This window comes from Argiope bruennichi, chromosome 3 (assembly GCF_947563725.1).
Source record: "Argiope bruennichi chromosome 3, qqArgBrue1.1, whole genome shotgun sequence".
NCBI classification, from domain to species: Eukaryota; Metazoa; Arthropoda; class Arachnida; order Araneae; family Araneidae; genus Argiope; species Argiope bruennichi.
In genome coordinates, this window is record NC_079153.1 from 70,183,547 (window position 1) to 70,255,635 (window position 72,089).

The 72,089-nt window shown below is 30.1% G+C and overlaps 1 protein-coding gene across 1 annotated transcript; it reads right to left on the reverse strand.

Annotated features, from left to right (window-relative positions):
* Nucleotides 1-11,495: 11,495 nt before the first annotated feature.
* On the reverse strand, nt 11,496-41,027 carry LOC129963096 (elongation of very long chain fatty acids protein AAEL008004-like). Its single transcript, XM_056077153.1, has 7 exons — nt 40,831-41,027; nt 18,115-18,305; nt 15,946-16,026; nt 15,254-15,310; nt 14,492-14,597; nt 14,010-14,146; nt 11,496-12,866 (listed from the first exon to the last, which is right to left on the reverse strand). The coding sequence occupies exons 1-7, from the start codon at nt 40,883-40,885 to the stop codon at nt 12,417-12,419; spliced, it is 1,077 nt and encodes a 358-aa protein (XP_055933128.1). The 5' UTR covers nt 40,886-41,027; the 3' UTR covers nt 11,496-12,416.
* Nucleotides 41,028-72,089: the final 31,062 nt, after the last annotated feature.

The window sequence follows — 72,089 nt, forward strand, 5'->3', positions numbered from 1 at the left end:
TAATATTAAAATATGAATTTTTATCCATATTATATCTAAACATAATCATCAGTTTCTAGAGGGTAAGAATCAGAAAAAGTATATTACAAATCATAACATATTGCAAACATTTTATAAAAATTTTAAGTTGAATATTTAGATTTCTCTGCAAATTTTCTATTTCAGGTTTCTTATCGCTTTTCTCTTCTTAAAATTCCCCTTTTATCGTGTTTCGTAATTTTTCGATTTGTCTAATGATATTTTAAAGTACAATCATACCTTGCTTAACAAGAACTTCCCATGACGATTGATTTGTATAATAAACAAAACAAACTGTTAAAAAATGACTCTTTTAACGAGGGAGATATCACGAGACGAATAAGGAGGACACATTGTGACGTCACATGCAGGATTGGCTTAGATTTCGGTATCAATCTGTGTTGAGTAGCTGTTTGGAAAGAATTCTTATTTTTGCAAGAAAGATGTGCAAGTTTGAGGTTCGAACTCGCAGCATAAGGGTTCATAGCCGAGTAACAAAGCCACTAGACAAAAATGTACACGTCTTTCCGGTCGTTGTTGTCTGGCTTATGAAGTTACCACCACAATAGTTAAGTTAATAAAATTAGGAATTAAGGAAGTTAATAAAATTAGTACTCATTTCACAATGTTTCTGTCTATTTTTAAATATTGTTATTCTTATCTATTTTATAATTTTATGAATGAAAAATTTTCTTGCTCATTAAGATTCATATTTTCCTTTCTTTTTATGATAAATTGATTCTTTTTGTTGAATTCCTAAATAGGGAATTAGTTTGAATGACCAAATAATGAAACATATCCATTACACACTGCTTTGTAATTTTTTATATGAATATATCAGTACAAAAATTTCATTATTGAATAATTTGAGCCTTATATCATGTCACTTGATGTCCACTTTGTTGAGGAAAATTGTTAGAGATCACAGATCTGTAATTAAACACGATTATAACTCTAGGAATACGATAGGAGAAGGCTCCTAAAGTAGAACAAATCAATGGCAGATCACAGTTTGATTTCCAGATATCTTGCTCTAGAAAGCTTGAAGAACATGACCAGAATAAGAGAATCAATTAAATTGTAGTTCTTGTCTTAATAGGATCTAATATTTTTTCATCCAAACAATACTTAGCTTTATCATTCCCGCCTATTACTGCATATCTAAAAAACAACAACAACAAAAAAAAAAAAACAACAAAAAAAAACAGATAGACTGACACACACGCACACACACACAAAAAAATAACTCATTGATTGACTCATCAGGAAATCACCCATTTAAACGGTCTAGGAACACGAGAATTGACGGATAATCGTGCCTTGATAGTAGGAACTAATATAGACAGGATTTGTAAAAATTCTTTTTTTTTAATCTTGAAAATAGTTCCCTAAAAGCTGCGTGTTTAAATGCTGAAATCTAATTGCCACCTTTGTAAACATTGGTTATTTGCAAGGTTGCATTATTGGGCATAAAATATTGATTCATTTTGATACAGCATATATTATGAGTATTAGATAAGGAATCGTAATCATGAATCACATATATAATGTGCACGTGTGTGTGAGGAGGGGGGAGGGGATTATTCATTCCAAGAATTCTTTTGATTCCATCAGCGAGAGTGGTCACCACGAAACTTTCTTGCATTCTCCTTAAAATATACGTTTGTGCATTATTAACTTTATACCATCGGCGAACAATATTTAGTAACCGATTAGAGTACCATCTTTGGCGATTAATCGCTGAAATATTGGTATCGCAGAAATCCGAATGTGTATTTTGAATACCTTTCTTCCATCCGATTGAAATTCAAACGTGACACAGAATTACAATTGAAGTCGCAAGAATACATATAAGATTTCATATATTTATGTTATTGCATTTTAGAGGCATCGAGTTCAAATGTTTGTGAAAGTACAGACCAACAAGAGATCTACTTTTTTGTCGGAGTTGGTTTCGAATTTGATATACATCTGTACTTTAGATGTTAAATATATGTACTAAATTTTATTAATGCCTTTCTCTTTGTTAATTAATATTTTCTAATGGACAGACCTACTTCCTCTGAATATATTTCGCTTAAAATTCAATGGAAATCCGCAAATTCACAACCCCCCCCCCGAAAAAAAAACCCAGATATATTATAAAAAATTATTTTCATGGACTAAAGAAGATCTGAAACTTCTCCAATTCGCCAAACTCTTGAGATGATTTCAAAGTAAAAATGATTAGCATGGATATGAGGACTGAATGTTTTTCCCTGAGTGAAAACTTGCTTATTCTATAGTCAGTTCATCTGAATTATTATTACTCGTGCATACATATCGAAGAAAAAAAATTACAAATGCAATTACCAGGAATTCATAAATTACATTCAATAAGACCTTTTTAAAAATTTTGATATTTACAAATACAATAGAAAATAAAAATCCAATTTTATTTTGTTAAATTTCAGTTTGTATATTGATAGTGAAACTGTAAAGGAAAAATATTCACTAAAATAAAATAAAATATATAAGCAATTAATGCAAATACTGTTAAAAAATCAAATCAATAAATCAAAAAGTCATTAGATATATATCCATCATATTTGTTGCTAATCTATTTTAACTCTAAAATCTGGGAATATTAACTGCTTACTAAAGAATAAATTAAAAAAAAAAGACACATTTTTATTACAGTAAAAGAATATTATTAATATGAATTATTATCTATCTTTTAATCTTTATGATTCATCATTTTTAAATAGCGCATGATCCTGAAATATTTTTTTCTCAAATTCATCACAAGTGCTGTCGTTAATGTGAAATCAAAATTTAATTTAATTAATTGGTTCATTAAGTATAAAATTTCAAAACTCTGGTGTTTTACGAAATGAATGAAAAATTCATTACCATATTTCATCGTTACAAATATGAAAAGAAAATTAAATAAAAGCGTAAGAAAAAAAAAGCAATAAAAGATAATAAATACATTATGGGATATTATTATAGAAAATATACCTAGCAGGCAATTGCTGGGGTTTTTAAGCAGTTTAAGCTGATTAGGAGACGATAAAATGTCTGCATGCAAAAATGTGGTTTCCTTTCTTTCTTTTTAAGAGTTATTTGAATTTAGTGTAAGAGCAGGAACATTATTTTAGTTCTTAACAGTTATTTCATAACCGTTGACGTCTGATAAAGAAACTCGAATGAACCCTTTATTTTTTTATCGTCATCTGAACTTTCGTTATATAGTTTAAATGTATGTTTAATATTTTATTTTGTAACAGGTTTTTTTCTTTCTTTTTCTGTTAGTAGTACAAAAGAAAAGATATTTTAATCATATTTCATAAATTATTTTAATTAATTTTTTAAAAAAATATTTTAATAAAAAAGTATATCAATATTCAAAGTATGTCAAAGTATAACAATTTGTTTCATTGTTGAAGCGAAACTGCATTTTTTGCAATTCGCATATTTTGTTAATATTTCATCTTGGATTTTTTTCCTTGTTGTAATATAGATATGATGATTCGGCTAATTTTTCCATGTTAAGTTGGTTTCAGTATAAAGCATGTTTTTAATAATTTTTTTGAAATTTCATAATATGTAAAATTTAGGTTTAAATTCAGAAACAAGCAATGAAGGAAAAGTTTTTAAATGCTCATGATATTAATTCCAGAAAATTAGGGAAATGCAAAGCACAATGAACAACGGTGTAAGGCTTTTGTAATAATGTATATTATATATCAAGATTTGAAATTTAAAAAATAATTTTCAGAGAAAACTATTGAAATTTTTAGCAATAATTAAACCCGGCAAACCAACTGGTCACCAATGGCGGCTAATAATAAAGATGAATGTGTGTGTGTGTTGGCGCTGTACAGACCTTGAGCTTCCAAATTTCACATAGATATATTGTGGAGGATGGAAATGTGTACTTCGGAACTATTTTTTCGAAATTTTAATTAGAATTCTAATTAATTGAAAATAAGCTAAATTTTGGGGCTTCTTCTCAATAACTTCCAAAAAATCAGACAAAAATGATTTTCATGCCGCTTTAAAGTCCAAAAAATTATCTTTTCAATGATGCTAATTTAATTGCTGTAAAAGTTTTTGTCTAGATTAAATTAAATTTTAAAAATATTTGTAAGCATATTTCACAACAATATTTTTTGTTGTTGTTGTGGATGAAATCGAAATTGTTTTCGTTGTTTTATCAAATATTTGATGGCGTAATTTTCTTCCATTGGTGAAAACTAAAAAAAAGATTCTGTTTAATATCCATGTAGCTTACAGGATGAATAAAAAGCAGATGTGGTTTTCCTAAAACATTCTCGCATTCTATTTAATAAAGGTGTTATCTCAGAGAACGGCTTGCATGACATTCGCATACAATATTTAAGAAATATGAACCTTTGGTATGAAGTTAAAAATATTACAGATTTATCGAGTGAACCTTGTACGAGTTTTTTGGCGATTAATGCCTGGCATACGTTTAACATTATTTAAAATTCGAATTTGTTTTTTATACGCGTTTTCCCCAATCTATTGTAACAAAAATTTAACACTCCCATTGCATTTGTAGTCCCAAAATCTCACACAAAAGTTTACGCATTTAAGTCATCTAGTTTTTGAAAATGCAGATCAAAAGACGGTCAACCCCTGGTTGGATTTGACTCAAAATTAAATTGGTGTCTCACAATAGATGTTAAATTTATATACACATAACATACACTGCAATTGTTGTGACAAAATCTCACACAAAAGTTTACGCCTTTAAGTCATCTCGTTTTTGAAAATACAGATTAAAAGACGGTCAACCCCTGGTTGGATTTGACTCAAAATTTAATTGGCGTCTCACGATAGATGTTAAATTTGTATATCGAATTTTATCTGTATAGCTCCCTTCGTTTTTCTGTTATCGTGTTAATTTACATTCGAACAGCCGGACAGACAGACTTTTTCTGAACGGATTTTACACAAAAAAATGATAGAAGTCTTCAAATTTGGTGTAAAAACCGCATATCAAATGCCATTCGTCTAGCGCAGAGGTTTTTGAGTTATTTCTGCCATAGATAGACAGACAGATATGCAAACAGTTTCGAAAAGAGATCAGGGAGATCTAAAATTTGGAGATCCATCAAAATCTGAAGTTCGAATTTTTTGACGATTATAATGCTATTTCTACACTTCGCATACGAGAAAATAAAAAAGTAATGTTAAAATACCTCTAAATTTAGAAGATAGATGAACCGGACATAATAGCACTATGATATGTCTGGAACAGATTTCCTTTAGAAAATTCGCATACACACTGAACAAAAAATATGTGAAACTATTAAAAGAACACTGCTTAAATGTCGGACAGTTTGACGGAGTTCTTGTTTAAGTAATTTAACTGAAATTAAATATTACTAATATCTTGGCATATATCTTCAATAATCTCTATTATTAATAACGAGGAAAGACTTTGGTGTTCGCTGGCCATCATTTGACATTTTTGCATAAATTACCATATTTAAAAAACTGTATTTAGTTATCTCTAGAATAGATAAAATGTCTGGACTTTGCAAAGACTGCGAATTTTCTGTGTGTTGTAGATTGTCAATAATGATATTGATACTTGATTGTAATATATGCGAGAAATTAAAGCTTTCAATAACATTATATCCGTTTATTTGTGTTGTTAGTTTTTCATAATTTGCGCAGTTCGATCCGAAGGGTAGATTTAACGCTTCGACATCAATAAAATGATGCTTCTGAACCGAATTGTTAATGGGAAAAGAAGAACAATTTCTTTAGTGGCATGGCTTCACTTTTTGTCAAGTACTAGAGATTTAGAATTCAAAGTGATATATATGAGGACCATTTTACCACAAAAGAACTGCTAAGTGCCAGAATGCTGCTTCGAAGGACCAGCATACAATCCAAGCTGTTAAGATTCGATAAAAATTTTACTTCAAAAAGAACTAAGATATACGAAAATTATCCCTAAGAAATTGATGGTAAAACAGAATTATTCATAATCATATTTGATGCAATGAAGAAACTTTTTAAAATACTTCTGAAAATAAAACACAGGAATAGCGAATATAAATTTTGAAAATTCATCATAATTCGAAAATACTTTCGTATCATCGAACAATATGTTATAATGTGATTAATATTCTCAACAATATAAGATGAATATTCTTAAAGTTATTTATTTGGAGCTTATAATTGAAATTTTGGATCCATATTCTGAAAATAGAGAATATTGGGCATATTATGTATGTTAAAATATCTAATTAAATAATTTAATCTATTTATTAGATGATGTATAGAACATAGAAGCAGGTGTGTCTGAATTCATCATGAATACGATAACCGAATAAATCAAGTGGAATAAATGCAGTAACAACCATTATTTTTCATGATTGTTCACACAATTTCATTGTGAATCAGATTCATATTTACTTCATTTGCCTTAATTCGACTGAAAATGAAAATTTATCCTCCCTCCCTAATTTAAATAATATTTCTATTTTAAACAATATGGTTTCATATCGTAAAAAATCATTTTAATAATACTTTTTAAAGAATATTTAATTTTTTTTCTAATGTTAGCGCAAAAAAAGAAGTTTTTATTGCTTTATCTCTTTAATAAAAATTTTTTGCTGGAGCATTTTAAATTCGTTTGGCTTTATTTTCTAAATTAATATTTAATCTGTTTCATCATGAGAAATTTAATTTTTCTCCTTTGCTTACAAATAATCGATTTTTTTTTTACTGATTCGTCTTTTAAAAAATACTTTGCTAGAATATTTTGGAATCGTTTGGTTTTATTTTCTAATTCATCATTCCCCTGCCAGCTTTTGTCCTTATCATATATTTTTTTTATTCTTCGGAATGGGGAAAACTTCCGCAATTCAGCATATTAATGAAAGGTGAGTTGTATTTTTATTTTAAAAAAGAATTGACTATGTTAATAGAAGTGACAGGTGTGTTTTTTTTTCACTGTCATTCGATAGTGCATTTATTCTCCATCGATTTCCTCAAAACTCTTTCAGTGTATTTTTATCCTATTTCTGCTTCAAAATAATGAGAGTGCTTTTAAAATTTTCCATTACAGAATTCAGCTTAAATGGATCGTAGAATTTCGTTTTTAAAAACTTTGAAGGAGATAGAGCAATTATGACTCATAAAGGTTCAAAAATAAAGAAAAAAATAATTCATTATCTGCTGAAATGGAACTTATTTTAAGAAATTAGAATTGATAATTTTTACTCGAATTGTTTACTTTAGAAGTCATTTTGCTTCATACCATCATGTCATCAACTTTTAACTTCTAAATATCTACAGATATTGCATTAATTCATATAGCTTATTGGCAAAGGACTTTCATAAACATCATTATAAAATATCATTTATATAAAACTGAGATGCACACTTGTTTAACTTCTGCAAAACAACAACAACAACGAAAAAAAAAACCTGTTAACCTTCCAACAATTTCTATTAAAGAAACCATCAGTTTACTTCCTTCTTATGTTAAAAATAACACGGATTTGAGAATGGAATTTTTATGTAGGATGCGTGCATATCTGTTAATGTTTATTCATTGGTAAATTGTTACAAATTAGTCTTAATATTTTTACAAGAATTAATCGAGACGAACGTATAGCGTTGTAAACAATTATGTACTAGGTATTAAGTATTTCTTTTCATTTTGATAATATTCCTATCCTTTCTTTTTTATATGTATTTATTTTTGGCATAATTTATGCGACAAATGTTTAATATTCTATGTTAGTGCATAATGTTATCCCTTGCATAAGATTAATCATTTAAAATTTGTAAAAGAATGCCAAGTTTTACTAATGTAAAATTTTGATTTAAACTACAAAATATTAGTAATAATATGTTTAAATAAGAGGGCTACAAAATATCACCAGATAAAATTTTTATATCATTTCAGATGTAGTGGGCTCTGTCTCTATCTTTATAGCGATCACCAACCTTGCTATATAATCTTCCTGAATTTATTAAGGAAATCTGTTAGCCACAAAGAAGACACTATATGTCCTTGCAAATTGTATTAAAAAAAACAACTAATAGTGAGCTCTATTTATTTTCTTTTTGTGCTTGAACTTATAATATTAGAGAAGAAAACTGATTGGCCTTGAAATGACTTTTTTTTTTAATTTTGCAAGTGTTTAGGAGACAGATTCAATATCAAATGAAGCTAACAAGTAAAATTATGAAAGTGCAAAAAATAAATAAATAAGAGTTCCAAGATATATAAAGAAAACCCTAAAAATAAATTATTGAGATGTATTAAAATGTATTTTTGGTGCGCTGTCATAGAAGCTTTTCATAAAAACAGACAATTTAATAGATAAACCAAACTCCTGATTGACTGATTGATTTCATTTATTTATTAGATGTTGAAAAGAGCATGCTTCTTTTATATAATAAAAACATTATAAGACATATTCAACAAGCAAAAAAGAAAAAAATTACAAGAGTGATAAATATTTATTTTTAAGATAAACAGCATGGTGGTAGTTATATAAATAATAAATACATTGATGTATTTGAGAATTCTCTAAACAATTAATATACAGGATGGTCATGAAATAACTTTTCCTTTTAGAGATATCTGAATTTAATAAGTAGAAAGAAATCAAGTTTTGTATATAATTATAGAAAAATATGAAAAAAGAATTCCATAACAAATTAGTAGTAAAAATCTATTTAATATTTATGCATGCAAAAATATGTAATATTTTGATGGGAAGATAACGGAACACTATGAAAGCACAGAAAATGATATATAAAAATTTCAATATCTTTCGAGTGACAAAAAGCGCACATGCAACGATGAATTATAATAAATACAGTTTGAAGCTCATAAAATATGATTTTCAAAATTAAATTCTCTTGGTCTATGTTCAACATTATTCACGCTCTGACTTTCTGCAGATGGTATAAATTACGAAAAATTTTGATACATTTTCTTTCTTTTCCTTTTTTTTACAAAATTACGTCTTTCACAGTCTGTGAATGAAATTCGCTTTCATCCTATTTATTTATTTTAATTACAGATACTTTAGCAAACAGGGAAAATTGAGATTTCATTGTGTATTAAATGGCTAAAATTTCCATTTCATTTAAATCTTTTTGTTATTAAACAGCATGGTGGAAATTCTTATTTAATTCCTAGAACTAAACCAGCATGAGAGGTTTCCCCAAAACTTTCTCGCATACACTATTTAAGGTATCCCAGAAAATGCTTTCCACGAAATCGGCGCATAGTTGTTACGAAATATTAAACTTTGGCGCGAATTTACCATTTTCACTCATTCTATCATGTGATCTCTTGGCGAGCTTTCTGGCTATTAAGCATTGCCATGCAGTGAAAAGCTTCCGAAAGCCGAATTAGTGTTTGAGATGCGTTTTTTTTCAACCGATCGAAGCACAAATTTGATTCAAAAGTCTTGTGGTCACAGAAACCCATAAAAAATTTGATATATTTAAGTAATTGCGTCTTTGAGTTATCGTTTACATGTTTCTGAAAGTACAGACTGGCAGACGACTTGGATTTGGCTTAGAATTTGATAGGTGTCTATACTATTGGTGTTATATATGTGTACCGAATTTTATCCACCTAATTCTCTTAGTTTTATTATTATCGTGTTATACTTGAATAGCCGGACAGGCAGATTTCCCCTGAATGGATTTTGCTCAAAATTTTGTAGAAATCTACAAATCTGGTGTAAAGACAATATACTAAATTTCATTCTTCTAGCTCAAAATGTTTGAGCAATCTTTGTTGCAGACAGACGAATATTTTCCAAAAATGTATTTTTCGAACTTAGCTAGGTCTAAAACAAGGAAATTCGCCAAAATCTCGATTGCAAATTTTTTGACGATTACTATACTTTCTCTATATTACATACAAGAGAAAGTAAAAATAATTATTCCTAGCGACTTTATTATTCAAAAACGAGGATGAGCACTGCCGTGAATACCGATAATCTCGATGATAGCCACAGTATTATTCTAAGCCTTATGGCCCAAGTGAAGAGTTGTTATACTTAATAAATTGCTCTTATGTAGATAAAAGTTTTAATGAACTTTCCATAGTTCTTGTAAAAAAACACTTGATCGAATACAAAGTTTTTTTTAAAATGCTATTGAATCTCAACCTCTTCATAAGTGCTTACTTTTACTTCCGATTGTTGACAATTGTTGATTAATTGACAATTTTTATACAAGTATCAGTTATAAAGAGAAATAAAAAATATTTTTGCAAGTCAGTACGTTAAAAAAAATGGACAAGTATGTTTTTAATCGCATGTTATACACAGTTCTTTCCCCTGATGCTGATGAGCTGTTTAATAATGTTTGTTATGGAGAAATGGATAAAAAAACTAATAATCTCGCCGATTTTTACAGCTAAATTTTAATGATAGCTTTAAAAATGAATGTTGATAGTACCCGCATTCAAACTTGGCGACGATTGGTACTTCGCAGATAGAAAAGAATTCAGAAAGCAAGTATCGAACACTTTTTTATAATATATTTCTAATTCATACAAAATTAAATGCAAGAAAATTATTTAACTTGGAAGTGTGTTCTCTTTAAAAATATATTAAAGTTTTTTGTGTAAAAAAGCATTGACGAATATTTACACGACATTTTTGTATTGTCTAACTTTTCAAATCAATATTCATTTTTTTTTGTCGTATAAGTAATTCTGCATAGGAAGAAATTACCATAAATCAGATTATAGGTAAATCAGTTGAAAACAACCCGAGATTTACAAGAAAAAAAAATTAGGGACCGTTTTAATTACGCAAATGAAATAAAAAAAGATTTAGTAATACTTTCCTTCTGTTCAAGTGCTCATTTAGTGGCTTATACAGTAATTTTATTCCAAAAAAATATTTTTTCAAAGTTTACTGATAGAAATGAAACTAAATAAATGAATACATTTCGAGTTATGTTTAATTATAAAAATATCTGGTTATAAAAAAGTGGGTCTCTGGTAAAAAGATTAACTTATGAATTTAGAAATTGTTTATTTTACCTAACAATTTTCTTTAAAAACTATCAACGATTCGTGATGTACTGAAATATATGGAGAAAGTGAATTTAACATTTAAACAATTGAACGTTTCGTTTCCTAAACTCATTCGCTTATTTAAAATCAGTCTTCTATGCATTCGAAGCATTTTAACCTGGAGAGAATTTGAATGCATATTCGAAATTCGGCATTGCAGTTTGAAAAATACCGAGATCATATTTGGTCCAACTTTGTTGACAAATGTTAAGTGCACAAAATTCTCTAAACGAAGGATATTTCTATAGCAACAAGAAAAATGCACATATTCATTTCATCTGATTTATAATTTAGTAGTGTAAATATACAGACAGGAACGTAATGTTTTGTATGTGTATGATAAGTGAACCACTATAGAATAAGTTTGCAAGTCAAATTCAAAACAAAGTAATGTATAAAATTTTTTAATACATATAAACGAAATGCAAAGTATGAACATTTATTTTACACTGTAGGCAAATACAAGCAATTAAATTCAAATGCAATACAATTGCTAGGAGTTTATGAATACTGTACAAGTTACGTTCGATGCTTCACGTGGTCCCGAAGTTCCAGACTATGCCGAAACTCGTATCAAAAAGGCAAGATTGGCATAATTAAAGTTTCCGAGTTACTTAAAATGTGAAAAAATATTGTAAAAACATCTTTGGAATAGTTAGGAAGTGTAAAAGTTAAAATTCTTTTGCTGATACTGTTAAATAAAATTTGTACAAATCCGTTAAAGATGCAATGAAGAACTGGCAGGAAAAATTGTTTAAGCCACTTCGGCAGAAGGCCACCGAAACAGTCAAGAGTAACTTTCGAGCGATAAAAAATTTAACAGAATTCTTAAAGTTGAATCGATGACCGATTGAAATTGTAATGCATTCTCAGGGAAAAGGAAATGTTGTATTTGACTGAATTGGCCCTCGGTTATAGCCCCCCTAAGCTCTGTGTGAGTTCTCAGCCTGGGAGTAATGCTGGACTTTGATGACAGCCACCAAATGGAGGCCATTGCACTCCGATTAACAGGTTTTAAACCTGAACAGATATGTACCTAGCCAAAGGCTGCAAACTCGCGTCTGAACCTTACTTTAATTCTCGTTTGGAGTACTTGCAAGTCTAGTCGCATCAAGTGCGACTGACGAAGTCCCTTTCAGAAACATATACAAATGAAGATTAAATATTGGTTAACGTTCACATGACTTACACAACGAAGCAACTAGTTCAATGTACAAAGGCACTGTAAATGAGTGATTTCGTGTGCTAAGCCTTATGGCGAGACATCGGACTGATACAAAGTCCTTGGCGGAACAGTGCCCGAGGAATGCTATTCATCACAGTCCTTTTTTGTCGTCGTCCTGTGCACAACTCCGTTGGAATGACCGTTGCTGATTCCGTTTGTGTAGCCATTCTCTGCAGGCTTGTGATATCCATTTTGTTTGCCTACTCCATTCACTCCATTAACGCCATTTACTCCATTAACGCCATTTACTCCGTTTACTCCATTAACGCCATTCTTCACAGTGCCGTTGCAGTGGCCATTAGCTTTGATGCCATTTGACATGGAGGAGCCATTTGTGTAAGCTGCTGATCCATTCAGAGCGGCTTTTGCTTTCATAGCAGCTCTGTGCCTGCCGTAGGTGTTCTTGTAGAAATCGGCGAAGAGGAACCAGAACAAAACGGCATGGAATCCGATCCACCACATGAAACCTCGTGGATAGTTGCATTCTCTAAAGAGCAATTGGAAGGAATGGACGAAAATGGCAATGAATTGAACCTGGGGAGAAAAAAGAGATTGAATTAGCAATGAAGGGCTAAGTTAATTAAACAATATCCGTTATCCGATATGTAGGGCTGATATCAGAAGTAGTTTTAAGTTTTTACATCTTAAAAGGCAAACTGGACAATATTCAAAAACTGCCCAAGTAGTTAAGTATTCACACTAAATGAATATAAGAAACATGCAGTATTTCATTGCTGCATTTGGTCGATGCTAGGCAGAGTATAATTATTCATAATAAAATCAAATGAAGCATATTTAAAATTCAAAAATGTAACAAGTTTAGAAGAAATCCACACAATAGTGCTCTTAATTTTTTTTTTGCAAGAAGTTTCTAGCCGATTTATAAAATTTAGGTTCGCGAACGAAACTTTATACCCAAGAAGTAGAGGAATTTTCAAATACAGTTTTAAGAATATTCAAAACTTCTAAAAACAGCATTCAAATACTCGGTATTCTTAGATTACCCGAAATTTTTCCTTAACGATTCCGTTTTGTTGAGAATGCATTTTCGCAATGCAATCCAGTTTAGAGATTAATAAAATATACTGGAAAAGCTAAATTGGTTAGAATTAAAACAATAAATGTTTATTGTTATAGAAAGGCACAGACAGATATTTTTACAGTCATTTCTCTCTCAGAAAAATTTTATTCGAATATTAAAAAGAATAAAAATTCGAATGAACTTTCGTTAATCTAATAACAGTAACGCTCTAAGATTAAAAGGCTAGCAATGATGAAGAAATTAAATGCATTTAAAGTCTTATATGAAGTTCGTCTCAAAGCCGATAAACAATTTTGATTGAGTCGTAAGCGGGTTCAAAATAGAATGCATCGTAATCTTAATTCTTTTAGTAATTAACGCAAGCTATAAAACAAGCTTGGTGAATCAATCCAACGCATGCGACTATTTATCAGTCGAAATTCATTCTATAATTATGACTATTTGATAATTATTTTTCGGTTTTCCACAGTTGCTACAGTTTTGTTTTGATATCATTGATGCAACGATGCATTAGAAAATTATGCTCTTAATTAGCTTTAAGTAAAAAGATTTTATTCATCCCAAAATTATATTAGAAAATTTGGAATGAGCTAGTAAATATATAGACATATATTCTATAATTTTATGAAAGTTACCATTTGGAATGCTGTCATGTATTTCTTCCACCACAAATACTTGTTCATGCTAGGTCCAATTGCAGCAAGACCATAATAGAAGTACATCACAATGTGGACCAAACTGTTGACAAAAGCGAAGAACGTACTGTGACCACCTGCAATACAAAATGTTTTTTTTGAGAATGGCATTAAGAAAATTCAATCCTTATTAATACATTTTGTTAGTAAAAATTATGTCGAAAAGATCTCATTCTCTTGGAATGGAGTTTTTAAAATTTCATTATCCGTAATAAATAAAAAAGTCCAAGATTTGGAGTTCTGCAGTATGCAAGTTTAATGTAAAATCTCATGAACCACTTTTAAACAAGCCAGATCGTTTCCATTAATTCTATCTTTAGCTGTCGTCACGTAGAAAGCAAGTCCAGTCTCTTTGTTTAAGATACAATTTAAATGAATGTGATTATAGACTAAAATTTGAAACCCAATTAAACGCAACTCACCTGGTGTAAATTTTACTCCCCACCAAACACTCATTGGCATAATTCCGTGGTGTATAACGTGAAGTGTCGAGATGTGGGAGAATTTCTTCCTTAGAACGAAGAAGATCTAAAAAAAATCGCAATAAGCAAAAAAATTCAGAAATTGAAGCACAGTACAGTTAGAATAGAATTAAGTTCACATGAAACAAAACTAAATTCGCATTAGAATACTACCTGAAACATTAAGATTGTAGAAGCTCTAATAAGCAATTTAATAAAAGATCTATCAAGATCCAATCAAGACAGCTTTATTTCGCATATTTAAATAGACATTAAAGCACCAATATACTTATAACGACGGCATTAAGTTCTTATAATAATTTATTTTCAGTCACTGCTCAGGCAGAAAATTAGTTTTAAGAGGAATTCATATTGAATCCCCCCCCCATAAGAACCCCTTTGATAACTGCTTGATAAAACGCATCAATTCTGAATTCCTGAAGAATGTACCTCTTTCTTGTCGTTTTGCTTAAGAAAATCTACGATGAGCTGGAATTCGCCACTTTAGTTCAAGAAGTTAATTTAAAAATTGTCATATTATAAAAATATGGCGGAAGTCAACCAATTATGCTAAAATAAACACAACTTCGATTCTTAAAAACCATTTTCTAACGAAACACACAGGAAATATTTGGGCAATTACATTGATATATTTTTATGAAGATTTTAATTAAAAGTAGAGCAAGATTGCAAAACGGTTTTATAAATAGAAGATATACTCACAGTGTCAGTAAACTCCAGGAACTTGGACAAATAATACCACCAAGCTAGGTTGGCCATCTGAAAAACAAAACGTCAAGTGAGCAATTTTATTAGGATTGTCAGAGTGTAAAATTAAGTGTAAACAAGAAGTTTCTCTAAAAATGACTTTGTAGATATAAAACAGAACTCCTGTACTGAATATCCGAATTTAAAGACTGATAGCGGGAAAATGACCCACTTGGTTTTATAAGATGAGGATCAATAAAAATTATGTAAATGTGCATATATTGCAATTAAATACTCATTAAAAAACGATTCTGAAAACTGATCTAGCTATTCTCTTACGTTCCTCTGCATGAATATTTAATTGGGGTGGTTTATAAACTAAGCACATCAATTCCTGTCATCCCCACTTTTTATTGAGCTAACTTGATTTAAGATCTTAGTTACATAGTATAAACAATTATTATATGGATTAAAATCTTAAGTATTTAAAAAAACTTTAGATTGTTTCCATACGAGTTGTCTCCAGTTATTCTGCAGTAAATATCGAGAATTCTGTAATTCAATATATGAATCAGACGTTTTGTGAAGTCAACCTGATTGCAGAGCACAATAGTTTGGACCACCATGTTTATTAAACTTGACTTTCCCAATAAGTCCCGATAATTAAGCAGGTAGCATTATTACAAAGAAAAATAGAAATTACTTACAGCCGTGGCATCCGGATTATCTGTGTAATCCACCGGTTGGCACTTCCAGTTATACTTTCCAAACCATCCTAGGATACCCAACTGCAAAATAATGAGATAGTATTAAATTTTTGATACCGTGAAATAAGACTAAAAGTATTGAAATATTTAACGAGTGTCTGATGCAGCATTTCAGATTTTTCTACTAAAAAGACACTTACGCAGATGAATCCCGATTTTAATTGAGGTTGAACATTACGCGAAATGGATTACTTGAACATGTCTCTAAATGAAACGCATGTGGTCATTCTAGTTGTGCTATTGCGAGTTTTTGGAAATTGTTTAAAGAATTAAATTTTGAAGTGAGATCCTGTAATATTTTCCCGAGAAATGTCTGAATTTATGCACCACATGTACACCCATTTTTTTCCTCAGTGTTTTTTTTCAGTATTTTTTTATAATAAGATTTTAGATTTAATGGTCTAAAGTATTCATTTAAGGAGTTATAAAAAAAAAATGGAAGACGAACATGACAAAAGTGAAGGTGTATCAATATATTAGAATACGATGAAATAAATTTGGAAGTTTTTGAAAGTTTTCTGCTTCAAGTTGAGTCTTTTCCATTTCAAATTCCGTCTTCCTATAATATAGCTCTTACCATTCTCCTGAAGCACAATTTATTAAAAAGTAATAGTATTCTTAAGAGATTTATAAATAAGCATCTGGTATAATTTACAAGATATTCACCTTCACATTGGAGAAAATTTTCCCAAGTAATAAGGCTAGTTCATAAGTCAATTTGTCCGCTGAAATTACGACCTCTTAACTTCCTTTTTGTATAACTCAAATGAACAATACTATGGCATCAAGTCCATTTATGTAACAATGGAGTAACCGATATTAAATTGTTTATAGGCACATAAACCAAGAGTGTCACCGCCAATTATTGTAAGTGTCGAAGAGTTGCAAAATAAACGTGCAATCAGACAGACCCAAGAACAATTTAACGGATTCCAACAGATTTAGATTAAATTGTTTAATCAAAATAAAATTAAGTTTAAATCTTTATCCTAGCTCTCTTTACATTAAGAAAATTTTGTCAAGTTTATCTCCCAACGAGATCTTCATGCTATACCAATAGGAGAAAATCGTGTTTAGCTCTATTAATGTCGCATTTTGATGTAACACTAGGGCTTTGAACACTGTCAAAATTTCCCAAACCTCCACGCCACACTACACTACAATAGGATCAGGTTTCCTCACCGATGGCACAAAACTGATCTTAAATAAAATAGTTTCAATTAGAGCCCTCTGGTCCGTAGAAAAGATTTCATGAAGCCAACAAACTTGAAAACGTTTGGGAGTTGGCAATACACAGCTTCATTATCACCAAAATCGTTGCTTGGTAAGTGCCCAAAACAAAGTATACTAATTGTGCAAATAAAAGGAAAATTTGTAATATATTTTGGCAAGAACTAAAAAACATTTTCAAGATTTATGAAGTATTTTCTCAAATTATCTTTCTTTTCGAGCATTGGGCGGTATTGCAGCGAACGTAGATTCCTTTTGACCGGGGAAAAAATCTCATTATGGTTGAAACTATGTGTAAAAAAAGAATGTAACAGACAGGAGTTTTTTTTTAATTGGGTGTCAAATTCAGTTTTAGTCGGTAGGAATTAGCAATAAAAATCCTAACGAATAAAAAAGTTTTTCCGATACGAAAAATTAGAAAAAATTGCTATTCAATTGCAACTTTATTGCAAAAGTTGCCATAAAGTTCAATTCACTTAATTTCAATTCTTTCCATCTTCAATCATAAGCGTGTATTTGTACTTGGGGAGAGAATTTTCATTTCCATTCTTTGTGTTAGATGGTATGCTTTCGAACTTCGCCTAGATTTTACCCAACTCTACAATATCTCATTGCGATTAAAATGCAATGAAGTTTATTCTTGTTGTATTCACATGGTAACGTGGACAAAGTCTTGCACATAAAACTTAAGGAATGGCTCGAGTTTTGAGAACCACGATCAGCGAAGACGAGCAGAAATATTTCTCGATTCGAATCACAAGAGCTATTAAAAGAAGTATTTCTATGAGAAATCTAACAGACATAAAAGCGACCGAGGTTTCAAGAATAATTCACAAGATAATATGTATTATAATGCATATCAAGTAAAAAAATGCTTACTTTTAAGAATATATAAGTGCTGATTATGACCATTACAAAGTTGTAGATTATCATCAACCACCTCATGTTGAGAGGAGGTCTGTTTCGCATTATGTAAGGACCAATCCATTTCACGATTAAGACATATGACAAGCAAATGCTTAATGTTGGAGCAGGGCCTTGCATGAAGGTCCAGTTTTGCACTCTGGGATCTATAAAGGAAAAAATGAAGACAGATTAATTAAGTAGAATATATAAATTCAAGATTTACAAAAAAAATAGTTTAAATTTACTCCTCTGTTTCGGGGGGCTACCATTGGTTAATTTAGAGAGTTTTGATGCCCAATCTCTAAATTGTAGATATAATGTATATGCGATAAGTTCACAATACGCATCATGTGCACATATTGAAAGAGTTCATTCACCTAGTAACCAAAACACGTATTTAAACATCGCAATAATCGGATTCAACAAATTCAAATACTGACGGCATATACCTTAGACGCAGAACTACCAATTTTGATATGCAGTTCTTTAACTATGAACGCATTTTAAACCATTTTGTTGCGATTTTTTTTTGTCAAGTACGAGTCTTATTAGGATGTTATATATATTATAATTAAAATAATTTAATATAGTTTTAAAAGTCAATAATTATCTTCTAAAATTCTTTTAGGCTGCTGTTTTGTTTCATTATTAGGCATAACGATTCAAATCAATGGCTTGAGGTTCTGATAATGCAAAATATTTACTAATGCATTGACTCGCATTTCATGTCGAATAAAATGAAAAATACATTTCTAAAGCCCGAACCACTTCATGCTTGTTAAATCCGTCTGGTTAATAGTCTTTCCAGTGTTATTCCTGGAAATTACAATTAGTTACTCTATCAACTGGAAATCTGGAGAAAATACCAATTATATTGCCGTCCTGAACTGACTGCTATTCAAAGTTAATCAGGTTCATTTTAAAATAGCCATATTTTTTCAAAAAAGAACAAAAAAAAATCGCCAAACTTCTTATAGGTGAACCATATAAGCATTGATAAAAAATTGCCGAAATTTGCCGCTATATTATCGAAGCTTCAATCCCCCCCCCAAAAAAAAAATCTGTTGTAGCAACTATTAACAATTGTAAGGTTTGGTATTGATATTAATTTGAGAGCCTAATTTATAGCGTTTCTTATTGTTGTATTTTCAATACATTCGATTGCAGTTAAAAAAATAGCTAGTATTCTGAAGGAGCTATAGCACGACTGTTTTTTTGAACAGAGAAATTATATACAGTAAGGACAATATGTATTCTCTAGTTAAAAGATGGGCTTAAAATTCGAAGAGAAAACATTTTAACAAATGAACATCATGAATAAACCAAAATTTAATCCGTTTTAAAACAAAGCAATTTCAGACTAAGCACTAATTGACAGCTTAATTAGTCAACATTCGAACTCGCAAACTTGATACGCAATATATATCACGCTACTTAATTTTACGGATTTAACAGCCGATGGAGCATGTTTCCGGGATTCTAATATTTACCATCACATAACTGTAAATAAACAGACAACAATACGACTTTAAATTTTCCCTAATCAAAAACTCCCATTTGAATTCCGAAAGCAAGAGCGCCAGGAATTCTCTTTAATGCCGGCTATAATCTGGCGCTCTGCATCCTTGAGCAAAGAAGTCATCCATGCCTAGAAGCCATTTTCCGCTTCGAACCGCTACCTACAGCCAGTTGATGGCATTTTTCGTACGCCGTAAACTATGGTCTCCTTTTTAGCGAGCGCGGAACTTCAGCAGGGCCCGAACTTGGCCTCGTTTAACTCAGGATGAGTCTACGACCTTTTCTGCTGTTAGCTTTTTTCTCCCTTCCTATTTCTTTTGGGAGAGAAGTTTTCAGATCGTCACGCCCCTTGGGAACGCGAAAGTTGCCCTCTTGCTTGATCGAGTTCATGGAACGGAGTAAAAGTGTTTCTTGAACCGAGGTCCTAGGGTACTTATGCATTTTATGCTGAATTGAAATGAGCCGATTAATTATTGAACAAGAATTCGGAGGAACATTAATTCATCCACTAACAAATATTTTACAAAGCAAGAAATTTTGAACAATTAATGGGAATTAACTAAAATCGAAAGATTTTAGTTCGATCTAAATGCAGACTACTGATACACGAAAGGGGAAACCGAGTAAGTGGACTAATTGCAAAAAATAATTTAAAATTGCGTAAATATTTGCAATTCCTTTCAGAAAATATTCAGGTTTACGGTGGGAAACATTCATTAAAAAAAATCAAAAACAGCAAATTCAGTGTTCATTTGTCCATGTCTAATTAGCGTCCCATAAAAAGTAATTCGAGACTCCTTTGAAAAGCTGAAATACATTTTTTTCCGATGCGATTTTAAAAGAATTAGAATCAAGAAACATTTAAGGTTTAATTTCTGCAACAAAAAATCGGCAGATAATCTTTTAAAATGAATATTAAGGAAGACCTATATTCAAACTTATAAATGTGCAAGTAATCACCATTGAAAAATTCAATAAAAGTACGACGAACAACTTTCGTATTACGCATTTTATGTGACCTTGTTTCGCATATTAGAAAAAGAATGTTAGCGAGTCACTCGCTGCCTGAAAAACAGAATTCTTGCAATTACCGGTTTCAAGTTAAAGCAACGAGGTTATAGAAACAAATTGAATTCATTAAACAACTTGAAGCCGTTAATTCCCCTAATATTGGCAATATATTTAGTAAGTTTCTGCCATTAGTAATTCAGAATTCTAGCATCATCGACATTCATAATTACCTCGAAGATAACTAAAAAATTATAAGTAAAGAATTGGCGAGCGAGCGACGGCGGGAACGCATATCCAAGCACCTCATTCATGAATCTTAAAGATTTGCAAGTCGCATTTCCCGGATATAATTCAATACAATTTAAATTTTACGATCTGAAAAGAATGAAGAGCTTTGAATATAGGAAACTGAAGAATCTATTGTTCAAGTTTTGAGGCAATCGCAAGCCAAATATTATTCGAGGAGAAACCAGACGAAATATTTTTAAAGCCCGTGCAAAAATTTGAATCTTTGCTCAGCTGGACTCCGCAATTGCACATCATTAGGCAACATTTTTACTACTGAAGGAGTACACTTATTATCGACAGAATAGGAGACAAGTTTCCATTCCAACACGAAGTGTGGAGTAGTGACCGACTTAGCTCAACGAAACCGCGTGACTAGATAGAAATGAATCCCTTAACTCGTTGCACCATCTCATTTCTATGTGGGTTATACATTCAAGAAAACGAAAACATGATCGGCAGATACCCTCGGGAACGGAAGGACGAATCGCAGTAGGCGAGGAAGAGTCGAGAATTTCAGAACGGTACACGTTTCTGCATTTTGAATATTTCAATTAAAAAAAGAGGAAAAATAATCGAACAATTTAAGATAAATTCTTTAGATTAAATTTGAATTCAGCTTATCAAAACTAAACACAAGATTAAAGCTCCAAATATGCAGATAAGTTTTATGAACAAATTATGTAACTATCGTAAACGTAGTAACTACAGTAACCAAGACTATAACAAGTACTTACTATATCCATCCTATTTTTTTTTGTTAGAAACTTTTATTCATTCAATTTAATTGAAATTCTAACTCTGATCTTATGATTGTATCAAGCTATCTAAATATAACTGAAAATGCAGAATCAACAATTCAATCAGATAAATTTCAGGAACAATAACTGGTAAATCATGCATTCATAGCGGTGCCTTTGAAAAATACGATTTCCATCGATTGCAACAAAGTTATTGCAAGATGTCTCGGTCGGTTGGTTATGCTATGACAAATCAATTTTGATCATGTTATATCAAGCAAAAAACCTTTTAAAGATAGGCAGTCTAACATGAAAGATTTCAGATACATAATATGAACAAAAGTCACCGAAATAAATGGCATTTCTTCGGTGACTTTCTTTCGGTGATGTTCATAGTAGATTCCGAAAGAATGACGACTATTTTAGAAGTTTCTTATATAAGCCTTAAGAAATAAGCAATAAATTGACACAGGTTGTCAGCTGATCACCAATAAAATAAAAATTTCAATTTCATAGGACTTTTTGGGTGAGATTAATTCCACACACATACACACAAAAACAACTAGCCAAGTTATGCCAGCCTTCAACAACTTTTTCGCTATTGAAACTAGAATAATACGCTCCAAAGTAATTCTTGGAATTGATTGGATTGGATCTACAGGAACCGAGATGTCATTAACAATTTCTTTTGCAACTTAGTCTGTCGCATATATCAAATTAAGATTTGCATTTCAACACAGAACAGTAAAAAAGTTACAAAACAAACAAAAGGGGGAAAATGCACACTTAGTCGCTCTGTTTACCACATAACTGATCATTAAAAAGATGAAAATTCCGAGCACAAAAGGCACAGATGCATTAGTTTCCCATTCTGTAGCAACAATTGCTGGTGCAACAGCATGACACGAATGATCATAGGTTAATCACTTTTCGTCGCAAGAGATACGCTTGTTTGATTCAAGTCAATAGAGCAGACAATCAGAAATATACTCGACACGCCAGCCGACTTTTTTTTTTCTTTGCGGTTCTCCGCTCGTTCGGTATGCTAAAAACACGACCGGAGGAAAGGTGAAAGGAGGTTAAGAGATGCCAGAGCGGCAAACGGGAAGAAGGAAGCGGAGTTTGTCTGCTTTAAGCAGTTTGTTTCTTCCGCAGCAACGTTGATGAACGAGCTGAACTCTAAAATCCATCTTGTGGGCTCGGCAGGGTTCACAGGCATAACGGGATGAAAGAATTCCCGTTTTATGAAAAATGCTTGCGAGTTTAAGATAATACGAATACTCGTAGTATATTTGGCAATATTTCGAGTAAAACAATTTATAGCCGTTAAGAATTCCGAACGCAGGCAGATAAATTTGCAAATATAAATTGCAATAGCTTCAAAATTAAAAAAAAAATCTAAAATAGTCTTGAAGATGGTTAAACAAATATTTAGTTATTTTAGAGGATAACAAACAAACTAAACATTCGGATACAAAAATCAGAAGAATTTAAAAACGAATGCATTGTTTATTTGCAAATATTCAGAAGTGCATACAATCTTCAAATTTTATTGAATTATTGATGATTCCTTAAGAGAAAAATGATGTTAATTGAATTTAGTTGATAGTTAAAAAGTGGACTAAATCACTTTGTTCTTTAAATGTCAGAGATTCTACCTTAGTTTAAATGACAGTGTTTATGAGAAGTTCCTTTAGAAATTGTCACTTCAAAATTAGAAAAGCGCAATTCTTTATAAAATATAAATTGATATCTGGATACGCGTTCGACTAAAATTCTATGTTAATAAATTAGATTAAAAAAGGGCAAAAACTTACAAAATGAATTGACTAAAGGATTTTCCTACCATTGGTAAAGATTGATACAGGATTTCAGGGTCAAGTACTCAAACACAAAATGAATTTAATTTCTATGGTTAATGGTGATTTATCAATTTCTAAAAGGAACTAATATCCATTTCCAATCAAGCATTAACAATCGAAATTGAATTTCAGGTTTAAGCTAATTATCTTGTTCCGATTTAGTTATATTAACATCCCGTAAAGAAGTATCACGATTGTGAATGACTGATTTCCCTAGAAATATAACTACACTGGCTAAATTAAAAACAGATCAGTAAGGAAATGGAGATCCTTCCTGATGGAACAAGAACCATATATTTACAGCAAGAACTGGCCGGAAACTCAGCTCACACCGAGAGACATCTTCGAATGTCCATCTATTAAAGTAGATATCTTAAATCCTGGCTGGTTACCGCTGATGGATCCACTTCAGGAGATTTTTCCACAGTGCTAAAGCTAGCGGCACTGTGGAAAATATCCTAGACTCTCTTGCACATGTGCACCTTTGACAATATCCTAGACTCTTTAAACTCTTTTAGCATTTCCATGGACACGACAACGATTGTGAATCAGTTTTAAAGATTTGTCATATGACCAGATCATTTGAAATTGCATTCTTTTCCGCATTTCCACTCGAACGGGGAAACTTCAGATTTAATGCGCACCAAGCTCACATGTGGTGTTCGATCTTTAGTGGAATAGGGCTTCATACCTCGTCCTTTGGCCTCAAAGCCAAGTTCTTACCCTTGTACTGTAATCACCTCGGTCCTTTTTAAGTGACATGTAATTTGTGTGAAAGAAGCGGCCATGAAAAATAATTTTTTTTTTTTTTTTTTTTTAATGCGAGAGTGAGCTTGAAAAGGAATCCAAGTATAGATCAAAGCTTATAGAAAGCTTATGTTATTCTGGGTCAACTGAAGCATTTCCTTTAATTATCGTGTCTGTAGATTTCCTGATTAAGCGATTTGCTTCCTGTAACAGTCAATGGAAATACTAGGGGGTAAATTGTCACGTGGCTTAATATCTTCAGGCTGTTTTTGGAAACATAACCAATTTGGTGGCATTTGTTTGCCATCTGTTTCACCAGTTTGTTACGCTAGGATTACGAATAAACAGTACGATAATTTGAAATTTTTAATCTGGCTGCAAATGTTTTCCAATCTGGAAAAAGTGATTCAAGCATTTGCTTGTAAGTACTGCGTATTTAATTTTAATGTAAAATTACATTCAATTCAAAAGTAATTTGAAAATTAGCAGTTGATCCAGAAGAGAGAATAAAGGTAAATTTGTAGATTGAACTTGAATTTTTAAAGGCAAGTTTGTATTTATGCTTTAACCTACACTATCGGAAATAAATTCTGCTCATAGTTTATGCAAATATCTATTCTTGTGTCTACTGAATAAGTTTTACAGAAATGTATATATCTGTCATTGTCACCTGACGCACAAGTTAAGATTAGATACCTTTTCAAATTGAGATGTATAATAATTTGAACAATTTCGATATCATTTCATTCATACAAGCATGGGTTAAGCTTCTACATGACAACGCGTTCACAAGCTGTCAGTATATTTATACAAAATATTACGATTCCGATTTAGTTTGATCCTGACTAAAATTAGAAATTAATCTCAGATGACCGTAGCTACAATTTTTGAAGAAACTTTCATTCGATATCAATTTTGAAGCAATGTAAAAACCATTATGAACGGATCTCGCGATTTTCAGCTATGGCCAAATGAGAATGGAACTTATTCTTCATGCTTACATATCAATATTCAGTGTTGAAAAGAATTACCCAAATCACTGACATGACAGGCGAATTTTAAGAGACCTGGTCATACCTTATGTATTTCACTCAATATTCCACACACTGATTAGATCAAAGAAAATGTTCTGTGTGGAAGAAATGAAATTTCAAAAATCATGAAGGTCAGGTGTTTATTAAAGGAAAGTTTTTCAAATTTACTAGAGACAGAAGAAAGAATATTAAATTGTTTTGCAAGTTTATAGTTAATAGAAATTCATCAGACAATTCATTTCTAAAACTAAGCCTTTACTTTCTAAAGGTTTTACAATCATTCATGATAAAAGAATGCATGAAGTGAAGTAATTAATGCTTTGGAAAGTAACGAGTTGTTGGAAAGGCAGTTTTTACTTCAGGCACAAAAACAAATTGCCGACAAACATGTCTTATTCCCATTGTTTTTGTAAACATGTCTATTCGACCAACAGTAACCTTAAGCTTGAGTCTTGACAAAACCGGTTATAATGGCTAAAAACCTCATTAATCAATATTTGAACAAGCTTATTCCTTTCCATGGGCACAAGCTATTTCCAGAATTCATCGAAACGATTCATTTGAAGGAAGCAAAAAAGACAGTTTTAAAAATCGAGATGTATTGCATTCACCTAATCCAGTTATTCAATAAAGGAATTATCACAAACAAGAATTCAGGAGAATCAAATTTGTTCCTCCCTCGAGTTACTGAAAGTAATTATCCTAAGTTTTAATTTGATTTTTGAATATTATATAAATTTACAAAATCCTTTGAAATTATTTTTTCCTTAACATAATTTAAGGCGGAAGCAACCGGAAGAGATTTAAATTGTTTGGGGCGTTTCCTTGATGGATGTGGGCCGCTTTATTTCAGCATTTATGCGAAAGCAAGAATTTCCGTTTAGAGAAACTGGTTGAAGTGTCGGAATTTTAATATTAAACACGCAATCTAGGAAGAGAATTGAGAAATTTCAACGATTGCTAGAATTTTAAATGATTTGGAATGAAAGAAATTTGAATATTTAAATGCCAAATATGAAGAAGTTATTTTAACTAAGAACAATGCCAGCATTATAGCATCACTTTTATCAAATGCCATAAGCCGACACTTGGATGATTTATTAGAATTTTACATAAGATAGGTATAGGTTTAGTAATTGCTACAGAACTTAATTAGTAATTGCCCACTTTTCAGTGTGAAACGCGTCATTTGCGAGGTTCAGTCAAATTTATTCTCGAATATTAGAGTTGTTTTCTTGTGTACCGCTTGAATTTTAAGTCTTTGAATCCGACATCTGAATTCTCAGTGGTGGATCTCGTTTAGCCAGAATTGTAGTTTGGAAATGTTCAATCTATCCACTACTTGCGAGTTTTATTTAGACAAAATAAAGTGGCCTCAAATTCCCCTTGATATGTTAATATTTAACAGCCTCATTCACTGTTCAGATATTTCGCACTGTTTTGATTGTAGTGTTAAAAAGTAGTGCTTGAATCTGGTTCATTTTTGTATTTAAAAGTCAGTAAAAATGGCCGACAGTTAATTTGTTGAATCTTGAAATGGCCAGTAGAAGGGTTAATAAACATTTACAGCTATCCAATTTATCAGTACAAATAGACAATTTTAAATTAAATTTTCCTGTTTAGAATCTTAAACACGAAATTTGCATTTTACAACCAGTATTGCATATAAACAATAAGTGTTAGTACTACAGTTAAGAATTATAAGCTGAAAATTGGATCTATAGCTCAATTATTCCACTTAGGTTTAACAATCGTTAGAAAGTTCTCTAAGTTAAAGGCCTTAACCACTAAAATTATATTCAAGGAAATCTGATAATTTGCAAGATCAGGCACGTGTTCGAACTTCGAATTGGTTGTACCGGTAGCCATTCCTTAAAGCCAGTAGGAAAGGAAGTAGGACGCTTTTTCTACAATCTTGAAAGGAAGAGTTTCCATTCCCAAAACACGAATATTCGAAAACACGCGTGGACAAAACACGTGAAGACCACTCAATCCAGACCCTTCCGGAAGAAATGGTTGAGTTTAATAAGACTGATGTGAACTTCCTTGTTTACATGGAGAGTAACGTGACCCACATACCTGGTCATGTCCACAATAGTGAAAACACAGCCCCAAGCCAATTTTGAAAAGGTGTGAGCAGCAAAAAGCTTAAGTCACAGAACTCGAAATTGAAGCGATGAAGCTAGAACCGGTCAGTCCTTTCCTTAAAAATCAATGACATGAAATGAAGTTACCCGAGCATTCTAGGTAGAAATGAACAAAGTATTTCGATGATGTTCGTGACGGACGCATCAGTTTTCTTAAAACATTGTCAATTCATTCAGTGAATTGACAATTCAACAAATCTGTCAAAAATGTACACCAAGTGCAACATCACAAGGAACTAGAAGTCATGCTGTCGATATGCAGTTAATGGAAAATTATCTGAAAAACCTTGGAGACTAACGATTAAGATGCATCAGTTCTATGGTACCAAAACAAGCAGTTTCTGCTTCCAAGAATTTGAAAACATCATTAAGTTCTGAAATGAAATCATTACATTCCTTTACAGTACTATAAGCTGAACATTACATTTTAGTTTTTTTTGAAGCCTAACTCTTTTCTATTGCATTGAATTTCATTTTCTGTATTTACTTTCCATTAAATTCCGAAACGAAAAAGATTTGAGGAAGTAATTTTGGGATTTAACCAAATCATTTGTTTGGCAAGCTCTTAGTCAAATATTCAAAAACCGTTCAATTTTATTAACAAAATATTCTGCTTTCACTTAACTGTCTAGTAAGCGAGACTCTAGTACAGAATTTCTTAAGTACTCCGAGAGATAGCAGGTGGCATGATCTTCCCCCTCTCTCAATAGCTTAAATCCATCAAGCATAGAAAATTTATTCTTAACTAAAATGGCGATTGCAACACTATGGAAGACATGACCTTGATTCAAGTGTGAGGAACGTGCCATTAAATTGAATTTAAATGCCAAGCGCCTGCTGCGAATGATTGAGAAAAACTAAATATACAATGTCAGTGAAGTACTTACAGTACGATATTTGTCTCAAATGTTCAGTTAAATTCTTTTCTGAGACATACTCTCATTTTTAGAATCAATGAGGCATCCAAATGTTCCCTTTTCAACCCACGATGCAAGCATTAAGTTTGTACTCAATTAGAACATTTACGACGCGAGTCTTGCTTTTGTCTAATGAGATTTATTGGTTACATTATACTTTATCTTTTTCCACAAAATATCAATTCATTAAAAAAATTTTATTCTTGGATATCCGGTTTTAACTGAAAACGAAAGGTAGTGAGCTTAAGTCTAACAAATTAAATTGATCGGTCCCATGGCAAGATTATCTAACTTTAGACGCATATCATTTGCCATTAAGTTTATCTTTCGGCTGAAGAGGAAGATGAAAGACAACCGACTCTACGCCTTTCCAAGACATCTCACCTCCACTATGGTTGAATTGGTCAGTTCTGGGGCATTGCTTTAAAACCTTGTAAAAATGCATATCCAAGCACATTGCTAAGTTTTAATATGAAATCCACTATCCTATCTTGAAGTCAGTTTTTGATTTGAACTATATTAATGTATGGAAGCCCCTATTCGAAAGTAGCAGCCAAAAATCTAAAGTTGAATTATATTTTTAAACAGCTCGGTAGGAGAAACTGATGCAGACAATTTATCCTAATGGTAGAAGTTAACGTTTTACTTCATTGCCTGGAAGTGGCTATGAATTAAATATTTTCTAATCATTTTTGGAACTTAGTTTAGCTTTTTGTATTATGCGATATGATTAACAGGATAGAACCAATTAATTATGACCAATAAGTGTTTACTCATTGTGACTGCATTTTACGTTCACATAATTCTTTATATTTGAAAATTCCATGCATGAAGAAAATACTATTCTCGAGTATGATTGTCTCCAGAATCCTCTAAGCGTACTATATTCAGTTAGCATTTTAAGAAATTCGTAAGTTTAAAAGGAATCGTAACCTTAAAAAGGAAGAGGAAATTCCAAATTCTAATAATTTCATATTTTTTGCTAGGATTATAAGATGCCATTTTAATTCTAACCGCTTAACTGTTTGTGCTCTTCAATTGGATGATTCCCGTTAAGGGCATATGCACCTTTCTGATTCATTAATCAGTAGAACACACAACGTGCAATGTTTTTTTGCATTGAATTACGCAATTTTATTTAACTTTCGTTTATAAAGTTGAGAAGCCACAATTAAATTATGATGAAAAATGACAATCATCCAAAAAGCCTTTACCGCAGTACGATTGGTTTTTGAATATAAAATTTCAACTTTGAAATTATATGCCAAAGGAGAAAAATCCAAAGATATTACATAAGCCAGGATTTTGGGGAGTGCGCAAGTGTTTTATTAATTTATAATCATTAGTAATACTGACAAATGCAGCAAGTTAAAAGATAATATCATGCGAAAAATAAACACTATGCTCTAGAACTGCAAGTATACAGCTAAATGCAAGGGAACATTCATGTTTTAACCCTTTAAAGGGCCATCTTTTTCTAGTCGTATTAAAATATTTTCAGGCTTGAAATAAGAAAAGGGATTCATTTAGCTTATTAGATAAATTTAATTTGATTAATTAACAAATCAAGACATGTCATTTTGTGTAAGATAATGAACTGAAGCATCTATGTTTCTGTCTTTCTAAAAAAATTTGTCAGAACTTATGCCAACCTACATAATTTCATACAAAGATTGATAAGTTTGGTGGGAAGCCTACATCCCACGGCCCTAGAAAGGGTTAAACAATACGAAAATTCAGAGACATCCGAACCAAAGCATGTGTGACGGAGTAAATATTATCAAAAGAGGAAAGTGAAAAAAAGTTTCTTTAATAAGGAAATTTTTCTTCAGTTTTGACATAAGCATTTAAAACTTCGCAATTCTTTCGCAAAATTTTACTCGTGCAAAAAGGCGTACATTTATCGCATGGTTGAACAGTTGCATCAACGTTATAAATCAACAATTCGCGTTAGAATGCGCCTTATCACGCAAGCTGTGGATAATTTAACGAGGGGGAAATATTGTTATTTTGTATGGATTTTTTAGCAAGCTTTAACTCTTTAATGTGGTTTCTTTGATGTTTGTTGCCGGCATAGTTCTGCTCTCGCTGAGACCTACCATCTATTCTGTTACCGATATTTTGTTAATGAGGCAACGGTCACACCGAAGCAGTTCAAGTAGATAACGAAATGTCTAAATATTGAAGACGAGAAGTTTCATTCAGCGACTTAACCGAACCAATATATTTCAAACGGAAGCACGCATTAGGCATGGCACATTTTTCAGAAATCGAGTTAAAAGGAAAAATGAAAATCGATATAGCAAATTCAATTACTCGTCGTTTTGCTCTAGTTTAAAACGGAAACCTTTAACTGAAATATTTCATTTAATTTACAAAAGGTAATAGTTGCACACACGAAACCTAAAAGGAAGCACTTAAATCCATTTTATACATCAAACCTAAAATGTTTAAGTCAATCGATTCATTTCTTTTAATTGGATAAAATACGATTTTCTTAAATTACATTTTTTGAAAAGTAGACTAAAATTATTTTTGTAATTCTACAAAGCTTTTGGAATCGGAAAAGGTCGAAAATTTTGGTTCAGTGAATTATTTTATCATGCATCTATCTGTTCGAATATAAGTTAACAGGATAAATACGAAACGAAAAGATAAGATAGATTCAGTACACAGATTTAAAGTCTATAGCATAGACACCCATCAAGGCTTGAGACAAAATTAATAAAGGGTTGACTGTCAGCCTGTACTTTCAGAAGCATGTTAATACGAGAATTCAGAACTTCGCTTAGATATACCAAATTAGGTATGACATTGCGATTACAAGTGCAGTTGTGACAAATCTTTGTTTCGCTCGATTGAGAAAAATGTGTAAAGCACAAATTCGATGTTTGGATCCTATTAACCGTATGCCAGGGATTAATTGCTTTAAAACTCGCCAAGTATGACAGGATAAGTTCAGTTAAAATGCTAAATTATAGCCAAAGAATAATATTTCGTAGCTAGTGTATATCAATGATATGCAAAGCGTTCTCTAGCATAAGTTTATTAAAGAGTACGCGAGAAAGTTTTGGTGACCACTTCTACTGGTTTTACTTGCTCACGTTCCAAAAACTTGTCTAAATTAGATAAGGCCGTATTAAAGAGTTATATTTGTAAAACTGTTTCAAACTACTTCAGCAATTTATATGCATCTGAATTTGAGGAAAATGTACCAACTTTTCCTTTTATTTATCAATTCTCTGTATTTTAAGTTTTGAATTTTAGACAGTCTGTAAGAATGAAATTTTAGTGAAAAAATGCATAAAACCATTTCCTGAACATAAGTATATAAATGTGCATATTTGTTCAGAATATATTATCAAGCAATAATAAAAATTATTTTACTCTGAGAATAAAAAATTTAAGGCGATTTTCTTTAAACAGAAAGGGTCAATTACAAATTACGCAAATTTTTATACAAAAAAGTATGGGATGTTTTTTTTGCATTGACAACTGAAGTTAAATAAACCCAATTTTGAAAACTGATAATTCAAGTTAAGTGAATATAAAAACCTCAATTAGCAATCGGACAAATTGTAGACACGTGCTATGCGATTGAAAAAGTCCGCAACCTCAGCTGGTCCTCTTCATTTAACCCTTTAAAGAGCCATTTTTTCTAGTCATATGTTAAAACATTTTTAGGCTTGAAATTAGAATAAGAAAAGGGATTCATTTAGTTTATTAGATAATAGTTAATTAATCAAATTAAATTAAATCACAAATCAAGGCGCATTATTTTGTCTGAGATAAAGAACTGAAGCATCTAAGTTTCTGACTTACTGAAAAAATTTGTCAGAACTAATGCCAACCTACATAATTTTATACAAAGATTGATAAATTGTGGGAAGCATACTTCCCACGGCCCTAGAAAGGGTTAATATCTATGTCATGAATAATTTTTAAATAAAGCAAAAGCTTTAAGAATTATTGAATAAATTGTTAAACAATTTGTTATCAGCTGCGCGATTTTGCACAATAGATAACAACCTTTGCATTATTACCTACAACTTTCTGCTCTCCTCTTTAAATTGAATAATTAAAGGAAATTTAATTCGAGTTAAGAATTTTAAACAGTTATGAAAATTATTTATAAATGTTTCAGATGAAAATTTCAAAGTAAAATTAAGCGGCGCAACGTAGAAATATATTTTTGTGACGAAAGCGCTGAAATATTGTTACAAAAGGGCTGCTCACGTTTTTATTAGTGATCTGGCAACCCTCCAACATACAAAGATTAATTTGCGATGCAAGTTAATACATATAATTAAATAAGAATCTTAATTACACAAAAAATATTCTTATAATTTTAGAGAAAGTATAGATGTGTAAACAATCAAACTTGGTATGTTACTTGTTGAGTAATTAACCGCCTTTGGCGACTAGCTTGTTGGTCTAAGTTCATTCTTTAAGCAGTGAAGTGATTAATATGGACTGCATTTTTAAAAATTCAATGTTTTATTTTATACGACATGAATTTAAGTGAATTAATTTACCACAAATCAAGGAAAAAAATATTTGCTAAAATATAGAAGTGAGAAACGAAAATCCTATTTCAGAGGTAATGTCCAAAGAAAAGAAAAAAATTGTTTAACCCTTGCAAAAGCACGCGATTGAGCATTTTAATGGATGAGTAAGTGTCATCAGGACACTGTTGAAGGTTAAAACCAAAATAAATTTAAAAAACACTGTTTGAATCATAATTGACGTCATTAAAAAGGTTATTTGATTTTTAAGAATACAAAAACATTGAGATAGTTCTGGAAGGCAAACAGTAGTTCCATTTATTGATTTGGCAACGATGCCTATTTTTCCCGCTAGATTAAATTTTGACGTTTGTTTCGATTATCTTGACTTATATATTCTTTCCTCCGAATGGAGTTTTTGACAACACGGCAAACCTAACCCGAGAAATTTATATTTTTGAAGTCCGAATAATTATTTGAATGTTGAATTGAGTGAAAATGAACCCCCAATGAAACAATATAAAACATTTGCATGATGGTTTGTTTAATATGGATTAGCAATAGTCAAATATAAGTAATAACTTCTGTGCCACGAACCTTTAGCACTGATGACTCCTCTCAGGCACCATTTAAGATGGTGCATCATTGATGCTTTATTTTTCAATTTTGAATTGTTAAAAATGCCAACAGAATTGTAAAAAAAATTGATTTTTCGAGGAAATTCCACTTGAAACAATTATATATACATTTATTTTTTGGAACAATAAATAAACAAGTTCTTTTATTAAGTGAATAGTTATGCATCTAACTACTTTCCAGAGTGCAAAGGGTTAATATACATCAGTTTAAGCAAGATGTTGCTGTTTTTTTTAACTATACGAATTTGACTAGTAAATGCAATACGGCTTACACAGTCTAATGGACGGAAGCTTCAGATCCTTTGCATCCATTGAGAATCGCGATTAAGTTTTAAGGCTAATATATAGCTTGAGCAACGATTTGGAACAGCGAGAGTGCTCTTCCCCCAAATCTTCCACTCTAATGTGTTATCCATCATAAAATTGGACCTTGAGTAATGCCGCGAATCCTTTGCATGGCATTGGCGAAGCATAACAGAAAACTGATATTTGGCTCGAATTCGGCCTTTTTACAAAATTGCACGCGTGATCCTTGGCGATTGTTTTGGCATTAATCTCTTATTTAACAACAGGTATCCGAAAAAGGAATTTATACTTTAGATGCGTTTCTAACCGACTGAAGCCAAAAACTGATAAATATTTGAAATCTGGTGCTCTTTTTAGTCATTGCGTTATTATTTTTGGCAACTACACGCCGACAGGAAATAAACTCCGCTTTGGTCCCAAATTCGTTAGATATTTATTAGTTAAATCTGTGTGCCAAATTTAATACATCTAGTTTTCTTTTGCAAATTATCGTATTAACTTGTATTCCGACAAACGGAGAGAAATTTGCTCTAAATGAATTTCGCACAAAATTTAAAAAGTTGAAATATAGAAGTTTGATGAAATTTGATACATGGTTTTTATACCAATAACTCAAAGCGTTTTTGATTAATCATTACCTCTTCCGTTCTCGATCAGATCTGAAACTAGGAAATTTGTCAAAATCTTCATTTCGACAGTTGTAATACTTTCACTAAACTTCGCATATGAGAAAGTAAGAAGGCTATTGATTTAGACGCATACATGATCTTTGATTTCTTAATTGTTTAAAATCAATAATTTCGCGCTTGCAGCCAATGTTATAAAATTTCATAAACATTGATTTCGGCGGAATATCATTACCCTCCAAATTCAATAGAAAAAATTAAATAGCTTTTTTTAATATGCAAATCGAATATGTGCCGAACATTACTGCAGCCAAATTTTGGAAACTGTATGCATATTAGAATTTTTTTTTGTGTGTGTCTTCCATCTTTGTAAACCTTTCTAAAAACCTTTTATTTCCTTGTTAAATTATTTCCTTTCAGAATTAAGAAACTTAAAGCTAGCATAGTTTTGTTTAATTATATCATTAAATAGCCACATTATAGGCAATTTCTTCAGTGTTAAACACTGGTTAGCGTAATATTTAGTGTTTTCTAAAATTTCTCCAATTTCCAATCCTATCACTGATTTTTCAGTAAGCGTAATAGGCCTAGTTTATGCTATATTCTTACCAATCGTTTAGATTAAAATACTTTGGAATACATTTTTCTAACAAATGGAATAAAAAAAGTAATTCACTAAATTTTCTATGCTAAAAATCACGGCTCTTATGCTTCCCGCTCAAAATAAATAAAATTTCATTCTGTCAACTGCACTATCGAAAAAATCTCAGGAACTCATTAAAAATCCCGAAAGTTACCTTTAAGTGCCAATGTATTACAACTCCTCGGCATCTTAACTGTAAAAAGGTCACGAGTTACTACAAACGACTCGTTGTTCAAAATGAATCGAATTTTTATATCTTACATGACCGTGATTTTTATTTATGTGCCATGTTCCGGTAGCGAAATGCGTCATGTGAAACCGCTCCGAAGAAGACGCTTCGCAGCTGGTGTATCAGGTTCGAGAGTACAAATCGAGAGCGCTTGCATTTCTTTATTAATACAAGTACGACATGCATATGTGACTGACGGGTAAAAATTAACCCTCATTTCGAGAGAACCGAAACCTGTATTCTGCTTTTCTAGGCAAGGTCAGTCGGAAAGGAACGTCAGATTCCACAAGTCAATGACCTTGATTCTGGTGACCCCTTTTTCTCATTAGAAGTAGCCAAAGCGGATAACACATTCTGTGCATACTGTCAAGATGGTTTAAGATGCGTTATATGGCAAAGTATTAAAAGATCAAGGGACGAGTAGTTGAAAGATTCACGATGAATCAACTGAAAAGATATGGGCGCTAACAGAATGCGGACAAGATTCTATTATATTTGCTTTATTAAGAAAAAAGCTACAAATCGCACAAATATAACTTAAATATTTTCTCATTTGTAATCCTTTCTGTCAAAAAAGTTTCGCAAACTCAACCCTATATTCTAAAGCCTAGAAGATTGTGATAATGATAAGTTTAATTTGCTTATGAAGTCTGAACAAGATTTTTGGGAAAAAATTCTTTCCAAAAAAGTTTAGGATCAAATTTTGTTATCTATTATTTCAATTTTGCTCTCCAGCATTTTAGCAGAAGTTAATTTACTGAAATTTTTATTAATTGGAAGAGACTTAGAAATACTTCATGTTTAAATATTTGATTATTAAAATTAAATTTATATTCTGATCATAATTGAATCTTGTCGGGATAAAATTAAAAATTTATAATGCACATTCGTTTGAGTAATGTCATTCGGCATAACTTATCCAATTTGGTTTGTTTGAGCATTACGATTAACTGTTCAGAGAGACTTCAAATAACCAATTTAAATTCAGTATTATGAAACTTCAGAGTCAAATATAGAAGCCATTTATAAAATTTAATTGAAAAAAACTTGCATAAAATTTGCTAGCTGTGCTTTGCATTGAAATTTTTTTCGCTACTTATCGAAATTCGTTTTACTTAATCAGCTCCAAATCAAGGGAAAGAAATAGAATGGAGCATTGTGGCTGTTGAAATTTAAATGTATAGGATTCCGAATGTGCCGCAGTTTTATTTCATAATCTATTTTATGTGGGTTTATGTAATAAATTAATGTTAAGAGAATATATAGAAGGAAAAGACGAAATAGTGAATAATAAGTAATAAAATATGCAAATAGACTTGTGTTTTTGCACGACCTCAAGCGTTTTAAAATCGTAATCAAACTATACAGGAATTCCCAGTTAAAACTGTTCAAGCTATTAATGAAGACAAAAATTTGTATAACTAACGATGTACAAGTAATTATTCGATGCATCAAACTCATTACAATGCGGACTGCTTCGATGAATTCAAATTAAGAAATTTGGGAGATGCTATTTCTGTATTTCATTTTGAAATCTTCCTCACGCTCACACATAGGATGTTTTTTGTCCAGATGACCGATGCGAATGACAAAAATGAGACTAATAATCACTCGAGATTGTATCGAAGTCCGCTAAGTAACCAGTGGCTAGGTGAAGTGGTTCCCGTTGAATGACGGCCCGCTATCTAGAACGGATTTAGGAAAGCTACGAGTGTTGTTTCTTTTTTTTACTTTAACCTCAAAAACTTTGTAGGCGAAAGGGGCTTTTACGTTGCCCTATTTAAGGTGATGGAAGAGAAGATAGCGTGTTGTCCATGTCATGGAGGTTAATAAATTATGCAAAAAATACTCCAAAACCAACATTTTTACACGATACTTTGTTTTTCCAAAGTTTCCAATTACATTTACGAATTATGTTTACTAAAGTTAATAGGAAAGTACCATTTTAACTGATAATTGAACGTGTCAAATGCACTTAACAGATATCCATTTTCGAATCAACTAAAAATAGCAAGATTCTGAAGCTGTAAGCTCGCAAGTTTTTCGCGAAAAATAGTCATTTTATCATTTTGTAAATAAGTAAATAGCTATCGGAATGTATTCCCGACATTGTTCACCATTCAGAATATTGAACTCTCGCATGTTTAAGATAGAAATATTTCCGATGATATGCGGATTCTGACTTGCGAATAATGATCTTTTAAAAGAAGGGATTTAAACCAAAAGCGGATTACGAGGCTAAAATCTTAGACAAAATAAGAAAGTCATAACTGATGTTAAAAGGCTGATAAGATGCATCAGTCCCTCGGAACTTCGACACCTTGAAGATGACCCTGACCCACAATTTAAAGCCATGTTAAAAGCAAAAAACACAAAATGTGCAATTCGAGGATACTGAACAGTTGAGGACAACTGCCCGAAACGGCAAACCTTGGCCTGTCTGATATATATAAACAAATTGCACCCTTAGGGTTCGAATGCAACAATTTCCTCAAACAAGATAAGACGTCCAAGACACGTTGGGATATTTTTTTCGTCGTCGTCCAAACACGAAAGTGAGCGTTTAGAAGAAAAAAATTCATAATATTCCGATAGCTAAAACAAGATTGTTTCCTCAAGATCACTCATTAAAATGAACACGATCAACTGGATAAGGTTTATACTAATTTGAATCGACCGCATTTTGAATGTAGAAGCACAATTTGTTAAGTTGTAAAGCAACCTGCATTAAAAAAAAAAATCAAGAAAGAACATTTTACTGAATGCTGCTACACAAGTTTATTGGAGAAATCTTGCAATTGTGAACCATAGTCTGATTAGGAAGATGGCACCCATTAAATTTTCACACCACAGCAAGAGGCAGAAATTTAAGAATTTTTTTTTTTTCATGTATCGGTTCTTTTATTAAAGACTGAATAAGTGATGTGCTTTGGATGGGAAACATTGTTTGGTCTCCTCGCCATTTCCTGGAGATGGCGATAATTTATATCGCCAAAATAAGCTTTTCTCACGCGCTTGCCATTTAAGCTTAACTTTTACCCTTACATACCTCTAAATCCCCGATTGGAAACTTCGATCTTCATGTGGAAAAATTGAAGTTTGCAGAAAAGAATTTAAGCATGAAAATTGCATAAAGTTTTCCGATTGGGTGGAAAAAAACTGCTTCCTTTTCGCCGTTAAGGAATATGAATCGTCAATTTATGCGTTTAGATGACTTATCATCGAATGACTAAGATTTGTATCATAATTACTAGGTTAAAAATTAGTTCAAAGCTCCTCCCCCCTCTCATTATGATGAAATAAGCAAAGGTTAGACTGTTTATTACTTTAATCCTTAAGCCAACTGTCTCGGGGCGGAAAATTTAGCTTCGAATTTCTATCATTGGCTTAGATTACAGGAATTAAATATTCATTGGGAAAGGGACCATTCTAGAAGAAAAACCTTTGTGAAGATTCACAGTGATGGGAAATTCCGGTTGCCACCTCGTGCCCTTGGGTGTCGAGGAAGAAGGCCATCGTCCTGAAAAGTTTCGGCCAGAGCGAGTTGAGAAATTCTGTAGGTCGTTTCATGCTGCGAAACTCTTCAAGCATGGAGTCGGAGAGGAACAGGAAGTTATGTTTCTATTAGTTCAATTTTTTTGTTGCTTTAATTATCTATTAGCATCTTTATAGAGATTGTTCTCAGTTATACAAGACTTATTCAAACTATAGTTTCATCTTTTATATATAAGTCACTGCAAACTTGAAGGCATAATACAAAGTGCACGGAAGAGAGGCGAATTTCGTTAAAATTTCCAAATGTTCCAATAAGCTGAAACTGCATTTGAAAAAAAAAAGTTTTCCTTCAACCGTGCTTAAAGAATTAAGAAGTGAACAAGATGTGCAAAAATATTAATGGTGTTGATATTATCTGCTGAACTAAATCTGAAGGAACAAAGCGAATAAATCAAGATAAGTTCATCGAATAGTTTAATTTAGAAGTCGGAGCCTTTAGTTAATATAAAATTCAAGCCGATAAAATAAAAACTGAAATAATCTTTAATAATAAACCGAATTAAATTTGTCTGAAACAATCTTCCGATTCAAAAACTTGCCGATGTATGAATCCAATTACAAATATATACGGCGTTTAATGGTGAAATTCTAGTTAATCTAAAGGAATTCCCAGGATTAAAATGATGCAATTTAACATTCGTATACGAAATTACATACTTATTCCTAGAAAATATGATGTTGAAACTTTCATTTAATATCCGATTTTTTTTCCCCATTTCATAATATCTAATTATGAAATGTTTAGTCGAATCTACATTGACAAGTTCGGGTATAATACAATTCGAGGCATATTACTTAAAATACCATTACAAGATATTGCATACCAATAATAGCTCTAAGCAGTTTATGTAATATTTGGAATTTATATAATCCGAGTGAAACTGATTATTTAACTTAAGGAAATGAGATTTTAACTCGTCTTTCAAATAATTCAACTGGGTCGACTGTTAACCGGCAGATTATGACTAGGATTATTACCAGAGTAGAACGAGACACGTGTATAGAGATTGTTTATTTTTAAAAATGTTTGCTGAAAACGAAATTTCAACACAACTTTGATATGACTAAGTTCGACCGATTAAATTTGAACCACGAGTTGTAATTTTTTCATACCTTAATTTGGCCACGAAATTCAATAATATTTATTTTGAATAATTTAAAAACATAAGCAATAACGAATTAATGCTTTTAGTTAATTCAGTTTTTGAGGTGAGATATTGGAAATTTACAGCTGGGAATTCTGTTTAATGATTTATTTTTATGTGCAAGTCAGACTATTTGATAAAGAACATGGTCAAAAAGAAGTTGAATTTCTCTAGTTATTTTCCCAAGAAAGCCGTTTTATAAGTTTTCTCACATACTAGTTATGAAAATCTGTACACAATTAGTAAAAAGGGATACGACCTAGAATTAGATTATGTTTGACAAGAATTATACAATAGATATGAATGGATTTACAGATTTTTTTTAAGGATATGAAAATATTTACATTAATTATTAATATTACTCAATTACATTCTTAATATTACTATATGAAAGCATTTACATTCAAACTGTCTAAAATATAGTATAGTTTATAGATGCTTCTTTTAAACTTAAAAATTATTTTCAGTCTTTCATATACTATATGAAAGTTTTTTTCTCAATAAAAAATTAATATTAAGTGTTACACCAATAAAATTCAAACATTATCTATGTTTAATTTGAGTTCATAAGATAAATTTTAAGCATAATAATGTTTATAAGTAGCGATGAATTTTACATATAGCTCACAATTCGTAATTTAGATGCAAGAAATAACTTAAATTCAAATTCAGAGAAATATATATTTTTTAAAGATATTTAATGTATGTTAAATATTTTGACAATACTTATTTTTCATTAATTAGTGCAAACAAAATTATGTAATAAAAAACCATAACTCACCCCCTGAAGCCATCAAATTTGTATACCAATCGACAATCGGCTGTACAATAGCCATGGTGACTGAAAAATAGCAAATATGAAAAAATAATTTAAAATGTTTTTAAAAAAATTGCACTTCACGAGCGACGGACGGCTAACTACCAACCGATCGAATTAGATATCCGAGATGCCTCTGCCACGAGAATGCTCTTCAATCTTATTTCGTTTAAATACAGAGCACTCTTGCGTAGCTGACGTCAACGCGATTGTAGCGCCTCAGCCATCGGAAAAAGGGTTGCCACTGTCAGTACAAATTTTGATGCCAAGCGATTTTCGCCAAATTGAAGCTGACTTGTTTTCCTCATCGAAAATATTGTCAAATCGCACTTCCAATTTTTATCCGGCTTAAAACTAGAGTTCTCATATTTTTTACCACTGGAAGTGAATGTAGATTTTTTGTGATCGTTTTTAAGAATAATCAATGAAGGGGTTTTTTTGTGTGTGTGGAAGTTTTTAGTGTTATTTTGTGGATAGTTAAACGTTAGAAGAAAGTGATATCGAGCCTTTAAATGCAATATTTTAAATTATATGTATTGTTTCGATTATCCGTCTTCCATTCTTTGAAATTAGTTTCCTGTGTAAAATTCGTTGAAGTAGACAATTATTTATGAAGTATGTGCAAGTTTGTTTTCGGGATATATAATTTTAGCACTTGAGAAGGTATAGAAATTGGGCTTGCTTCTGAATTGTAGTTAATTAATATCCTTTTATTAATTAAAAGCATTAGCAAAAAATTATTGCAGCGAGACAAGATATCTCTAAAAATGTCCAATAAAATTTGCATGCTAAATGTTTGAGCAAATATTTTTGGTATTTAATCTTTGAAATGTCTCAATAAAGATGTAACCAAGCTGAAAATTTAGTTCAAAGAGTTTGATGTCTCTCAATCTTTTTTTTTCTGGTGATAATATGAATTTGTCATCAATTATTTACATTTTTTCTATATGATCGCATATATTCACATCTTATCAACGTTATCTTGTATCTTGGACGTTGATTGATTGATTTTTCAAAAGCTACATCCTTAATTGCATGTTTATGTCGGGAGGTAAGTTTTCTTTTCACAATTAACGGAATTTACTGTAACAATTTTATTAAACTGTAAAATTATGACAACATGAAAATGGTTTTTATTGTAGAAAATAAATTAGGTTTACCTCGGAGGAAAAAGTGAGCTTTCAATTAGCTTTCTTAAACATATCTTAACTATAAAAAGTAATAAATTATTATGAATTAGGTGCTCAAAGTGATTATTTTCATATAATTTCCAGTGATATGGCTTTGTTGGCGTATAATGAGAAGGTGGTGATAAATTTATCGTAATTGGAATGTATGCACGAGCCGAGTTTATAAAGTTTGTATAAAGTAAATATTTCACTATTATTTAAAGAAACGGATAAAGAAAACTAGTTTGAAAAAATTTAATGACATATTGAAGAATTTTGGAAACAAAAATAAACTAATCATCTTCATGCCGGCTCTCAAGTACTTTGACATCCATTAACCGTAACCTTTTGACAATCAAAGAATAGCAGCTTTTGCTGCCAATTTAACCCATGCTTTTTGCATTCAAGTTAAATCAATTTAAAGGTAGCTTTTATTTTCCCAGATTTTGCATATGTAATGGGCAGATTCAGTAATAAAACAATTGTTGAACCTGCTTTTACTAGATATCTTTTAAAAAGTACTTTTCTTCATTGGGACTTTTTAGGAAATTACGAATTTTCTTTTAATATAAAATCTTTGTCATTCACATAAAACTCTGCGCCTATTTTGATTATATAACGTTTGAATTGAAGATTATTTAATACAAAATCCTATTGAGCATTTTGTGATTTAAATAAAAACTGTTATTCATCACAGAATTTAAAATTTCGAATAAGTTATTCTGAGACATTTTTTAACAAACAGTTATTACTGTTTTTTTAACAATTATAATTATTTATAAGAGATCTTAATTTCTTGTGAGATAAAAGAGCGAAAAGTTTCCTCTTTAAGCGAAAGCGAAAATGTTACTGAAATTAGACCAATTTTAACGTGGACGTTCTGTGATAGGAAAATGAATACCAATGAAAATTTACTATGATATTACAATAAGTTGAAGTGGCAAGTGATACGCCAAAATAATTTACATGAATTCCACCGCTGAGCATTGGCAACACATTTAAGTGTTTGTTTATTTATTTTTGGAAAGATTCGGAGAGAAATCATCTTCACGTGAGCAATTTTTCAGACTTAAATAAATAAATGTCAAATGAAATTGAATTTAATAGTAGTCTTTAAAAATAAACTATTCATATATAATATGTATTAGATAACTCACATAGAATTATTTATTTATTGTAATCTGCTTGTAAAATTGCTGTTTGTAAATCTATGAGCTTTCTCTAAAATTTAATAAAACACTGAAAATTTAACTATGAACATACTTCGTTCTTACAATTAAAACAAATCATGCTATTTGAAAATTCTATTTAAACATGTTTCATTTAAACTTACGCATAATTATTTTGAAATTACAATTTAATGTTTAATTAAGCAGCAAAGCAGTGCAATGCAAAAACTGCATTCTCACTTTTTTGTAAAGTTGCAATATTTATAAGGAAGAATATTTATAAGAAAAATTCAGTATAATTTTTATCATTGTTTTAACTTTGTATGAGAATGGGTGTTTACAAAGTTCTTTGAATACGGTCAAATAAATTAGCATGTTTAGATTTAATAATATATAATTTTTTTGTATTATTTGTTGAGATAAATTGTATAGTTTTCAGGCATAATAAATATCTATTGCTAAAAATATAATAAATTTCGATTTTTATACTTATGATTATGTTCAAATCTGTCTTTTCACTGTAAAAAAATTATCCATCAAATCCTAACTTAATTTACAAACAGTTTAATATCAAAATATGTCTTCAGAAGATTTAATTTATTAAATTTCCAATAATATCTTTTCTTTCTTTTGATGGAGAGTACTAAGCAAAATTTGAGACTTCATTATATAAATTTCTATTTTACGTCTTTAGATTTTTCATCAAAACAAAGAAATAAAAGATAATACAAAAGAAATAAAATCACACCAACTTCAATCGCACTTTTATAGACTTTTCTCTAAATTCCACATTAAAGCTTACAGATAAAAGAATTTATATCTTATTGTTTTTTTTTATCATTTCTACTTATTCTATGCAATGCGAAGAAAACATTTTTTTAAATGTATTTTTATTCATAGATATTTCTGAATATTTTTATGAATTTTTTTCACACTTTTCCAAAGTGTTGATTTATGATAAAGGGATTATAATTTTATTTCAAAAATATACGAATTAAAATATTGATTTTGCAAAAAATTTTTCAATGATCTGAAAGCTGGCAAAATTCAGGAACATCAAATACCCATATTTCTTAAAATTAGTCATACGTCTTTTATTTTACAAAAATGTTTGAAGGCTTTCATAAACATTAGAAAGGTTGAAGATAAGAATTTTTTATTTAATTGTGTCCAAAATGTGTTTCATTTTTTAAAAACTTGAGTTGAGGATAAAATATTCAAAACATTTGTGCAGTATTTCTGTTACAGCTGCCGCAGGGTTTAAATTCCAGAAAATAATAAAACAGTTAAAAGTTGTTATAAAAGTGTCACAATAACATTTATTCATGTACAACTGTTCGTGAACAATGAACTTAGACAAGTTCATTGTTCATTGTTTAAACTTAATAGTCTATCCAAATTACAACATTTTCAGCTATTTAATATTTCATGATTTTCAATGATTTATTTTGACACAATATTTAGTTCAATATATTTTAGACTCATGTAGCAAATTAACGATTGATGTTAATTAAAATTTTCGATATTATTTAAGTTTTAATCATTTTACAACTGATGACAAATCATGATGATATAGGCATTCATTAAAGCATTCGATTGATTTTTTTCTCCACAAATCCGCTGAAGCAGATTACTTCTAATGGAATCAGTCTTATTATGTTCTATCAAAAATTTAATTTAATGATTTAAATTGCAATTAAAAAATTACATCCTGAGTTGTCTATTTCAAAATAATTCCCAAGTGTTTCATACCACAATTAAACGAGTCACATTTTTGTAGAATGTTTAATTTTAATATATTGTTCAAAATCAGGAATCCTATTTGATATGATTGCAGCTGTTCGAAACGTTGAAGGTATCCACAAATTGCTGAGAGAAAAATGAAAAACACTATACTCTTCCAAAAGGTATGCATATTTCATATACTTTTAAAATAATCTGTCACGACAATTTCTCCGATTGGTCCGACAATTCTTTACGCTCGTGGATCTCAAAACTGTAGGATGAATATTTTTCTGAATCTTATACCGTGCTTTGAAGTTATTAGTGGCTTTGTTATGACATTAAATTTTTTTAAACAATTCCGTCTATTTTGCCTAAGCCTGATAAAAATTTTGAAAATTGAATTTCTATTAAATATTTAGTTTATATCTAAATGTATTTACCATGAGAAAGAATATAGGAATTTTAAAAATTGATTTTTTATTAAATATTTAGCATATATCTAAATGTAATTATCATTCGAAAGAATATATAAATTTCTACAAAATAAACCCGCGTATAATTTTACAATTTCGAGAATAGGTTATTTAATAAAGGAATGAGATAAAAATTCCTTTACAGTCTGGAATTCAGCTTATTTAGAAGCAATTATTAATATCTACATTCAATTGATTACTAATTTTATCTTAAGTATAATTTCATATTGATGTCTCGGAGCATAATTTCGATTTATAAAAATTGAATTATTCCAGTTTATGTCTGAATATTTTAAGTTAATAATTTTTATCAAAATTTATTAGAGGAAATTCTTTTACTTATCTTATTAGAAAGAAATCTATAAATATATTTAAAAGGAAAAGAAGTTTGGTTGCGATTAATGCCATTTTATAACCACAAGAATTTTATTCCCATTGGAAATACCAGATGATAAAATTGATTTCTTTTATCTATCTGATTCAATAATTTACTTTGAAGTTTGCTAATATTCTATTGTGATTATTGAAACTTCCTCTAAACACAGTAATTTGCGTATATCTTTGAAGTTTTATGGCTATACCACTTCAATTAGGACTGAAATTTCTGAAGAAATTTGAATTTTCTGTTATCTTACAGGTTCTAATAGAAAAGTCAAATGCGAAATATATACATTTAAAATGATTAGAAAAAAGTTATAAACGGCCCTGCTCAACCACAATGACTCGCCAACTTTTATTTCATATGAAAACTCATGACCTTAGAGTTGTTATTAATGGTTGCCTTTCATCTACAATAAGTCATTTTTGGAAGAAATTTCAAAAAGAGAATTTCCTGTACATTTCCTACTGGGAAAAAAACAATGGTAAAGTCATCCAGTCCTAACTATTAGTTCGATTTCGCAAATTTTTAATTCATATGAAAACTCATGACCCTTAGAATGTCATGAGTTTTCACCTCCCCTCATGCTTCTCTTTCTAAAAGTATTGCATCACTATAAATTTTCGAGGCAAAAAAAAAATCATTATCACTCAAAACCCCAGCAGCAATCATTGTACTGATTTTGCTAATTTTTATTTTATTTGAAAGCACATGGCACTTAGATATGCCCTTAATAGCCATCTGATCATAATTTTGAGAGATGTCTCAAAATAAATTCTTTAATAGAGGTCCAAGCCTCAATAATTGGATCGATTTCACTAGTGCGTTTATTATGCATGATTTGAAGTAATCTTTCATTTGAATTTTTAAAGATGCAATTCATTAAAGTTTTCTGTCATTACTAAATTAATATTATAATGTAATGGATGATCACCTAGTTGAAGAAGGCGACTAGTTGAAAATGATGAAGTAAAATATTTTATAATTGAAGAAGAAACAAATAATTATAGGATAGCAGAAAGGGCAGGGAGTAGGTAAAATGATTCAAATTATGTTGCTGTTAAATCAGTTCAGAGCAAAAAAAAAAAAAAAAAAAAAAAAACTTTTTGACCATTAAGATTTTATACATGGTTTGTTACTAAAATGATATGTGTATACGAAAATAAAGATGTGAAACAAAAAAAGAATAACTTTTTAACTTCTAGTCTAAAACATTGTATTATGACAATGCTTTAGGCTTTAATAATCTGGCTTGGTTGTATCAACAGCTGTATTTGTAACAAATTTTACATCACGCAATTTTCAGAAAGAATGCCAGCCCCAAAACATTGTCATAAAATGCAAGGGCAACGGAGTCAAAGTTATGATATATCGCCGATTCAAAACAATGCTTTGAACTAAATGAAACTAAACCGAACTATAGTAAATTGAAAAATCTAAAATTTATTATGAGGTTAAATATACAAAATGAGCGTGTATGAGGCATATATATGAGGTTGTTCAAATATTCACTTTGTTAATTCGAATTTGCTATATTTTTGAAAGCCGTAAAGGAAACGTTTTGTTAAGCTTAAAACAACACATTAAGGTATACGTACAATACATAAGGAAACTAACTACACAACCAAATAATTTTGAATAATTTATTTCGTTGGGAACAAGAACTTTTCAAAAATGATAATTTTAAATGAGATCCGAACCTGTAGTCCGAAACATAGTAGCGTCATAGCGTTTTAAACTCAATTTGTCTATTTTTGTTTTATTTTTAAGAAGCTTAATATTAATTATAATAGTGATAACTTATATACAAAAACTGCAGTTTATGCCGTTGCAACTTGTATGTGTGTACACAATTATTAAAAATTAGGAAAAGTATTGTTATAAAGATGTGCGTTAGTTGGCTTCTCTGATTTGCACATTTCAGCCTACCAAAATGTATGTGCTAAGTTTGATAGCTCTAGGACAAACGATCTAACCTGTAAAGCGCCAACTCACGCACACCTTTAATGATACCAATGTGTTAACCTTTAAATTAAGTGCTATTTTTAATGAATTAAAAAATATTTTAATCATTTTTTCCAACAATTTATTTCTCACAAAATGAAAAAAATTTAACCTGCATCGGCACGTTGTGAGTGCATGAGAAAAATTGACTTTTTATCAGACATTATCGGCCATTACGTTGACAAAAACTCAAACTGAAAGATTAAGTTAACTATTACTGCAAACTAATCCTAGGAAAATACAATGTTCAGCACGTGTTTGTATGAAATGGAAAAAATACGCAATTTGCTATTTGTTAAAAAAAATAAATGCAAGAAAAAGTTTTGTGACATTTTAAAAATATTCAATTATTAATTCAATAATTCATTATAATTTTAGGAATACTTAGTTTAACAGGATATCCACGTTAATCAGCGTCTAACAAGCTGATTTCTAAAACGTTATTAATTGGCTTATATAATCTAATAAAAATGATGTGAATGAAGTAAATAATTATATTTCATGCAGTTTGAATCAAATAAATACTCTGATGAATTACAAATTTAAAATTTTTATACAGATCCTCTGTTTAGTGAGTCATATTAATTAAAATATTCTTGAGACACTAATATTTTAAATAAAGAAGATTACACTTTTTTGCAATTAAAACGGAGTTATAAAAATTTGAATGTTTTCTATTCTATAAAAATCCGCTCTTTTAGACCACTCCATGGATCGTCTTGAAGAAAATATGGCAATCAGTGCTTGGTCTTTCTCTAAGATTGATTGCCCAAAATAATGAAATTGTTTGAGTAGCCTAAAATAATGATATTCAAAGCTTTATAACTCGGACATTTTACTGAATTTGATTCATAGAATCGAGATACTATAAAATTTAGATTTCATAATTGTTTTAAGTACATTTATTGATCAAAATAAAATAAGATATTTTTTACCACATTTAAATATTTTTAGAAGAGAAACTAAATTTTATGATGAATCAGAGAATTTTTTATTTAATAATTCTTTGTAATATTGCATAAATTATATATATAAAAAAGATTGCGATACACGTAAGATTAAGATGCTAAAAGATTCGATTTTCTGTAGTCATATTTTTAAAAAATATCTTTGGTTTCAGCAAAAAAGTTTTCGTATTTATAGAAGTTTTATCTCTTCCATTTCAAATTCAAATTTAAATTTTACTGCAGTTGATAGCAAATTGAAGAGATATCTAGTACAATGAACAAAATATCATAAGGACTTTATATTAGTATGAGTTATGTGTTATCGAAATTAGGAACTTAAACAGATTTCGTCGAAGAAGCGATTAAGAGGCCAATGCATATAAATATTTAATTGAAAATTTTAGTCAGTCTCATTCCTGGTGAAACAATTGGTCACCAAAGGCCGCTAATTTAAAATTATTAAAATTAGAGATAAATTTATACAGAAATAAAATTAGTATCGCAGAAAAACCAGTAAAAGTTGTGTTTGTTAATAACATGCTTCTAAGTTATTGAAAAACCAGCTGGAGTGGTCGACCCAAAACTCTCTCACATATTCTCTACTAGTGTTTATACTACATACTACATACATAGTTAGTATACTACAAAGCGTTATCCTAGAGAACGCCTTGAATGCCATTGTCTTACATTAATTAACGAAACATTATCTTTTGATGCGAGTTTAGCATATTTTCAGCATGCGAGTTTAGCATATAGTATCAGAAAATCGAATTTGTATTTTAGAGACTTTTCCCCAAACGGATTAAAACAAAAAAATGATACAAAACTACACCTGTAATCAGAAAATCCAATACCAAATTTGATATATTTAAGTAACTGCATTTTTGTGTTATAGCGTTTGCAAAATGTTACGTTATGTTTCTAAAAGTACAAACCGATAGACAGTCAAATCCTTGTAAGATTTGGCTCAACATTTAATAGTAGTACTATACAGTAGATGTTAAGTCTGTGTACGAATTTTACTTATCTAGCTCTCTTTGTTTAGTAGTTATCGTCTGAACTTATATTCGAAAATTCGGGCAGACAGACTTCCTCTGAACAGAGTTTGTTCAAAATTTGAGAGAAATCTACAAATTTTGTGTAAAGATTATATTTCATACGTCTTGATTATAAATTTTTTGAGTGATCTTTGTCACAGACAGACAAACTTTTTTTTGAAGTCAGGAAAGTCTAAAATGTGAAAATTCCTCAAAATCTCGACGATTGTGAATTTTGACGACTGCAGACTTTTTATACACTTTGCATCTGAGAAAGCAAAAAGTTAAACTTTTGATTCATTTTTATTGAATTAAAAATATTTTACAAATCTAATACGAAATCCTTTCTTAATGAATATATACTACTTGAAGAAGCAAATAATTGCCGAATTTGGTAGCTGTAGATAAAAAAAAACTTTGTGGAGCTTTTTGAAGAATGTTTGTATCATGAATGTCGCATCACTTAATTTACAGTTAATATATATCCCATAAATTTTAATATGCTAAAAGAGAAACTGATAAGGAATTATGTAGAATACTGTTATATCATATTTGAAGCTATTTTTGTACCAAACACTGTACATTTTTTTAAAGACAATAATATATAAGTCATAAAAGAAATAAAACATTTTATAATTAAATAAATTAAAATAAAAAATGTCTTAACACAAAGTGACTAACAATAGGGTTTTTTTAATTAGAGCTGACATAGGCATCACGAAAAGGAAACTTTATTTCCATAGAAAAAGTTGAAGAGCTTCTTCACATACAAGAGAGACCTGTGCAATCAGGTAAATAAATAAGGAAATAATGGACGTTAAAAAGATTATTATTAGTCGTGCTTAAATAATTATTCAACTATGATTGCATTCAGTTTAAAGTTCAAACTGTAAAAAAAAAAATAATGTTGTTTGAAGTCTGAGTGTTATTGCGTGTTTTCTGGCATGGTTTTTAACATGAATATCTAAAGTTTGATTCCTACAAGGAGTTTAATTTCAACATCGAGATAAACATTTACTGTCTTTATTATTTGAAAGACTTATATTGACTTGATGTCAATATAGACATCAAGATTTAGACTTATATTTATGTTTAGACTTAGACTTACATTGAAATAATATCTCTTTAGAAAATATTATTAACTCTCCAGCTGCGTATCCCGCGATTTTCGCGGGTTCGCAATTAGTTCATTTTCTATTGCATCCCGCGTTTTGCGTAGTTTAGTGTGTTTATTTTTACGATTGCAGATGTTTATTATATCATATAATTATAGTTGTAACATATAGTATCTTTTCACTTTCTTTGAAAAATATTTTATGTCCAGCTATTCCACATGTGGCAATACAGTTGGAGATTAAGAGAAATAAGATAATTTACAGCTCTCAATAAATGCACTCTATGAGGAATAATGCAACATCTATAAGGATAAAATATCTTCAATGCACTCAAATCAAAACTTAAAACGAAGTTTTAAAAATATAAGGAAATTGCTGAATAAGAAAAAGAAAAACCAAATGGAGTCGTCATCCCAAAACTATCTAATCTAATATAATCTAAACCATCTAATCTAATATAATCTAAACTATCTAATCTAATATAATCTAAACTATTTAATATAATATAATCTAAACTATCTAATCTAATATAATCCAAACTATCTAATCTAATATAATCTAAACTATCTAATCTAATATAATCTAATCTATTTAATGCCGATATATCTAATAAACATGCCATGTCAGAGAAAGTTTCACATGGCATTAGTGTACATAGTTACGAAATATTAACTTTTGGCGTGAATTACCATTTTTACTGAATCTATCGTTTCATACTTGGCGAGTTTTTTCCGATTGGCATGTGCTAATAGTATCCAAAAATCGAATTTGTGTTTTAGACATTTTTTTTCCCCAACCGACTGAAACAAAAATTTGACAGAAAGCTGCACTTATAGTCGCAGAACCCCGTACCGAATTTGATATATTTAAATACATGCGCTTTTGAATTATCGCGTTTACATGTTTCTGAAAGTATAGACCTGCAGACAGTTAATCCAAAGTTAAACTTGGCTCAAAATTTGACAGGTGTCTATACTATAGGTGTTGAACATGTGTACCGAATTTTATCTATTTAACTATTCGTAATATTTTAATCATTGTATTAACTTCTATTCCAACAACCGGAACAAATTTTCACAAAATTTGATAGAAATCTACAAATTTGTTATAAAAAAATTTTTATGACAAGACAGGCAGACATTTTTCCACAAATGTATTTTGCTAACTCAGGGAGGTCTTAGAAGAAGTTGATTAAAATGTTTTTTCACTTCATTATGTCTTATTTCGCAATGCATAGGATTTCGGTATCGACACATTTTGTTCACTTAATTTAAGACGAACGAACAGAACGAAATGCAATACAAACATTATGAGAAATAAATAATTAAAAATATCTTTCGAGGTTATAAACTTCGATGTGACCTCTCTCTCTCTATATATATATATAGTAGAAATGCTTTTACTGATCACGCCAGACTTCTGTAATATTGGGCTTATTCATCCGATTTAATGATCACGTGTCCCTTATCGTGTCATGCATTCGGCATTTTGAAGTTTATTTCTGTCCCGGTTTATCATAATGATTCTTCCTCAGGTGATTTTGTCCTGATTATTAGAAGGTACAGATTAAGGTTATAAAATTGAAGTAGCGTTTTTCTAGTAATATTTTATTATGAACGAGTACTGGCGGATTTTTGATGACGAATCGAAATTTAAGATAAAATGATTAAGCATAAGGAAGTTCTACTTCTAAGTTATATTTAGAGGAATTATCAAAATTTTCGTATGTTACATTCTATGCCCTTTTTATTTTATATGTTGTATAGTATAAAGTGCAGTAATAGTATATAGTATGCAAGTATAGTAATCGTCAAGAAATTCGAACTCGAGATTTTGACGAATCTCCGCGTTTTAGATCTCCATTTGTTTTAAAAACACATTTTTGGAAAACGTTCGTCCATCTGGCTGCTTGAGATAAAGATAACTCAAAAATGCTTTGTGCTAGGCTGATGGAATTTGGTATATGGTCTTTACACCAAATTTGTAGATTTCTATCAAATTTTGTCGAAAATCTGTTCTGAGGAGGTTTCTCTGTTCTGCTGTTCAAATATAAGTTAACAAAATATCTATAAAACGAAGAGAGCTAGATGAATAAAATTCAGCACACATTTAACAACTATAATGTAGCCACCTATTGGAGAGAGCATGCCCTCTGGTTTTTGTGCAATTCTTTTAAAGCATCAAAACATAGTTTTGAAATTTAAGAAAAATTCATGCTCTCGTGATACTTCTCAAATATGCCGGACTATTTTCATTTTTGGAATCGACTGCCCATGTACAGGGGAAAAAAGAATATGGCAATGAAGACTTATATCTTTTATGTAAATACAGAATGATGTGAATTGACTTCATCAAAACATCGAATCTTATCTGAAATTATTTGTATAAATTTTTATTTATTTTACGATTCTATTTAAATTTTGTTCTTTTTTCTTTTCGCTTATCAAGCCTTTTTATGATTTTCTAAGCTGCAGAAATACATGAAAAAAAAACTATTTTTGCAAATTTTTTGAGGAAAAATCAGATGCATCGAAGAAGTTTGTATACAAAAAAGTCATAAGTAAAAGTTTTCTAGGGCATGCATTTGCAATTTATTTATGTTAGTTATTATTTTTAAAATTGAATACGAAACTGCTGAAAGAAAACTGACTCGTTTTCAATTCGTTTTCTTTAAGTATAAATTATCTTTTTTTAAAAATAATTATTAATATTGTTTTTTCGGGGGAAATTAGCTTAAAACGTAAAAAAATAAATAAATGAAATTTTATTTTTTCCGAATTTTTTTTATTTATTATTTTTAAAAAGAGAAAAGCCTTTTTTTTCAAGCATTGAATAAATAATTCTTTCATTTTTTTGTTTCTAACATTATTACCAAATTAAAAAAAAATATTTTGAATCATACCTTGGATTTAAAAAAAATTATTTATTAAAAAAAATATGTATAGATATTCAATGCAAAATTTTTTGAAAACTCTTGTTCTTATAAGTTTTATACTTATTAAATTTCTTCAAAGACCCCATACATATATAAGAATCATTATATAAGTAAGAGATGGTTGAAGAATGCTATGTAATCTTTCATTCTTTTATGAACTTAAAAAAAAGGCAAAAATTTTAGTTTGAGAGAAAAATAAAATTCATTGCCACTTTTATAAGAAACAAGAATCGTCTATAGTTTATTTAAAGCAAAATGCATTAAAAAATTTTCCTTTAACCTTGATCTCCATTATTATTATTATCTTAATAGGTATTTAAGACAATAACAAAGAGAAATTCTAAACTTGGAAGTAAAAAAATAAGATAATGTAATTAATGAAACTAAATTTTCATTATTGAAGAAACTTAGCAAGAATTATTTTTCAGGATCACTTGTAAACTATTGTTTTACAAGATAACTGATCTCAATGTTCATTTGAGAAAAATAATCATAATCATAATAATAATAATATCACATAAATTTTCCCCTCAATTATATAAAATAGGTTTTAACTCTCTACAAATAATATGGCGAAACGCACGAAAACGTGATCAATCAATCATAATAAATAACGATAATTGTTTGCTTTCATGTATAACTATCATTCTCCAGGCATGATGAAGCTATTTGATTATTTTTATCCATGGAATTAGCTAAATTTTAAAATAGTGCACTCAAAACTTGATTAGCCAGTTACAGTTAGCCAGTTACAACCAGTTATATTTTAAACTTTCTCTAAAACATGTCTACACTGTTATTTTATGCTTTATCATATAAGTACTATATAACATCCGAAAAACTTTCGCACATATTATAATATTATGACATCATTGGTATAGTACTAAAAGTGAAAAAAAAAATGAAAAAAACTAATTAATGTGTTAGCGTGTAATGTAATGTGTAAAACGTAATTAACTTATTTTGAAATGTTATTTCTGTAAAGAAACCAGCGAGAGTGGTTTTCCTGAAACCTTTTCTGATATTTCCTAATTAAAAGTTTTATCGCCCTTATACAGCCTAACATTATGGATCTTTAGTAGCGCAGTGAATGATTTGCATGGTATTGGTGAACGATAGTCACGAAATATAGATGTTTCGGCTTGAATCTACCATATTTTCTGAATATATGATGCGAATATATATTTTAGATACCTTTTTTTTCCGACGAATTGAAAACAAAATTTTACACGAAATTGCAATTACAAATGCATGATCGCAAACCGAATTTCGTAAATTTTAATTGAATTTACATGCCTGCGAAAGTACAGACTAAAAGGCGATCAACCTTTGACAGATTTAATACTAAATTGTGATAAAAAGGTTATTTTAGAAGCGTTTACATATTTAGTTATTTACATTTTGTAGTTATCGAGTTCATTTTGTACTCAAACAACTAGACAGACAGACTTCTTCTGAATGGAATTATTTCAAGATTTGACAGAAATGTACAAATTCGCTCTAAGATCCATATACCAAATTTTATCCATCTAGCTCAAAGCGCTTTTGTTCTCAGGCAGGTAAATGTAATACTAAAATTGCTTTTTTTAGAACTTAGATAAGTCTGAGAATGAAGTTTTTTCAATATCTCGAGTTGGATTTTTTTTGATGATAACAGTACCTTCTATACTTCGCAAATAAATAAAAATTGTATATATCAGTATAAGCACAGTATATATACTAGCGGTACAAAAATTATATACTAGCTTTTTCTGTTTTAGATATGTAATTTAAGACAACAAGAGCCGGCGTCCTGGCATGGGGGGTGGGGGTAATGCGCCTTCCCCGTGACCTGGGCGTCCTGGGTTCGAGTCCCGGTTCGGGTATGGTTGTTCTTCCTGTTCTATCTGTCAGATGTGTGATTGTGCCCCCCCCCTGAAAAAAGGGTTGTGCAAGCGAATGTGATGCGTGAATAGCTAAGATGTACTCTTGGCCCTAGTTGGCGCTACTGAAACAAGAGACGCTCCATTGGCTTAAAATCACTCACTTCGTCGGCTAGCTTGTCCATAGCAAGTGCCATTATAAACAACAACAAGCAACAAGAATGCATTAAGAAACTATCAATCCAAAATACATTAATTCATTTTTCTTTATGCCGATGATATAGGAATTTCCTAATTAATGTCATTATGATTATCAGGAATTATTCCTGCATATGTAATTGATTAGTCATTAAATAGTGTGGAATGTATCGTCAGTCAGCGACTAATATGCGAATAAAAGAAGACCTCTGACCAAATAATTAGATTTGGACCTTAAAAAAAGAACAGAGTATAGGATACTAGCAGTGTTTATATGTTGATGATATTCTGTATCAGGTCACAGTCCTTTTAAGACCAATACCGCTACTCTGTACCTGTACCATTGGCGTAAGTATTTTAAAATACCTTATCTGTTACGGAAGTAAAACCGGAGAATTTTCTTTTTTAAGATTCGAAGTCACGAAAGTCATAACAATTATAAGAGTAGATTTACAAACCTTTAATACTGAAAACAATATTCAGTAAGAGCTGAACTATACTTCATTATCGAAAAAATCTTGTCCTTTAGTATTTATTGTATCAAAATACTTAAATTCAGTATCAGACGCAAAATTTAATGCATCTTAATAATATTGATTAAAAAGCGTTTAATATCCATCCAATTTCTGTATTTTTACGGGACAATGTTGATATATGTAAGTGGTGCATATTAATTGTTAGGTACAAAATAGATCTTAGATTTACAAATATTTCAATACCTGTCTATTTTTCTCTGAAAAAACAAATCTTTATCTGAATAATTGATTTGAAGGAAAAAAAATAGTGATACGAATAAGTTGAATGTTTGAACTCTTCTAACTAGACTGAAACCAGATGGGAATATTTCCGATGTCATAAATTATGATGAATTTCCTTTATTTATATACTTTATCTTTCTCACAAAGAGATTTCAAGTAAAATTTGGAGTTGATGAATTCAAAAGTTAGTTAGAAAGTTAAAAACTGCATATTGGGGCACAAAGGATGCTCAAACTTAAGAGGGAAAATTGTGTTCAATTTTTAATAACAGAAAAAAACACCAATTTTATGTTTTAGTAATTTATTGTGAGCAAGGGTGTTAAATCTAATATCTCTTTCATAACAATCTAGCCCAGAAAAATTTACTTAACAATGTTCGATTAATTAGAGTATTGTTTTTTATTTTCTAATATTAAAAATGTATCCAACTTCTTTATAGTATCTTGGATAAGGACTTTTTATCTTGTCCCAATAACGGAGCAAGCTTACTTTTTTGCATTATCTTCTTTAAAATAACGAAATATTATTGTTTATATTGTCACATAGGTACTTTAGTGTGGAACTCAATGACATACACAAGAAGTAGAGCTAAACCAATTTATTAACTCAACTCTGAACACAGTGACTGACAAATCTTCTGCTTTTATACTAGCAGGGAAAGTTCCAGAATACTTTTCTGGAGACAGTAAGTCCAGAACACTTGTCTGGTAAACTAAAGAAAGGTCCAGAATCTGCTGGAACATCATATAAAGGAAAACATAAAATCAGGGAATTAAATATTTACACGAACTGTGAATCACATTGTCTGTCGCGAGATTAGAACTTATGATCTCTTGATTATGAAACCAGTGTTATGACCATTCGGCTATGGAGAATCGACTGTCTCTTTTCAACGCGGCAATATTAAAATATAAATTTATCAAACTAGGCACTATGCAAGACAATGCTATTCTATTAACATATCTAACGAAAAACAATTTACCACAAAAACTGAATTTATTAAAATCAATTAACTGTTAAAATTGTCATCTTGCCTCGATATCTCTTGCTACTTACAAAATCGTGAAAAATTTAAAATAAATTTTTACTGTTTTATTTAGCATTTGCATTTTCTTTGAAAAGCATACTACAAGTTTTTTAAAAATTCAAATCTTCGTGCAAATTGAATTTCAGTTGAAGTCTAGTTAGCTTTGAATCAAACAAGTTCTAAAGTGTAGTTTGTTTAACTGCACATTACTGTTGCATCATTTTTTTTTAGTATTGACGGGGGGGGGGGCATAAATATGTTACACTTATAGAACAGTGGAAACTTTATTAGAATAGTACTTTTCTCCAAAATCATTGCTTTCTAACAATCATATGAGTAATAAAAAAAAAAAAATACGAAAAAGCAACGGAAATTATTTTCATATGAAACTATTTTCTAACATGTTTAGCATATGTGGCCCATAGATCGAATCTTTCGAAAATGTTAAATACTTATAATCAAATGATTAGGTCCTGGAAAGAATTACTTCGAAAAATTGCAATTCAACAACATGAATTAAAATTCTTTCTGCCGGCGTCCTGGCATAGGGGTAGCGCATCTTCCCCGTGATCTGGGCGTCCCGGGTTCGAGTCCCGGTTTGGGCATGATTGTTCTATCTGTGAGATGTGTGAATGTGCCCTCCTGTAAAAAGGGGTTGTGCAAGCGAATGAATGATGCGTGAGTGGCAAAGTCGTACTCTTGGCCCTAGTTGGCGCTGCTATAAAAAATAAGAGACGTCCCCCTCAGGCTTAAATCGCTGTCTTCGTAACAGCGGGCTTGTCAGTGGCAAGTGCCATAAGAAACAAACAAACAAACAAAATTCTTTCTTCAGTGTTACACTTTTTCGTCATCTGTTGGTGATAAGTTCATGAAATTAAAGAATGAAATTTTTTATTTCAAAAGAGCCCATAAATGAACTGTTTTAAATGTTTCTGCAAAACAGATTTTCAAAATAAAATTCTAATTTCATTTAAAATAAATGAATGGAAAATTAATTCCATCTTTCCAATGAGAAATGTTAACTTTTACTTGAATAAATATTTTGAGATAATATCTATATGAATTTGAAAGACTTAATTAAAAATTATGAGTGATAAAACTTGAAGAAACTGAGTTTTTTGCTATATATAAAAAAGAAAAAGCTATTTTCAACTTTTATGTCTTTATTTAATCTTACATAATAGTAAAATTGACTTATTGATTCTGAAATCGTTTAAATACGAGGAATTTACTAATTCACTATATCTGAATGTAAGTTTTCATATCTGCTTTTTACCAAGCCGCAAAAACGCGGTTTAATGCAAAATCGTAATCGGCTATTCACTTGACTTTCTATTGGCTGAACGAAAATCGATTGCGAAGTTACGAAAACAAAATCATGGATTGGCGAGTTTCAGCCAAATGTGGTATCCTCAACTTTTCCTCTCGAAAAAATGGCTCCTTTTTTGAATGGATGCAGATTTTAGCTATCTTTTTGTTTGGATACAATATAATCGTATTCTTTTTATCATTCAGTTCGAAATCTTTGCATACACTTCTCTGCAAATATTAATAATGAACAGAAATAAAATAAAATGGAATCACATTAAAAAGATATCTATAGGGAAAAGCTTTTTTGCGCTTCTCTTTTCATTCAACCAATCAAACTGATGGGATTGTTTCTTCATCTTTTCATGTATTAAAACTCGTTTTCTTCTTTTTTTTATCCCTCCCCCCTTCCTTTTAGAGGGAAAGTCCAGAACTGACATTGGCATTGAAAGTCATTCTGGATCCAAGAGAAGCTTTTCTCTCTTGCTCAAGTTTTCATTTTTCTTTATTTGTCATTATGGACGTGTTGTATTTTTATAAATCCGGTTGGCAAAGCGATGATCACGTCAAAGACCATTATGCGAGAATTTTCAGACGTCATAGGGGTAAGAAAGAGCAAACAGATTAATGCAAAAAATGGGTTTGAAGTTATTTAATTGAAGAATTTGATAATATGCAGAAAATAATAAATAAATCAAAATCAAAACAAAGTAAAAAGATAAATTAAGGCAATATCATGTGAGTATTAAGTGCAATCTTTTATAAAGATTTCTATTCTTGGAAGAATGATTTTGAAGTGAAATCTGCTTATTGCTTCTTTCTTTTTAAATTCCTAAAATATTCTAATATTTGATATTTAATTTCGTAGTTCAATGTATTTTGAAATACAATTTTTTAAAGCACATTGAAATAGTAATTGATTTTTAAAAATTAATGAGAATTATATGTTGAATTTAATCATTTTCTTAATATCTTCAATATTAAAAGCAATTAAGTTGCGATATGCCAATAGGTTAAGACATGGCATAGTTGAGGAGTATGAATCAGAAGTAAATTGTTATGAGATATATTTCTAATTGTGTTTTTAAATATAACTTGTTACACCTATATGCGTTTTAGAAATTAATTACTGCCTGAGATCAGGTTTCTGTTGAAAAATTTTGGTTCCTGTCCTTCCTGTAAAAGGAACTTAATAGGGGAGAGGGAGTCAGTTTCTATTGAAGATCTTTCAAAAAAGCACCCTACTCCCATATATAGGAATTACCTTAGAATTCTTCCTCAGATGCTCACTACATGATTCGAGGGCATTCGAGAGCATTTTTAAGGTTATAGTTTGACCAATTGGATGTACTACTTAACAGTACAAAATTTTCTAGAATATTGATATGCCATCTTCACTATATTATGCAGCGTTAACAAAATATCGAGTACCATCATAAATATATAATATCTTGCACTTATAGGAGGGGATTTTTTATGATTTTCAGCCACACATATTAGATGAAGTAAGATTAAAAACACTACCATCTTCAATTGTTATTTTTTGTTATTTATTTGGCAAATTATCTCAGACATCTTTCTGGCAGCGATGATTCTGTGGTTATTCTCAGCTTTGAGATTTGATTTGATTCTACGGATCAGCTTTATATGTAGATTTAATACTCGTTAAATCATCGAGTATCCGTCATTTAATTTGCTAATGCGTACAGAAAATCGAAAAAAAAAATATTTGCTCTCAACACTATTTTGTTCTTCTTTGTTAGGATGTTTATAAAAGAGATAACGATTCAGGTTTCATCTTATTATGGCAAAAAATGATGGTGTCGTTACCAAAAGAGCTTTTATTTTGTGGCTTCTAAACAGGAGGTTTATCAGCTATGGCTATTACTTCACAAAATACAGCTTTTAAGAAAAGTGATAGTTTCATAATTTTATTTTTTGCGTTGCTGCACTGTAATATAAATTCTTTTCAAACAACATCAAACATGTTGGTTTACTCATGGTTATCTACAATAATTTGTGCTTTTTTTGTGACCGATGAAACACATAACTTTCTATACTAAAGCTAAAAATTTAAATAAAATCAATAGAAAGGTTGGTAAATGGAAGATTAATTAAATATCTTTATTTCATATTAATGCCTTCCTGGGAAGTGTCGGATTGTGTAATATCAATTTTTATGGTCGTTTTTAAAATCTTTTCCATGATGTTTTAAAATTATATTGGTAAGAGAGAGGAATTCCTTCTTAATCTCAAATACATATCCAATTCGATAATTATAAAAGAGTGTTTTACTATTTAAAAAAAGAAAAAAAATTATAAGATTTTGTTTCATCAGTAAAAACCACTTGATATACCGAACCAATTGAAAGTACATGCAGGATTTTTTTTACTTATTATCTCACAGAATAAACTTTATAGGTTAATATTACATGACGATTTTTTCCTTTTTTCTGACATTTTAAAAGTTTCATTATGTAATAGAAAATACCGCCAAACCACAAAAAAAAAAAAAAAAAAAAAAAAAAAAAAAAAAAATTATTTTTCGCCGGAGATGTTTTTTTGCTTGTTACTAAGTTCATTTCTATCGGATATTAAGCTAAAGCATAAAAAGAATGTTCGCAATACAATCATTTTTCACATAATTCTCAAAGCACTAAATTCTTTATACCCACGCAAAATTTAAAATTTCTGATAGCATTTAAAATACTAAATATCACAATAAAGATACTGAATTAAAGAAATATCTTTAATTTACTATATAGTCTAGAAAATCCTCAAGTACAACGAATTTGATTTGATATTTAATCTTTTAATCTTAGACAATTTATTTTTTAAATAAATATAATGATATTTCAAATCCCTGTTGATAATATAGGGAAGCTTGGGAATCATATAAAATGATTAAATTTAAAAAAAATCAAACGAATACACGGCAGACGAATTTGAATCAAAATGAAACTTAAGGATGCTGTCATGACAGTGTTTTTAAACAATATTCTTAAAAAAATTGATTGGTTAATGTATACTTGACAGTGATTAACTAGCTGCTTTCGGATTCCCTGTTTTTTCTCGATGTGAAATATAAACCATTTTTCCAAGAAAATCCTTCAAGAAGGAAACCTTTCCACATATATTGTTAGTTTTCTGCATATTTATTTGATTTTATAATTTTATTTACTTGTCTATTTTTCAGTTTATTAAGTGACAGTGATTTACCTTGTGCATTTTTATACAAAGCAAAAGTGCGGTCATGTATTTTTGCTGTTTTTGTTTCAATTGATGATTTTTTTTTTCCTTTTGCTTTCTCAAATGATTGATTTCGTTTCCTTCCATGTTTACCAGCATTTGCTGCTTGAGAATTATCACGATTCTATGTGCAGGGTTACGCATTGGTGTTAAAATCTATTCGCAAATACTAGATCTAACAGTAGACTTAGAGAATGTGATAAGATTGCTTTGACCAACAGAAGCTGCTGTCATTTTCCTTTATCAAGGGGCCTTCAACTCATGAGCTTGATTAAGTATGCCATTCCGAGTGTGATAAGAAACGGCAACAGCGGATTTTTTTGAATATCTTATCAAAACGCGTAAGTTTTTGGTAGGCGAAGTGGTTGAACAAGTTTTGGGAAATATGTTTTATAGCGAAAGGAAAAAAAATATATACTATGCAATGAAAAAAAAAAAAGGAATTTAAAAAAATGCTGAATGAATGTAGGAATTTATTTAGGCATATATATTTAAAAAGTTACAAAACAATATACAAAAAAAAAAAGAAAAGAAAAGAGAAGCCAAGTAAAAATATAACAATAAAAATAAAGTGTGAAAAATTGAAAGTAAACCGGAGTAAGGAAGGAAAGAGCTTAAAATATGAATGAAAAGGGCAAAAAATATAAATCGCAGGCTTTTTGCTGTCCATATTGATTTTATTCTCTGATGAGCAATTAATGCATTGATCGTCCTGTTTAATACTTTGATTTGCATTCACATTATTTATATTCATCTCAAATTATGAATGAATTATGAACTTTCCTGATTTATTAATCGGTTTCATGATTTTTTTAAGTACTCCTCAAAATTAGATAACATTTTTTATATAATAAATTTTGTTAACTATCGATAACTTTAACATTTTTTTCATCTAATGCAGCTTTATTCACGTTTCAGTCCTCAATATATGTATATAGTATTCATAAAGCATATGCAAGTAATATTCATCAAGTGTATCCAAGAGAATCAAAGAAATATTAAAACGTAGAACGTGGTTCTTACCAAAACGCTCATCGATCTGTTCTAGGATGATTATATTATATGCACAAAAAATCAAATTTATGATTATAAAATCATGTTAACCTTAACTTTTATACTTACGACTTCATTACGAATGAAAAAAAATCTATTGACAACAATTTGAGACATTTGTTCACGTTTATGATACGTTTTCATGATCAAGAGATTCAGATAAAAGTTGAAACATTTATTGTTACTTCAAATTTTATTTTCAAAGAATGGAATAAAAACTGTAATTCTCCATTAGTGAATAATAACAGTACAAACATCCTAATTCGTTCAAATTTTATAAATTTTGTTTTGTGATATCAATGATGTCAATAAAAAAAAATTGTTAAAAAATTTAATTAACAGTAATGCATTTCAAATTTATTTAAGACATATTTAGATTTTATTTAAGATAGAAAATCTTTTAGATTTCATTTAATTCTTTCATATGTTCTGATATTAACATCATTAAAGAAAATAATTTTATTTAATCTATTAAATGCCAAATTTGCTTTTGAAATTTTCGACAGGATATGTTATTTATATGTACAAAAAAATTTTGTGACAGTGTAATTATATTCAAGCTATGATTTGTTTTGAAAATGTTTGATATTTTTGAAAAAGAGAAAACAGTAGGTATTATCATATATATATATATATATATATATATATATATATATATATATATATATATATATATATATATATATATATATATATATATATATCCCGAACGATGTTTAATAGGCAAAATATAGGGAGTCCGGAAACTTTTGGAAACTGTAAAACATCGATAAAAAAAAATAAAAAAATTATGTTTCAACTATGAATTTTTTTAAGTGAAAGCACATTCTTAAGCATTTATTTTCATGCAGGTAATATGCGGATTTGATGATCAAGGGATTCGTAAATTACTGAAAACGAAAATGCAGTTTAGAACCCATAGTTACAAAAATATTTAAATTTGTAGAAAAATAAAGGCTTGCAAATGTAAGGATTTTTATATTCTACAATTTGATATAAGCGTGCAGTTTGAAAATTGAGGAGTTTTAAGGATATTTACGATAAACTAAAATGGGAAGCAGAAAACATCGCTCAACCTCAGTACCGATGTTCGCAGAGAGCGTTGTCAAATTCGAAAGATAAATTCAGAGCGGGGATAGCAGGCATTAAGTAGATGAAAAATTACTAGAAAACAGAGTCGCAGATAACGTTTTTCAGTGAAAATCGTAAATCAGGTGGAGTTTGCACATTGGATGCTTGATGCCACTCAGGAAGATGCACACTTTTCTGCTAGAGTTTTTTCTCAGATGAAACCTTTTATGAGAAAAGGTGTCTTCAACAGGCACAATTCGAATAATTGGTTATTCAAAAATATCCACATCACTGTCTCGTCGAACGTACAACTCAAGTTTGATATTAACATCTGGGTAGGTTCATCTATTAGGGCCGTATTTTCTGCTCGAATATAATTTTTTATGTTATTAATAAAATGAAAAAGAAAACTTGTTGAAAGCTTACATGCTTTTAACTGAGTGTCTGGCATTGACTAAACAGGTATGACTTCGGCAATCTATAAAAGTTAAACTCTTGACTAGCAAAATCAAATTGCAGACATCTGTCTGCTAACTTGCTCCTTTTCTACTTTTCCACCTGCTACTGTTGTCTAATGTAAAATTTTATAATATAATGTATAATCTTAAATGAATTATTTATGATATATATATATATGTATATATATATATATATATATATATATGTGTGTGTGTGTGTGTGTGTGTGTGTGTGTATATATATATATATTGATTTTTTTAATGTTTCCAATGGTTTAAACTTTAAAACTTTAAGTCATAAAATGAAAATTATTAAAGTTATATGCCATTTTTTTTTCTAAATTAACTATAACAAATAAAAGTCTCATATTATGAGTCAGAACTTTAGAAATAACAAAAAAAAAATCAATTAAATTAAAGGTGACATGCAAAATGAGGTTTATTTTCTTCCTTCAACTATCAATACATTTTTAAAAACATTGATTATCAAAAAGTAAATAACAGTAATTGATTAGCAATTATTGCTGCATTGAAAAAAATTCTATTACATATAAAAATGAAATAAATCTAGTACAAAATAAAATAATTTCTGTAATTTTTTAAATTAAGTAATGCATTTTATATAAAAGCAATTTTAGTGCTGGTTGATCTGAATTTTAGAGGAAATAAAATATTTAACAAAAAAGGATGACCTTTTATTTCGAGGAATACCTTCTGTTTCTTACGAACACTATTATTAAGATTAATTGTCGATTAACACTTCTTTGAATCTTAGCCATATATTGAAGATAACAGACGTCTTAGCTTTCCCTCTTTACTTTTACACCACATCAGAGAGAGAATGGCTGGAAGCTTAAGATGTACAGCAAAAATTGAGAAGAAAAATTTCTAGGAAATTTTCTCTTTCAAAATTGAAATTTTTAATATTAATTATTTACTGATAAATGGAAAATAAATAATTTTGATACAAAGAATTAAAAATCTGACTATTTTGGCTAATCTTAAATGTCTGCACACAGAAAACAATTCATGTAACAAAATTCTTTTCATCTTAAAGAATGCGCTTCTGAATTTTTAATAAAAACATTTTTAGAAAAATTATTGATTTCTATTTTTGATGTTAGTTGCCTCTATCGATCAACTTGTTCACTGAAGATATTAAGCATCTCTACTTTCATTTAAATCTTTTTTATATTACCTTATGTCCATGATACTGTGAAGTTGCTAGCCATTAAACATGCGTTATTTTATGATAGAATTATATATATATATATATTTGTCTTGCATATGATTCTCTCATTGAGTATATATGAAACTTTGCATGGAGTTACAATACTGCGAAAATTAAAAGATACATCAATCGGACATTTCCGTTTTGTTATATGTTTTGATGAGGATATGTTGACCTTCCCAGAGTTCCACGCCAATTCTATGGGAAGACATTTGTAGAGAATTCAATACATATCAGGCTCATTGAAAAGGCAGATCTTTGACAGAATCAAGTTTCGAACACACTTGCCCTCGACTGCGAATACGAAACTCAATCAGAATTCCGCTATAGTTCACTTCGTTTATTATCTAAAAAAGGCGATTTTAAAATTTTAGTAATATCGTTTATTTATAAATGATAGTGTAAAAATTGAAATTATAGCTTCTATTAAATGAAAACTACTTGTGAACTAACAACATATTAAAGGATTTTATTAATTAATCCATGAATCTGAAAAAAAGAAATTGGGTTACAAATCATAGTAAGAAAAGAAAAGCCTAAATTTTTCATCTCTTTTGTTACCTATGAATTTTTTTTTTCATTAATGCTGTTGAAAATATTCCTTTTCACATTCTCATTTTTATTAAATTTGATTAAAATCGGCTTTGTGGAGTGAATTGTTGGAATTCTCGAAATCAAGTTTTTAAAGTCTAAGTTTATACGAACTTTAAGTTTAAGTTTATACTAAGTTTATATAACGTTATCGTTTATACTATATAATTTTTATATTATACCTTTCTTTTCCAAAATAAACTTTTATTAAACAGAATATTACTTATAAATGTTGAAAAATAAATTCAAGGGAAATGTCTAAATTACTTTTAGACACTTTAAATATTTTGAATTATTGATCAGAGCATAATAATATGCAACTTAACTTTTTTCATACTACCAAGTTGCTGTAACCACACTGCGGCCAGAACAGTGATGGATTTTCTACTAGACAGATTAGGTATCTGCGTACGGCCACTAAATTGCCCCTAGGCAAATAGATTAAAAAATGTTATTTACCACATGTTGTTGCATAAATCAGTTTATAAAAAAATACAAATACTATGAATCATAAATAATAATAACACATTTTAAGCATAATCGGTCAGGTTCCTATCTGTTTCATAGTATTTACTTAATTTATTACGGTAATAACAACAACATTTGTTTAAATATAACTGTGTACAATTGTTGATGTTGCGCATTCATAATAAATTAGTAAATGTAAATGTACATTTTCACTATGTTATTAAAATAAAAAATTAGCCTTATCGAGATCATTAATAAATAAATTAAGTTAAAAAATGCGTTGAAATGTTATTTCTAAATTGATCAACCTATTAAAAGAGATGCCTCATAATATGCGATGCCTATGGCTTCAAAATTTAAATTCACTCTTAGACTGTAGGTAATTAATTTATTTTTAAAATACTTCTTTAATCATCTTTTACGATGCATTTCTGATTACATTGTAATCAAATTCGGGACTGATTATCTGTGCAAAATAATACACGACATAATTTTTTCTATTCTACCAGCCTATATTGCCTCTGTATTTAATCATAATGTGGCCAGAGACAATTTTTTGTGTGAAGAAGTACTTCTGTTGTTTGTGTTGTTGTTGTTTCTTATGGCACTTGCCATGGACAAGCCGGCTGTTACGAAAACAGCGATTTTAAGCCGGTGAGTGAGCGTCTCTTGTTTTTTTAGTAGCGCCAACTAGGGCCAAGAGTATGACAGAAGTACTTCTAAAATCATCTTGCACAACAAACCCTGGTTACAGGTATAAAGGAAGGTTGCGCTATGAAACAAAGTGGGTGTACACTATTTACAAACTTAAATATCATGTAAAGATTACACATATTCTTTATTATTCCAAAGCTGGCTATGCACTTCAAATTCTGAATGAATGAGATGAATAGCGGATGCCCAAGCTAACATGCTTTTATGTGCAAGACAACGCATTTTACGCGTTCTACTTAACTATAATCTTGCCTAACAGGTCAAGGGCTTTATCCTAAGCAAGGACGAATGAAGGCTGTTTGAGAGTTTTGACGCTTAATTCTACTCGCGTTCTTTCCAACAGGTCGCCGTAGATGATATATTTGTTCCTCTGTTTGGAGAAAAAGAAGAAAATCTATTTTCATGTAACCATGAGTGTTATTTGGGCATCTATTTAAATAAGATGTGTCGTAAAATAAAAGTGCCTTGACATGCTGAATTTGCATGTCCCCGAATCAGGGAAAAAAAACGTTGTTTCGAAAATGTGCATTAAAGTTATCACGATTAAAGTATTATTTATGAAAGATACCAGTGGTTTCGTAATGTTTTGTAAAATTTAAACGTTTGTGAAGATAAAAGAAGATTTTTGTCAGAAAAAGAGGGAATATTTTGGCAAAGTAGAGGAAATATTTTATCAGGAAATATTTGACTCGATGAAGGCTCAGTAGGTAAAATTGCTCATTTCTTTTAATATCATTTAAAAAAATAAATATTAATTGGAAAAAGAGTGAATAAGATTATTTGATATATTGCATCCTATGCTGGGGATTTTGAAGTTATAGGTTGTAACTATTTTTTCAATAATATTTAATAAAAAGAGAGGATTTATTCAAAAGGATCGAGCGCATTATACTATATATTAGATATTATAATTAGAGTTCTGAAGTCATAAATTTCTTTTTTGTAATTTAATTGGTCATTTCCAGTATAATTTTTATTTAAATGAGGTTATTGTAGAGTGTTTACAAAAATTAAAACAAATTAAATCCATTTTTTTTATTTACTATACATTTTTAGTAAAAGCTTTGTAAGACAAAAGATATACATGAAAATAACATGATTATAAAACAGAGAAAATATGTGCCTACGTGTCAAAAACATTTCTCCAAATAGGTGAATACCAGAGATACGAAATTTCCCCATATCCTCCTGGGATTCATTATGAAGTAAACATTACTATTTTCATCTTTCAAGAGTAATTATTACATTTTAAAAATTACGAAAAACTGCTGAATAACATGTAGCATTTGAAGGAATGTAAAAAATTATGATGTAAATATGGTATGTTGAATATTATTTATTTCCTGGAATGTTATAACATAGTGCCATAAAGCAAATATAAGATAGTGGAAACATTGTGTATATCCAAATCTGGCAATAAATTTCTTTCAATAATAAAGGAAAATATGTGTGAAAGAGTTTGAGATCTACATGAAAAACTATTTGATCAAGAACTATTCAGTTTGGGTTTGGAAATGTGCATTAGAGAGCAAATTAATTAGAATTTTTATTAATTAAAGATTAAGTGTGATTTTTTCGTTTGTCGTGATAACTCGGAAAAATGTGTAATATAGAACTGGAGATATATTTTGTTGAAAATGTGCACCCAAGAGTGAATTAATTGGAATCTTTATTAATTACAAATTGTGTTTTTGTTTTTTCGTGACAATGGGGGAAAATGTCTGACGTAGAACTGGAGATATATTTTGCTGAAAATGTTCATTCAGAAGTGAATTAATTAGAATCTTCATTAATTAAAAATTACGTGTGATTTTCTTTCGTTTTTCGTGATAACTCGGATAAATACTATTACACGAAACTGATTTTTAAGCAATTTAAATAAATACAATTAAAAAATTTGTGTTAATTGATGATATCCTTTGGCTTCCTCTTTGATATCCTTTGATTTATTTCATCGATGCATTGAAATTCAAGCAATTTTCTTGCTTCATCGAATATTTTATCGCATGATGTTCTTCTATTTTTGAAAGCTAAGGAAAAACGATTCTCTTTATTATCTGCGCAGTTGGCATGAGGAATCCAAAATTACAAGAAAAAGTAATATGAAAAGTAATTGAAATAGATTACCTAGACACTTAAGCATTTAACGACACAGTGATTCATTGACTTAATTTCCATGAAAGAGAAGATCCTTGTGTATAATAAACAGAACACGTGTAGAGCTATTAAAATAACACTACCTCGTTGGTTCTCACAATTTAACGTTTACAAATTTTCATAAAGGGAATCATGAACTATCATTTCTTATATGATGTTAAAATTTGGCGCAATCAATACTTCTGGAGAAGCAAAAGTTCGCCAAAAGTTGCTAGTCTATACTTATATAAAGCTCAATGTGTGTGTGTGTATTGGCGCTCTACAGGCCAGATCGTTTGACCTACAGCTACCAAATTTGGTACATGTATACCTTGGAAGTCGGGAATGTGCACTTGGGGTCCCTTTTTTTGAATTTTTAATTAAAATTTTAATTATTAATTAAAAATTAACTTTCCCCCTTAAAAAATCTTTTCATTTTTCACACCGCCAAATGAGTAAGACTTCAGTTTTTTCCCCCAACAGTAATGAGGCTAAGCTTGAGATTTTTCGGCTGATTATTTCAAACGATTCTGTCTATTTTCTTAATGTTTGATGCATTTAAAATTAAACATTGTTAATGAATCGATCTTTCAGATTCATTCTGAAGTACTTTTGAATTAAAATAAAACAGAATAAAGGAAATTACAAATTTCTAATCTGCATAGCGTTACCTCAGCTGGAGTAGAAAAACTCACGCATTTGCGTTACCGTAACTGGCATTGAAAATTCATGCATGCGCATTGTGTTCTGATTGTTGACATGACAACCATTATCGACGGATGATTTAAATTATTTTTAGGTTAGTTGCAGACTTTTGTAATTAAATTGTATGTATGTTAGTTATATATTTTTTTGTATATACTTATAGTTTTAAGTACATCGTTTTTTAAGTAGTTTTTTTAACCTGTTTTCAACCGATTATTTTAAACGATTCAGTTTATTTTCTTAGTGTTTGATGCATTTAAAATTAAACATTGTTCATTAATCGATCTGTTCATGATGAATCTGAGAAATTTTATATGACAAATTCTTGAGAAATTCATAAATTAAGAAAGATATTTTTTAGTGCCCATAAAGTTTAAACGCTCAGTGACTGTTTTCAGTAATCATATTACAAAAAAATGCTTTGTTTCAGTAAAGAATATTATTATATTAATTGCAGATTAATCATTTCCACTTTAATTTAAAGTATAAATTCTACGGGAGCTAACAGAAAATTAGAGAGATACATATTACATTATGACTGAAGGCCTTTATAATATTATGAGTGAATTATATGACTATCAAAATTTGAAGTTTTAAAATATTTTGATAAAGAAGCTATTAAAGTAGGAATTGCATAAAATTTTTAATTATTAAAATTTTAACGAACATTAAGATTGGCGAACCGGCTGGTCGTCAAAGGCGGCTAGTTCTTAATAAAAGGATCGATAAAATTAGTAAAAATTACTAATAATAAAGTACTACTAAAGAAGAATGTGTATCCGTTAAAGGATTATAAGCTAGACTATTCCACCCATAGATTTAAAATTTTGAACAGATGCGCATTGTAAGATTCGAACATCCATATCTACTGCCACTAAATACACAATAATATTGTTACGATATCTTCATGACATTACACGCCATTTAGAAATTTCCAATACCATCGTAGAGATATCGTATAATGTCTTGTGATAATGTGATGCCATCATAGAGGAATTTCCTTTTTAAAATTTTCATTAATAAAAAATTAAGCAAAATTTTGGCGTTCTTCCATGATATATAAATATTAGTGCACAAAAATAAGTTTCAAATCAATTTAAAATTTAAAAAAGATGTCTATTTATTGATACCATTTTTAATCATTTTTTCCCCACAATTTTCATTAACATAATTCATTATTGTGATGAAGTTCTGACCCTTTTCATCGTTTGTTGGAATATTTAGTCGCGTGTTTTCTTCAAAGCTAAAGAAGGACGATTCGTTTTATTACCTACGCAGATAACTTGAGGATCCCGAGAGTGAAGCTGCATTACCGCTAAAAAAAACCTCGAGTAATTTGTATTAAATTACCCAAGCACTTAGGAATTTAATGGCATTGCGATTCATTGAACTTGAATCTATTATGAAGGTTCTTTAATACATTAGACCGAATGATTATAAG

Coding starts and splice junctions, on each gene's coding strand:
- LOC129963096 (XM_056077153.1), bottom strand. CDS start 40,885: ATGGCTATTGTACAGCCGATTGTCGATTGGTATACAAATTTGATGGCT. Junction 15,311..15,945: donor ATAATCCGGATGCCACGGCT/GTAAGTAATTTC, acceptor TTTGTTTTTCAG/ATGGCCAACCTAGCTTGGTG. Junction 12,867..14,009: donor ACATGACAGCATTCCAAATG/GTAACTTTCATA, acceptor TTTTCTCCCCAG/GTTCAATTCATTGCCATTTT.